We start from the raw sequence: 62,761 nt of genomic DNA on the forward strand, positions 1-62,761 counted from the left end.
TAAATATAATCTGCTATTGAGACACATGTCTTATGGAATCATAGTATATCAGAAAAATGAATTTCTATGATGATATATCAGTCTGAAACACTATATTTACAGGAACAACAGTAAAAATGTTGACAAAAATGTTTATCACGCTATTACAGTACCCAATTCGATAGCGACAAGTTGCATTACTGTATCTTTGCAGCAAGTGAATGTTATATTGATCAAAAGAATAGAGAAACCAATATGCGAAAAATTCATATTGAATAAATTGAACTGAAAAATTCTTTGAGATACTTGTTTTCGCCTCCTTTAACCTACACTGATCGTTATTATTGATATCAGGTCGAATCCAACTCATGTATTGGAATAGAATGCTAGTTAGTATTAAACTCCTAGTATTGCACTTCTGATGGATACATCATACTGTTCTGTTTTTGCTTGAAATCTGTTTTTCCGGTAATCAGCTATCACCACCATACGAACGACAACTCTCAGAAGTTGAGAAACTTGTACGAGCTAAGGACTAACGAGGTCTTACCTTTGTACTTTATTGGTTTGTTTCATGTTGAATCATTTGAATACATGCAATGAACTTTTCTCATTACTCATCTCTAATTATTTTATAACCTTTAACTTTGCAGTCCGACGCGGGCCTTAATAGTTTAATGAGGTTTCAAAGCGAAAATGTGATGTCAAATTTTGCTATAATGGGGAGAATTTTTGTGAATTGTTATATTTATCCAATTCGCCCTAACCATACCTTGGCACAGCTCAAGTTGATAATTTTCAGATTAATACTTCAAGAGATTCTACAATATTATTTATAAAAATGCACATTATATAACTCTCTTCAGTTCACCCTACTTTGCTACCCACTAGAGATGCCTGACGTCACAGCCAAGCCCACCTCCCAGTTGGATGCGATAACAGATGTCGATACGAACAGGCAGTGGCCATTGCGCAGAGGGCAGACGTTAGGCAGACAGTCCTCGGCTGCCTGCATGTCACCATCGATAGCGAGGCTAGAGCGATGCGTTACGTCGCAGCCTTCATCGCATCGAGAGAGGTGAGGGCACATCGATAAATACGCATTACTCAGCCACACGTCGTGGAGTGAACATCTCGCTCTCTTATCGTTGAACGGTTGCTGCTGCTGTGACGTCACACCACTACTAACTTGGTGGGCTCACACCGATGGAACATTCATTACTAGGAGGATCTTCGAAGTATGCAGACGTATGTTTGTACATAGATAAGCACATGATGAAACTCTGTACCGTGCATTCTCACACACACACACACCAATCAAATGTAATTACGTCACTATGTCACACACACACACACACACACACACAAAATCTCATATGAAAAAAAAATCTGAATGATCCATGCACCAGACCCTTCAAAGTCACATCGCCTTGATGTTACTGAACAACAAAAAAAAATCAATACGTCATAGTGGTGGGGAGTGGCCCAGAACAGGCTGTAATCTGTGATGTACACATACCACCTATGCACCAGACATATTTTCCAAGGTCATATGCACCATACATATGTTTCAATGTCGCATGCACCAGACATATTTTTCAAGGTCACATGAGTCGGTCCAGGTCATCCACCCCACGTGACGTCACAGTGGTGGGGGGAGGCTTAGAACCGGCTCAAATCTCCTACTCTGCTGGAATGGTGGATGATGGTTTGGTGACTGTGGTTTTTCCGGCTCACGCTGTTTCAGCGTGTCATCTTGTTCGGTTGCTGATATAATCATAATTATGCAATTAGAATGTTCTGAAGTTCATGTCGTATTGTACCTATTTCGGTATTTTCGAAAAAAGGGAAATCCTTTTGACATGGTGCTAATGCCATTCCATTGTCTTTCCATCTCCAACTAGGGTTACCTCGTTTCCAACCCGTCGTGTAACTATGTATTCCATAGGGCTTCACCTAGACGGAGGCTCATGTGGAATTACCATATGTGGTGTAATTTTAATGTTACTTTTTTCACTTGCTCCATCACACTATCTTCTTTTCTTTCACCCCATTGTTCATCACCCAAGTCATTATCCCACCAGAGGAATGTTATCTCTTATACTATCGTTAGATATAAATTTTGACGGTGACTTTCCAGTTGTTCCATTATGCATCATAATGAATTTCTTGATTTCACTTTTATAGCCTTGTTTATTGTTATAACTCGTTTGTAGCATCTTGATGAAGGATTTATTAACATTTCACCTCGTTCAAAAGAAGCACTATTTTCAAATACCAGAACTGTAGTTCTAGTGTTCAGGAATAGCCAGAAGTTCTAGTTCTTTCTTTCACTTTATTTCAATTCGTAACTGAAGAATATGTAACTGAATATATCGTATTCCAAAATATTGTATTGTGAAATTTACACTCAACGGTAGTACTGAGCTGAGAAGCTCAGTAAAAATCAATATTCATATTATTCACTTTCCTTTAATTGTTCATACTATTAGAGGAAAAACCTTTTGAAAAAATGTTACGAATGGTTTTTTCGATTATTATTATTTCAGTTTACAGCAGTTCTTGTATCTTTTCATATAAATGTGAGAGGACCAATTCACTTCTCTCATATTTTCAGTGATGACTACGGACGCTAAAGATATTGCAATGAAATATGCACTCCCACGACACTGATTGAAATTGATCTACAACAGGATTATGGTGAACGGTTCACTTCACTTTGGGACTTGTAGATCCAGTAGCAATCAGCAAAACTAGATGTTGGTCCTCATATGCCTTGAATTTATAATGTTCCTATATTGCTTGCATATTCGGAATAAATCCAATTGGTTGGTGGGTGTATCAAACAATTAATATAATCATATTGTGTGAAACACATCTGGACAGGTTATTTTGTAATATGACATTGAGTAAATGACAAATTTGAAAAGAGTGCAATTATTCATCATTTATTCTTTGTTATTACAAATAACGTTTAAATTTAATTTTTCAAAAATGACGGTTTTACTGTCAGGGGGTTCAAGGAGAACATTTTGTACATTTTCTCTAATCATTTTTCATTTGAGTATAAGATAAATAATAACGAAGTTGAAATGCTTGGATTTTATGCCCTTGAAATTACCACTTGTTCATTGCGAAATATGCCAATAATTAATTTCTCTTGTCAATGACCATTTATTTCAAAAATTCTGATACAGCGTGGCGGAGTTACGACATTCCTAGTTCCAAATTCAAACTTTGATAACCCTGCAAATAGTTATCGAAATTCGAATAAGTGAAAGTCATTGTAAAGAGAATTGAACTGTTGAAAAGTACCTACTGAAAATAATCCCTTTCCACAAACAAGAGACGTACGACTCTGATATCTTGCTTCGTTAGGAAGTTGAGAGGTGTAGGTCTACATATTAACGTTCGCACTGTATATATATGGAAGGTAGGTACTAACGGGACTTTCAGTCAAACATGTTCAAAAACAAACTCTATTCCACAAATCGTCAAGCTTTCGTCTCTAAACAGAGACTTCGTCAGGACGCTAAAATGAAATACAATAGAAAAGAACCAAAAAAAAGGACAATACTTACAAGTAATCTGAGTATCGCAATTGAAAATTGAATATGATGAAAATATAAGACAAGAGTGACATTATCATTGGAAATATTTTTATTTCATGAATGCTCATTTAATGAATTTTATACAACGTGTGATTACCATTTCGTTAAAAAGTCTTTTGGACATATTTTTCTGAATATAAAACTTTTGCTTGATCAAATTTAATTTTCAGTCCTGTTTCGATAGAATGTTGAGCAACTGCTCATGAATTTTTGTTTAATCTTATATCACTTTTGTATGAAGTTATTCTGCTCGATAATGTTCTGGAAGTTGTTCCAATATAATTCAAATCACAATTACTACATGATACATTATAAACAACGTTAGATTTTCTCGAATCAGGTGAATAATCTTTCAACTGTGTTTTAATATTTTCAATGTCTGTAATATATTTTTAAGAAATTTTTATATTCTTCCCATTGTGAAAAACTTTAATGATTTTGGAAGATAATTTTCCAATATTAGGAAAAGAAAAATATTTCATTCTGTCTTCTATCTGATTACAAACATTATCATTTGTACTTCCTGTCTTACTGACAGTAGTAGAAATAATTTTGTTCGGTAACTTTTCAAGAAAAGAATTCTCTATTACTTCCTACCTTCCATATACTGATAATAATAATAATAGGGAACGAGAAGTGCCGAATTTATTGGAACTATTCCTTCCCCACCCTCAGGCTCATACAAGCTAATAAGCCTGATGAAGTCCTTCTCGACCACAAGACCAATACGATATTTGTCGTGGAGTTTTCAGCTCCTGGCGAGACGAATATCGTCAGAAAAGAGGAGGGAAAACGGATAAAATATCAAGATTTTCTCTTCGAACTCCGCAGACTCTATCCAGATCACTCTTTCAAGATGGTTGTTCTGATTATTATTGTACTTGGTGGAATGATGTCCTCTCTACTCTCGAATTTTAAAATCATACCGGCTTGCCGCACTAAGGCAGAAATCTTAGCCGCACAGATGCAGAAGGCTGTCATTATTGGCTCACTGCGTTTGCTCAGGGCACATGATTCTCGGACCCAATGATCACTTACCCCACGGTGTGGGCAGTGATCATTGGTTGATTATGCTATGCTATGCTGAATGTATCGGGGCTTCGGGGGATAGGGCCTGACCAGCGCACACCACGGTGAAATAATAATAATAATGATGATAATAATATCGTTCAGGCAGAAATCTAAGCCGCACAGATGCAGAAGGCTGTCATTATTGGTTAACTGCGCTTGCTCAGGGCACATTATTCTCGGACCCCATGATCACTCACCCTACGGTGTGAGGAGTAGTCATTGGTTGATAATGCTAGCTCGCCCTCACGAATGTATCGGGGCTTCGGAAGATAGGGCCTGACCAGCGCACACTACGGTGAAAAAAAATATTTCGTTTATTATGCATAAAAATACATTTATACATAAAAGAAAAAGGGATAGCCAAAGGCTATTTTCCATCCCTCCCAAAAATTATGCAGTGAGTATGAGAAAATAATTATAAACATACTTATTTATCATAACAATAATAGAGAAGAAAAAAAAGATAATATATCAGATAGTTGCTAATTACTCTTAATATTCTTGACATTATTTTGGTCAATTTAACAATTTCATTGCACTACCATACATTGAATTATAAATTTTTTGAATTAGCACTGAGCAGTAAGCATTTGTGATTGCATTTCTTTCGTATATTGATGAATATTATGATTTAAAAGGGGTAAAATGTCATTCAGTTGAGAAGGGGCTATATAAGAAAAACATCCTTGAAATTTGGAAGTACGGTGCCTAGGTATGCTGAATGAGTTAATTCTCAAATTGACCATATGTATGTTAGAATGCCTGCTTAATAAACTATATAAATGACTAGGTGTTTTAGTTTGAAGCAACTCAAACAAAAACATTTTTATCAAATATTGGACTCTGTACCTCACATTCAGCACCTTAATTTTTAACAAAAATGGGGTGACATGTTCACCATATGGTATATAGCATACGAATCGCATGCAAGCATTTTGTATACGTTGTAACTTCTGTTTGTTATATTGCGGCAAAAAATTCTAATACACCGAACAACAATACTTGATATGGGGGTAAATAACAGTTTTAACTAACCTGAGTTTCATTTCTTCTGATAACTGATACTTGAATTTATATAGCGATTTGAGTTTGAAGAATGATACTTTGAAAATTTTTGTCACATGTTCATGGAAAGACAAAAAGCTATCTATGGTTACGCCAAGACTTTTAGCACTGTCTACCCAGTCAATGTCTGCGTTATCGAGAGTGAGCCTAAATCTACACTGAGTTTCTACTATTTGTCTTTGAAACCTTATGCATAAGGCTAAAGTTTTATTTGGATTGATTTTTAGTCCATGATTCTCCGAGTATAGAAATGTTTGTGTAAATCTGTGTTCATATTGGCCACGCAACTTTCTGTATCGGTGTTATGAGAAGACAAATATAACTGTATATCATCTGAATATAGATTTACTTGACAATTTGATGAGGAAGTGGGTTAGTCAAAAATAAACACTGAAAAAATCAAGGGTCCTAAAATACTTCCCTGCGGTACACCTGAGATTGTTTCTTTTAGGGATGACCATGAGTAATCATTCAGTTTGACCCTCTGTGATCGACCTGTGAGATAGCTGGTCATCCATTTGAGAGAAATGTCATCGAATCCTATGAATTTGAGCTTGCTGATGAGTAAATCGAAATTAACTAAATCTAAAGCTTTACTTTGATCAAGCAGTACTAAAATGGTGACTTTTGATTGATCTCTGAATTTCGCAAGATCCTCGATTACTTTCAACAGGGCAGTCTGTGTTCGTGTTTTTTGCGAAACCCAGACTGCCCGTACAGGAGTATTCGATTTTCTTCAAGAAAAGCTTTTATTTGACATGAAACATTTTTCTTGAATATTTTAGAGAATGAGGGCAGAATGCTGATAGGGCGTAGGTCACTGAACGTGGTAGGTGCATTCTTTTCCGGAATTGGTATTATATTAGCAACCTTCCAAACATCTGGAAAAATACTCTGTCTGAAGGACTCGTTGAAAATATGTTCAACTTCATCAATACATACAATACATCAATCATCTTAATATTCATATTGTCAATACCTGAAGCATTAGATTTTATTTCTTTGATAGCAGTCAAAATATCATCATCACATGTATCGGTGAGGGAAAAGTTCATAGGAGCGTTCAATTTATCATCATTCTAGAATTGAAGAGTGTCATCATTCCAGCCACGTTTAAAAAATAGTTATTGATTTCTTCAGGTCTATGTATTTCAATTGGCAGGCTATTGGTTTGCGAGGATGATTTTGTGGTAACACCCCAATCTGCAAGATTTCTCCATGTCATTTTTGAATTGTTTTTATTTTTGTTCAAAACAAATTGTATATATGCTGTTTCTTCACGTTTTACTGCGTCATTGACGTAGTTGCGTAGAGTGACATAGTACTGTCTAGCGGCTGCTGTCTCACCTTTAAGATATTTGGCATGAGTTCTATCACGGGTTTTCATCATCAATTTGATATCATAAGATATATACGGGGATGCTTTATGTTTACTGTTTACAGTGCTAATTGGAGCATGTTTGTCAAAAAGTATAATGATGCATTCGTTGAGAAAATTTACTTTGGAATCAATATCTTGCATAGTCACAATATCACCCCATGGTAAGTTAGCTGCATCCTCAGAAAAAAGTTCAATGTTGAAATTCTTGAAATTTCTATAAAAAATCAAGTTATCATAAGTGTCTTCGCCTTCGAAATCAATATCACAAAATACTATCAGATGATCAGTTATACCATTCATATCAAGTGTATTAGAATTTCTTACCATTACTAATGCAAGTGACATCAATCAGAGATTCAGAAGTTGTTGTTATCCGAATAGAATTTTCTACAATTTGATTCATATCGAAACAAGAAACTAGGGCAGTGAATAGTTGAGTGTCGCGAGAGTCACAGTTTAGCAAATTAATATTAATATCACCAACTAACACCACAGTAGATGTTTCCAAATACACTCGTTCCAGTACATCAGCTAACCCCTGCATACAGTCTTCTACATTTGTTCCTGGTGGGCGACAAAAAACTCCACAGACTACTTTATGTTTGTTTATATTGACTATAATCCATAGCTGCTCTAGACCATTTGCCGAAATTGAAGAGTAATATAATTTGTATTTATACGGCGATTTGATGGAAAAACATACTCCACTACCTCTACCGTCATGGTCCATACATATCAAGTTGAAGTTAGGTATAGTAACAAATTTATCTAGATATTCTGGAGCGAGAATGTTTCCGTGACTCCAATTATTGAAATTTTGTTATTATTGATAGAGTCTTTGAAATCATCAAAACAATTATTTAAAGAACGAATATTCACGTGACTGAATCTTATATTCAGTTTTTTGATTAATTGATAGAAGGAACGCCATTAATATATTTAATGTATTTGTTATCCTCACCGTTTTGTTTTCGTTCATTAAATTGCAAGAGAAACGTTTTCAAATATTCACGTTGGAGGATTGTCTTATCGGTACTAATCTGAACGTTGAAATTGAAATTTTTTATTTTATGTTTATTTTCCAATACCATATAGACGTCTTCTCGTCTATTCAGAATCACTTTCAGTGGTGGTGGTTGAACACCTCTTCTTCCAATCTTCAACGTTTGTATATCTTCAGTATTCACTGACGGGGCAATAGCTCCAATTATATCTGGCATTTTTCATATTGGAGTCTTGGCCATCATCCTTCAGTTTATATATAATTATATTTTTTTCTTTTCGTTGTCTTTCCGAAATTTCAGTAACAATGGTTTCAGCATTATCAGAGTATTTGTTCTCCTTGATTTCCTTGATTTCTTCCTGCAAACCTTCCACTAGTTGGTTGAGTTCCGAGTTGATTCGCGGCAATTGGCACACTCTGTACCCGGTGCGATAACGGGTTCCCCGCCCATGAGTTGTCTGCAGTCCTCGCATTTATGAAATGTCCCTTCCATGGTAGTAAACACAGCACTTTGTTCTTTAGACATTTCAAAGCATTTGTAGTGAAAAAGTTTTGAACAATAACTACACTGTAGGCCTGGCGCTCTATCATTTGTAGTTTTTGTGCATTTGTCACATTTCGCTGACATATTCATTGAATTTCTTATTTTTCACTCAAAATCGAAATACAACAATGAAAATAAGTGGTGTTATGTGTATAGATTGTAGCACTAAACTTTTGGGTAATCGTTGGTATAGTTATTTAGTCTTCTTTCTGTCGTATCTTTCAAATAAGTACAGAACACTTTCTCACACGTCTACACTCACTTTGGTACGCCTCTGGTAGGGTTCCCAGTTGTCTTGCCAGATGTGGTAATTTTTGTTAATTGCAGGCCCTTTTATGGTTCAGACACAGAAAATCGGAACTTTTTAGTCCCAGTATACTTTATCTTCAAAAGTCGTTCAGTCGTTACTAAAAAAAAATCCCTTATTGATTTCAATTTAAGAGCCACCGGTAGAAAGCTGTTTCAGCCTATTGGGCATTGTCAGTACCGGGCAGGCGGTCCTCGATTGAAGACAAAATGGGTGGAAGTCATCTTTAATTTAGACACTTTGGAGCCTGACTCCCTCACCTTTGGACTGATGTTTGCCAGAAGGACAAACGGGTGTAAATGGTATGGCGGCATGAGTGCCTTCAGACATCAGTACCGCCCTTCAAGGTGTACCCCTGCCTGGCTGGGGTGAATTGGATAAAAACGTTGTTCATCTTTCAACGGAAGATATAGGGGCCTCATTCGACAGAGTGTCGAGGCCTTCTATATCGGGAGGGGTCGTCTACAGTATGATCCATTGCTTCCCTGACTAATGGAGACAAAATGGGAAAAACCAAGAAAGTACTTGATAAAAATAGCTGCGTAAACGCAAGCGAAACATAAGTGGAACCACCTATTGGTGTGACATCCAAGTCAACTATCCAAGTATTTATGTCAGTGTTAATGGTTTGACCAATCAACCGACAACCGCAGTCGGTTTATTATCTATTTGATTATCTGCGAGCGCTTTCGACAGCTGGTCGTGCTGTCATCCTCTAGGCCCTACTCTATCTGAACGTGTCATACTGTTGTGTGTCCTTTTATACGGTCCGAACGCCTCAATACAGGTTCTTCAGGTACTTTAGGTAAACATGCCTGTATTTGGATTGTGTTGGATCTTCTCTAGGTTTATTGTTTCTAGGAGTGTGTCTTGATTTGTTTAATATATTAAATGTTAGGTCTTGATGTATTTTGATTTGTGTTTTCCCAAATGTTCATGCGGTTTCCCTTATTGACTTATGTTCTCCGGAGGGGGGAAATTATGTTTGTTTTGTATGACGTGTGTTGCGAGGTTTGATTCATATACTATTGGGTTTATGTACGCCTTTTGTGCTCATCGTACCTTTGGATCAGTTTTTTCTTAGTTTGGCCGATATAGAATTTATTGCAGTCCGAGCATTGTATACTTAATATTCCGTTTTGGATTTTGTCTTCCTCTTTTCCATATCTGTTCATTTTTTGTGTTATTTTCGTATTTGGCTTGTATGTGATGTTGATGTTCAATGGCTTGAATATGTTTGTTAGTGTTTTGGTTTGGTTTCCTATGTACGTAATTGCTGTCCATCGTTGTGTTATTTTATCTGTTGGGGTGGCTTGATCCTTGTTCTGTATTTTTTATTTGATTGTGTTTTCTAATTTATCTATTGTCTTTTGGGTGTATCCGTTTTCGGATACACCCAAAAATCAACAGGTCAAACATTCAATGGAACTCACAGACAGAAACTCAACGACAAACGTCAGCCCAAACACTAAACTATTCTCATTCGTCATAAAAAAACATGTACTCCAACATACCAGTCAACAAAAGTATAAACATCATATTTGATTAACTAAAACACCAAAACATTGACAAAACCTATATTAACCAGATGGAACACAGTCTAACAGAACACAGGAAAAATTAATAAACAAACAGATGGACTAGCGATGGGATCCCCACTATCTAGCATTATATCCGAAATATACCTGCAAACCATAGATGAGAAAATCTTAACAATAATAAAAACACATGATAAAAGAGAAGAATGGTTCAGATACGTTGACGATGGACTGTACATATCACAAAACAATGGAATAAGAATAGATTGAATAACAAAAGAAATCAACGAAATACATCAAAAACTATTGTTCAGCATTGAAATGACACACAACAGGATGACACGTTCAGATTGAGTAGGGCCTAGAGGATGACAGCACGACCAGCTGTCGAAAGCGCTCGCAGATAATTGCAGATAATATGTTACAAAAAGGATTTGAAGTTTTATAACTCCTATTTATTATATGCTAGCGTTGAAGATGATAGCACGACTAGATGTCGAAAGCGCTCGCATATAATAAATAGGAGTTGTGAAACTTCAAATCCTTTTTGTGACATATAATAATATTAAAATACTGAAAATGAATTAAAATTAGTTGCACCATTCAAAATTTCAAATAATGTTTTTCACTTTCCAAGAAATTTTCAGTGATATAATAATTTCTGATTATTAATTACGTTACAGGTAGATATATTGCGGTGAAACGCAAATGGGATCAACTCTTCTCACGACAAGATTCATCGGATGAATGAATGCCTTTCTACGAATATCTGTTATCCCTTTTGAATTTTGCCTATCTATCGTTCACAACAGAGCGGCAGTCTCGATGGCTTTCGTGCACAAAATATATTGCACTTCAGAATTTGTATTCAGACTATATTGCATATTTCACCAAGAATTCCTGCTCTATAAATCATATCCGTGTATGTTTCCAATAAAGACCCATCTCCAATATTCAGGTAGGACTAATGTGGGATGAGTTTGAATGGCTATTATGAATTATAAAAGAGACCAGTGAGAAGTGGTAAGTAGATGAGCAAGGCGTATTCTGTGACACCGGATATTCAACTGATAAAAGCAATGAAGAACGTAGAGCTCTGTGACAGTGTTTGAGAAGAAATATGGGTACTATGGAGGTATAAAGGGTGTGTTTGCAGCGTTGAAGAAAAGTTTTCATCGTGGTATACAAGGTGTGCACCTTCAAAGAAAAAAACATAACTACCCACGTTAGAGAAAAAAATATGGCTGCTATGGAGGTATACAGGGTATAAATTGGTTAAGGCTTTCGCGGCTAATATTTCCAGTGTTACGATCTTCGTTCTGGTTTGAAGGCCGTCGTTGTTTGGAACTATATCCTCTCGTTTCGCCAGCACGAGTGAAGGTCTTCTTCAGGGGTCTTTTTATCCCGATGGTTCACCGATGACCATCATAACGACGACACGGTTTTGATGAAATTCTCTATTAATGCGGTGGTGATAGATATGTGCTGGTTCAATCTCTGCAGAATATTATATCTTCTCTTATGTAGTGATGCTATTGCTTGGTCATACCGTTGAGTATCTTCTTGATCTGAATTTCCGGATATTGAGTTTTTGATGCTGCCAAGTGCGTTAATTAGACCTCTTTTGGTTCTGTTGGATGGATTGATTCGGTAAAATTTTTGATATACAATTTTCTGTTGATATTTCAGTGCTTGATTGAACTCGGGCCGTTTGTGAGGGCTTCAGTGTTATCATCGAATTAGTTTTGTATTTGATCGATTTCCTCGGCAACTGGCATCAAGTTATAGTAGTGCGAGGAGTCGTGAATGCTAGTCTGGATGGATCCTGGCTTCTCCCAGCTTTAGGGAAAGAGTTCCCGGGTTGTCTTTGGGATCTTGGATTCGTATTTCCAGACCCGATGCGAGATTGCAACTGTAAAACAATTTTCATGTTATGTTTTGTGATGTGTTTTATATTCTTTTTGTGAACAGTGGTATAGGGTGTGGCAACTGTTACTTTTTTTTAGATTGAACTACACGTGTTAAAAATCTAGGTAAAAGCTTATTTCTAAAAACTGGTCTTTTGGTATAAATTTTTGTGCTAAGTGAGTAGGCTACAGGATTGTGTCTGCCCCCATTTCATTGATTTATAGTCTTTTTTTCAGTTTGACAGCTTTTTCGTTGATTAGTCTCTAGACAGCTTTTGTTTTGTCTCGATTTTGTTGCATGTAGTTGTTCAGTAGAATCCTGTCGATGTCGATATCGAATAGGTCCTGACTGTCAAAGTATCTATCGAGAACATTGATGGGTTTTTGTCCCGTTACTGAATGGATTGTGTTGTTATAGCCTAATAGCGTACTAAGCATTTGTACCTTGATGTTCAACTGTTTCTTATTTTGCAATAATAATCGAAGATGTTCCATAATGGTCTATAATATATATATATATATATATATATATATATATATATATATATATATATATATATATATATATATATATATATATATATTCATAGATATACGATAGTAGTATAATTTTTCATATCCTTACAGCATTTTTACAACACTTATGCCAAGAAGATATCATTTATGTAAATAATTTTTCATGACGTGAAATTTACGTCAAGGGCCCGCTCAAAGGAAGGTCATTTATAACTTCATCAGCTGTATCTGTTGACTACGTTCTTTTTTGTTTAGGCTTGTTAGGACTTTTGTCAGCTGTGTCACTTGATGGTGTCTTTTTGGTTTTTTGAGGTCGGGATTTTCGTCAGCTGTATCGGTTGATGATGTTCTTTTCTGTTGAAGATGGTCGGGATTTTCGTCTGCAGTGTCAGTAGCGGAGGAGTCTTCGATGATTCTTCTTTGAGATCGGTCGGTAACGGTATTTTCAGATGATGCATTGTTGTATGACGAAGCATTTTCTTCGAATTCTTTGTTTGTTGAAATTTTCTATGTATTTCTTCAAACTGGAGGCTTCTTTGGTGTGTACTTCTATTCTTGAAAGGGCACCAGCATTCGTATTACTTTTTCCTTTCTTGTAAACGACTCCATAGTCGAATTCTTCTACTTATATATCATCTAATGATTTTAGAGTTTGGATCTTTCAGAGAGGAAAGTCGTTCTACCTGGAATATTACGAAAGATATGGCGGTGTTTCCATGAGAAGTGAGACACATACAGTGTGTCTCACTGAAATTGTTTGAGAGAAACTCGACTTTTGTTTTAACATAAATAATTTATTTTTCATTTTGTTGCCAAGAAAGTTATTCCTTCTCAATAAGAGAGAAAATTGCAGTTTTGTAAGAGGAACGGAAACATGTAATTAGTGAGGTTTTATGATGGTTAATGACAGTTCATATTCTCATTTTCCCATTATTTAAAATGAAAACAAGGATATTTTGTGGCGAAAAATGTTATATAGTTGAAAATTCTTTCGAAGTACTACTTTCAAAATCACATTTTCAATTAAAAAACAAAACAACCAATTTCAAATGATTTAGCTGTTGACAATTTTCTATTTTCGTACATTCTATGAAATTTCCCTCTAATCGAACACATTTTTCTATGCGCCTCCTATTATTTCCTTCAACTCTTCTCAGTTCTCTAGGTGTGATTTCTCTACACGCTTGTATAATTCTTTCACGGAGATCTTTCTTATTCGTTGGCCTATCCCTATAAACTTCATTTCTCAAGTTTCCCCATGAATAAAAATCCAGTCAGTGGAGTTGAATGTGGGGATCGTGGTGGCCATACTACGAGAGGGCTATTGGGTCCTATCCATTTCATAGGTAAATTTCTAGTACCAAACCCTTGTTATGCCACTATTGTGAACTGGTGAACCATCTAACTGAAAAATCATGCTGTGTCTCACATCCAAAGATAGTTCTTCCAAAACATCGGAAAATGCATTTTCGAGAAAATCAAAGAATAGTTGTCCGTTTAAATTTTGATCGAAAAAAAATGGCTCGATAATATTTTCGTTCAGGAAACCACACCACACATTAACTTTCTGAGATATTTGGTCTCTACAATTCACCACCCAGTTTGGGTTTTGTTCAGCCCAAAACCTCATGTTCTGGGAAGATACAACACCATTCGTGGTAAAGGTAGGCGCATCACTGTATAATATATACTTTTAAAAAATTCCTGTCATTGAGATAATGTCCCTGCATCCATAAACAATACTCCATACGGCGGATTTCATCTCCTTCGTGCAAAGTATGTGAAAATTTGAGCTTGAACGCATGCATTTTATGCCTCTTTAAACACCTCCATATTTTACTGCGGCTCATATTGAGTTGAAGCGATAAGTTTCTCAAATTAAATCTAGGATCAGCTTGATGAGCCGCCAAAATCGTATCATCATCAATATGATGTTTTACAATATTTCTGTCCTTTGTTACTTGACCGGTGCTCACGAAAAAATTATATATTTTATGTACAGTTCCAGGGTGTACAGCTACCACTAGCGGGTGTATTCTATTAAATTTAGCGGCCGCTTCACGATAAGAGCTCACCCCTTCACAAACAATTGAACAATTTCAATTTTTGCATGAAGTGACAGACGTGCCATGTTGAATTTTATTAATCAAAATGAGCTGATATCAGTTAAATTGGGAACTTCAGAAATATTAAAATATGAACAGGAACTCACGAACAGAAAACAACTGGAACACAGGAACACTATCCAATACAAATACAGGAACAATAAACTTAATGGAAATAAAAACACGTCAGAAACAACAGGAACAACGGTGATTCAAAGAACAACAATACTAGAAACAACAAATGCAATGAAAACTGGTCTGGGGGTTAATACAACAAGATATTTCAACAATATTGTCAGGTTGACAGTAAATATCAATGAGCATCTGTTTTCCATGGTGATTTCAGGGCACCGCATGATTCAATGAAACTGATGTAATTCAATCCCTTCAAATGATTTCAGACAACAATTCAGCGAGTAGATAAAATAATCTAAATTCTACCTGTTCACCGAGTGCGATTTTTTCTTTAAAAATTAACAGTTGTTTCTGTGTTGCAATGAGAATGAAGATTAATTTTGTTTCGGATGGTAAAATGTTTCCTCAATATTTTGATAAAGGACTCCGCACATTTCTTATGAGAAATGGTTTGCCTTGAATTTTGCCGAAATTGTGATATGTTGTAATTCTTGATGTGCTGATTGAAAGTGTCCACAGCCAAAGCTCAGAATTGTACAGTTTTCGAGATGTGAACCTTTGAATTTTTTGCAGTTTTTGCTCATCAATCGAGAGCTCTCACTTCTGTTTGGGATAGAATTTGGATTTTCAGCAACCAGAATCAATTTTACGAATAATTTTCTTCAGCTATAATAGATGTCGCCATCGATAATTTTTCATACACTGCTTCACACTATCTCGATAATCTGAGAATGTGGTGCTGTGACATTTTCCTCGGATAGGCTCAAAATGAATGATAGCATCTCACAGCTTCTGTATCTTCCATACCTAAGAGTACTCTCCAGTTAAAATGAAGGGGTTCAGGTATTGGAAGCGAACTATTTTGCGCCGTAAAATGTTTTACCTAAAAATGGGCTGTTCCATCGCGAGTGGCGGACAGTGTATATCACTTTGGCCAACCCCATTCAGGTGGTAGGTACATTTTGAGCATTTCCATCAGTCCTGAGAGTTTCATCGTTCCACCTCGAATATTACGGAAGATACGGGGGTGTTTCCATAAAAAGTGAGACAAATTCGGATTTTTCAGGACTGAAATTTTCTCAGAAAAAAGTGTATTCGTAGTGAGTTGGTAGTCTTGATCACGAATCTGAAGGAATTTTGAGCCTATTTTGCCCCCTAATATGTTTTACCGTAAAAATGGGGTGTTCCATCGCGCGTGGCGGACAGTGGCCAACCCCATTCAGGTGGTAGATGCATTTTGAGCATTTCCATCAGTCCTGAGAGTTTCATCGTTCTACCTCGAATATTACGGAAGATACGGGGGTGTTTCCATAAGAAGTGAGACACACTGTATATAGACGCGGAAGTAGAGTGTCACCTCTAGTAATTTATTCGACCTCTCATCGCTGTGACCAATCTGTTTCCTTCTGAAATGACATGTCAATTATCTTCTAGATTATGGAGTTTGATGAACAAGGTGGTAAGTGATGTGAATTATTTTCCAGCAATGTATTCATCCATTTCACCGTGTTAGGAATCACACGTTAATAGGTAAGACCTCGTTAATCCTTAGCTTGCACAAGTTTCGATTTCTGAGGGTTGTCGTTCGTAGGTGTGCGACAGCAGGTTAACGAAAAAACAGATTTTAAATAGATTCTAGGAACGCAGAAATCCTTTCGGCCATTCGCCGTATTCATGAAGAGTTTATGTTCAATCAGATTTGAATTGCTGGATATTAAATCCATTTGGAAGAGGTTCTCAGGAAATTTATTTCACTCAAACGCAGTTCTTCAGATAAAAGAGTTTTTGAACAAAGTTCGAAGTCTATTGAGTTGAACCTCGGAAACGATAGGGGAAAGTGGTTACCCTTCGTACACTTTTCAGATTTAATTTTTTTCTTCATTACAAATTGTTGAATTTATCATCTTTATATACCAGAGTGTAACAAATATATTTCAGTTTATTACAAAAAAGTTCGAATCTATTATGTAAAAAGGTTAAAGCGTTATAGCGATTTTTCTACGAAAGTAACCCACCAATAGGTGGAGTACTTTCATACGCCATGGGGTAGATTCATACAGGGTAATTAAGAAGCCAACTGAAGTCGTTGAAGGGTAATTCATACAGGGTAATTAAGAAGCCAACTGAAGTCGTTGAATTTTTATTAATCATTATAATAATATTTACTCATCAATGAACTAACTTAAAAATATGTGACTTGACTAATAGTCGATGAAACTTTCTAAAAAAAAAATAAAATTATTCATCCTTAGTTTACTTTACTAAGCTTCAAAATCAGTCTGAATGGGATGTTTACAATCATTTTGTATGACATCGTTACAGTCTTTGACCATTGAAACTTAAAGTAGGTAATCATACATTTGGTTATTTCTTTGGAACTTATTGCACACTATAATTATGTAAATCAACTGCAAATGTATAAAGTCTAGCTATTCTAGCTGCACAGCCCGTTCGTGGTTGAGGATCAGGGAAGATCATGGCAATATCTCTGATACACAGATAAGATATATTAATCTCTATACCAGAATAATAACTGAGAACTTTCTATGGTATCGTAATTAAATTATTATTGATACTATGATCATCAGACTCTTCGTCCATTTTTGAATCAACTGGAGATGTTGAACTCTCCCGCAAGCTAAATTGCGATCCTTCAGAATCCGCTGAATCTTCGACGCTTTCTATTTTCTTAGCCTTTTTTTTTTTTTTTTCATTGAACTGAGTTCTTTCAAACAACGTTTCACTGCTTTGGCTCTGGCTTCCCTTATCTTTTTTTCCAATCATTCATGTCTATGTCTCCTGTTCCAGTTCAGTTTTTTCAGGTGTATCTATGTATATATAAACATTTATCTAGAAAGGTTAATGCAGTCAAGCTGCTGGAAAATAATTCCATGAAAATCAAAAAATAAATAGATAAGTACTCCTTGATCATTTCCATATTGATTTCAATTTAAGAGCCACCGGTATACAGTTGTTTCAGCCTATTGGGCATCGTCAGTACCGGGCAGGCGGTCCTCGATTGAAGACAAAATGAGAAAAAACCAAGAAAGTACTTGATGAAAATAGCTGCGTAAACGCTTATGTTTCGCTTGCGAAACATAAGCGTTTACGCTTATATATATATATATATATATATATATATATATATATATATATATATATATATATATATATATATATATATATATACGCACTGTATATATATATATATATATATATATATATATATATATATATATATATATACGCACTGTATATATATATATATATATATATATATATATATATATATATATATATATATATATATATATATATATATATATATATATACAGTGTCACACAAAAGTCCGCATCAAATGGGATTTTATTTTTTTTTTGGTCATCTCTTCAAGCAACTTTTGATATCTCTATTAGGTTGTGCTTTAAAAATGATGCCAAATGACATGCTTATGACCGATCAAGTGATTTTTCTTCCCTGTCAAATTTGACAATTTTTCCAAAAAGAGAAAAGATGATTGTTTTTTCATTTTTTACCCATATACCAATTTTGAGCTCTCTAGTACAAATTTAGTTTTTTTACAGTTTTTCGAAAATTTTACATTTGCCGATTTCTCAAATTTAGCCAAACCTCAACAAAGTTAGTGCTTCGAGATATAAACCATTAAGAGGCAGTTATTCAAGAATGTGTTATAAGCACGAAACCCCGTAGTAGAAAGAATGCAGTTGAAGATGTTTTAAAAAGGACAATTGATTGCATTGAACGTGGTGGAAGGCACACCGATATGTGACTTTTTATTTTGTATTTCTATTGGTATTTACATGGTTTAGGCATATGTTTCGATTTGATTTAGTGTTCCTAATTTAAATTATAACTTTATTTTAACAGATGTTTGTTAGAATTTTTTACGGTTTAGTTATCTAGGCAACAAAATCTAAATTGATTTCTGAAGTAATTTTGTTCATTCATACCTCATAAAAGATATTTAGTAAATGTGAAATTACTTTCGTATAATTCCTTCCCTTAGTTTAATTGCGTTGTAATTTTTCGTAATTAGTAAATCAAAGTTTAACTGTTTGAAAAGTGCAGTAAAGAATACATTATTGACTTTTCATTGATATTGTTTTTTAATTATGTTTATGTATCAAGCTATTTGGCAAAAAGTAGAAATAAAGTGAAATATTTATCTGTTTTTAAAAACTGTATCAACTTTTTATCATTTTTGGCATAATTTTTTTGATGTTTTAAATTTTTACGGAATAAGTTGTATTTAGAATTGCAATTGGTAATAAAAATGCGTTGGAAAGGTAAGTTAGGCATAAAGCACAAACTTTGTTGAGGTTTGGCTAAATTTGAGCAATCGGCCAATGTCAAATTTTCGAAAAACTGTAAAGAAACTGAATTCGTACCAGAGAGCTGAATATTTGTTATATGGGTGGAAAATGGAAAAACAATCATTTTTTCTCTTTACCGATTTTCGAAATTTCGAACAATAACTGCTTTTCTGAACATTTATTGGAAAAAATGTCAAATTTGACAAGGAAGAAAAATCACTTGATCGGTCATATGCATGTCTGTCACCAAGTTTGAAATTTATAGGCCAATTATTTATACCTTTCATACCATTATTTATGTTGCGGAACGGCTAACATACTCATTTTTATTTTCTTAATTTTGCCTCAACCCTGTACCCTCAAAACCACTTCAATATGATTGTGCTCTCTGTGGTGTGTTGGAGCGATGAAAAGGGACGAACATTGTTTTTGTTGCATTGTTTTTCTATGTGGTTGATTGTCCGCCATTCTCGACTGCCCAGTTCAACTGTGAATATTCGTTTTTTGCTGATAATATTTATGTTTATCACACCGCATAATATCGTGCTTCTTGATACACGGAAGTAGGAGATTTGAGCCGGTTCTAAGCCTCCCCCCACCACTATGACGTATTAATTGCTTTTTTTATTGGTTGTTGTTTGGTGAAGTCAAGGTGATGTGACCTTGAAGGGTGTGGTGTATGGATCGTTCAGAAATTTTTTCCCGGTTCTAATCCTCCCCCCACCAATATGACGTGTTATTTGCTTTTTTTTTGTTGTGCAGTGAAGTTAAGGCGTTGTGACCTTGAAGTGTCTGGTGCATGGATCGTTCAGATTTTTTTTTTCATATGAGATTTTGTGTGTGTATGTGTGTGTGTGTGTGTGTAAGAGAATGTACGGTACAGGGTTTCATCATGTGCTTGTTTGTCTATGTACAAACATACGTCTGCATACTTCGAAGATCCTCCAAGTAATGAATGCTCCATCGGTGTGAGGGCACCAAGTTAGTAGTGGAGTGACCTCACAGCAATAACCGTTCAACGGCTAGAGAGCGACATGTTCACTCCACGACGTGTGGCAGAGTAATGCGTATTCATCGGTCTGCTCTCACCTCCCTCGATGTAGTGAAGGATGTGACGTAACGCCCCAGACTCGCCATCAATGGTGACACGCAGGCGGGCGAGGACTGTGCTAACGTCTGTCCTCTCCGAGAGCGCAACGACAATTGCTTGTTCGTATCGCTCTCGAAGCAGTGAATGATGTGACGTAACGCATCACCCTACCCTCGCTATTGATGGTGACACGCAGGCGGGCGAGGACTGTGCAAACGTCTGCCCTCTCTGAGAGCGCAACGACCACTGCTTGCTCGTGCCGGCAACTGTTATCGCATCAAATTGGGAGATGGGCTTGGCTGTGACGTCAGGCATCTCTAGTGGATAGCAACTAGCAATGTGAACCTTTCACAGTTTTATGGTGGGGGTGACTCGCACTGTTTAATATAAAAGAAATGCCTGGCACACTATGAAATCAGTAGACGAATATATCTGCAGCAGTTAGCAATTGGTAGAGTGTTATTCAGTTCGTAATAGAAGGAAGACGGTGAGTGTATTTATCTGTTGGAAATTGTTTATATTTTCATATATATTATCATCATGTCCGTTTCAAAAGTAGACTTGAATAAAATTAATAATTTGATTGTACAGGAGGTTGAAATACTAGAGCAAAAGGCCTTATCATCATTGCCAATTGATGAAGTGTACATAATTGAAAATATGTCAACTTATTCTACACGATTTGGTAAATCAATTTTATTAACTTTGCAAGATGTGAGCAATGATAAATTATTTAAAACATGGCTACCAAAACGTATTTCGTTGCAATTCAGTGATGACGATATATCTTGTATCAACTCATCAGGTGGTAAATATACGATGGTGTATTTAGGACAGAGCCAACAAAGTTTTGCTGGCATGAAAACGCGATCTCTAGTTAAATTCAATATGATTGAATAATAATTGTAATAATTTATAGCGAATTTCTTTAGGTCATAGCTTACAAAGTTTTTTGGTGTGAAAACGCTAACTCTAGTCAAATTCAATATGATTGAATAATAATAGTAATTATAATGAATTTCTTATTGTTTTATTAATATTCATATATTAGATGATAATTATATGGAAATATAAACATTACTAACTTAGTTGAATACACCCACTTTGTAACTACAAGTAAAATGGGAATGTGAGTATTATATCACTGAAAAATTGGAGGTTGCTTATTGTTTTTTTTATTCGATTTCAGTTTCACCATTTAAAGATGTGGATGCAGTACGCAAGTCAAGATTGGGTCGATGTTGTAGATCTCAAATCATCGGTTCAACATTTGTCGTCTAAATTGAAGGTGTTGGGTGATGGAGCCGAACATGCAAGCAATTATGATATGAGTGTATGCTATGATGAAAAACAAATCGAATTATGCCTTCGTGATGCTGAGAAGTATTGGAGTGGTGCAGAAGTTTGTAACAAATTTTTGGATAATGAATTGGAATTGTGGCAACTTTGTGAGGTTATGATTGAACTGAACCTAAGAAGATTCCTGTATAGCCTCCAACCATACTTGCCAGAATGGATTATTCATCACTTTGAATTGAATGATGAAAATCGAGAGGAAATTGAAGATGGTCGCGAAAATGATGATTATGAGGAAGAAGTTATTTTAGATAGTCTGTATGTTCCTGTAAATCATAAATAATGTCAAATAAAAAACTTTGTATTATTTTCATGTTTTATTTATTTAAATCTCATGAAATACAATAGAAAATGATTACGAAACAATAAATATGATATAAAATACAATACATGATATAAGTCAGTTACAAATAAAAAAAAGATCATGAAAACAGTATATGATAGAGTGAAAAAAAGTGTCAATATCTGCTATGAACTGAACCATCCAATGCATTGTATGTTAAAACTGTATCATGCAAAATTAATGCATATACTTTAGTGTTGTCTGGACACTTGGTCTTCCTCGTCTCAAACTCAATCTTTATATCAATAGTTGATGATTTTGTTGCATTCGGTTGATGGGAACGATCGATGACGAATAGTGGATTCTCTCTAAATTGCCCAATGTCCATCAGAGGTTCACTCATATCTTTATCATAATAACTTCGCTGGAAACTCTCAAAAGCATAATGAGCAGGAACATCAAGTTTTTTATCGAAATTCAAATTCCAACGCTCATATGGATAAACTTCAGAATTCAAGTATACTCGAATACTATTGATATCAGCAGTTGTAAATTTTGTAATATCCTGTGTTCTATCTTCAGATGTGGTAGTACTTTGGAATGCGATGATGACAAAACGAGGAGTTTCCAATGCATTAGTTGTTTTGATGGCCCATATGTCTGAAGAAGTCCCACGTAATGATGGTAGTTCATAGAGGTCCCACATACGATACGCCAACTTGATTTTGGCATTCAGACCGCTTTTGTTTATTCTACTCAAAAGTTTGAGCTTGTGTTTATCATCTGGTACAATATGTCTTATTTTCCATTCGATTTTATTTATTTCCAAATCAGCATCAACCTCACCTATATACAAGTTTTTGAATGATCGAGCGATAATCAAAATCAATTCCTGTTTGGCATTCAAGATACTTTTGTTGTAATCTTCAGCAAAACCCATCAAATATTTCAGTGGTAGTTTTCCACTAAAAACATGACTGTTTGTATCCAAGATATCTTGCTTCAATTGTGAAAGTCCCCAACCAGATGTCAATAATGTGTTAGCATGAGATTGTCCAAATGATATCATGGTTTTCATTGTAGATGTTATCCCAGGTTTTCTAACAACAGCCACTTGTTCACCACCCATTTCATAACGAATTTCGTCAAAGAGAAATGCAATTGCATTATTCGAGAGATAGCATGTTTTCGCTACATCTTTGGGGGTGAATTTACCTTCTATGTAAATGAAGCTGTCGGCAATATCTAGTATAACATCTTGATTATTGATTGCAATTCTGATTTCATCCGAATTCCTGAATAGCGGTGATCCATAGGGCTTATATGTGTGCTCATGTAAACTTATGAGAGAATGATCGAGCACTGGTTCATTGAATATATTCAACTTTTCACTGTTTGTTTCGAGCACCATTGTTATTTTCTCACTTTCAATCCAATTGATTTCAAAAATTTAAGATCACTCACAGACAGAGCGTTATGTGCTAACTGTTTAGCATACACTTGTGGAATGAGCTTCTTTTTATGCACACTTTTCTTTTTATGCACACCTTTCTTTTTGATAGTGCAACTCGTTTGGGATTGTTCAATGCGATTTTGTCTATTGTAAATGAAACCCATAACAACAGTTATTCGATTTTCTTCAATTCCAAAATAATGAAAATCTCTTCTTCACTTCCAAAATCGATAAGGTTATTTTTTTCATCCAAAATACGCACTGTAATGTTGTGAATCAATTGACGACCTTCTGGACTGACAGGCATATATATAATACTGTGTGGTTCTTTAGTAAGATTGTAGCCAGGTTCAACATCAATATCGAATGAGAAAAGAATGTGAGATTCTTCACCATTTATATATGAACCAGATATTATATTGCAATCTAAGCGGATAAGTCTCACAGTTGTAATGTTTATTGGTAATGATAATTCATGTATCTGATTTGGTGGAAATATTCCATGAGCGAACCCCATCATTTCTGCTATAGAATTTGGATGTGTTAGATCAATTTCATATTTGGATCGCATTTCACATTTGAATGTATTATTATTGGCGTGTAGATAGAAAATATCATCTGCAACGACATCATTTGGTTTTTTATCATGAAACAATCTGAACATGATATGTTTCTGTATGACGGCATTGATCTCTTCTATTTCGTAAGCACCACATGGAATTTCAATTGTCAACTTTTGGGGTATCGATGAGTTGTCATTACTGATTCTAAAACTAACTAAGTTATTAGCTTCAGTTATATTATTGATTGTATTGCATCCATAGAATCCCAAAAGTCCTAATCCATAACGACTGTTCCTATCCAATTCAATTGGTGGGAAAAAATCCGCACTCAAGACACTTGTCCCGACAGCTTGTAGCTCGAACTTTCGTGACATGACTGATGAATATTTTGAAACACATTTCAATTTATTATTGTACACAGCAACAGCACATTTGAGACAATTTACACTTTTTGGAAGGTGTTGTATTGTAATAAGTATCATTTTTATTGATACCAATATTCACATCCTCTATATTACAAATACAACACATAGATTTTCGAGGTATAGGACCATCATTAACATCCGAATCTGAATTTTGATCGTGGTGGTGCTCATAACAATATCTATGTTTCATTATATCGATGTCATCTTGCAGATGCTTAGGCAACTTTTCCCAAACATATGCAATCTCATGTGCAACACATGCAAGTATCACTTCCTTAGGCATATTTGCAAGCATCACTTTATAAATTTTTTTCAAGGTACCATATTTTGAAAACATTCCAAGTGAAAACCCCATTCCCTTGATAGCCTCCCGATCCAGTTTTGGTGTTGAATCCATTTTTATTTGGAAAATTATTTAGAGAGAAACTGCAAGCACAAGTGACCACAGAGAACTGTATTAAATTTCTGTTGTCGATCATAGTTATATTTGATTTTTACATTCGAACATTTTCGAAAGAATCGAGTCAATTCCAATGGTGGGGGTAGATCTCCAAAACTATCGAAATATGTGACTTCTTTCCCACATTTTTTATATGCCACCCAATGTGTTCCTGGTCCGCTTATTCCATCTAAATTAACAATAGCTGTCTCGTTTTGTTTTGGACCTGAAGATGGTAATCTATTACGCATAAAAACACCACTAAAATGTGGAATTTTCATTTTTTGTGCATAATAACTGAGATCGAGATCAGTAAGAGGCCTATGAGGTAGGGGTTCAATCAGTTTTTTGTTTTGTTTGTGGCTTTGTATGGTTTTAACTGAACCTTTAGGGTATGGTTTGAGATATATTCCTCTTCCGCGTTTGCCTAATGCTACAGCCTCCATGGTTTTATTGTGACGATTGGCTTCCATTAAAGCCGCTCTGCTGGCTTTTCCCGAATTCACGGCCTTGGCAATACCAGCAGCGGCTCCCGCCAAACTTCCTAGTGCGGATAGTCCAGCAAAAATTGGTATCAATGGTAAAAGTCCACCGATCTTGGGAACAGGAATTATGCGTGGTGTGCGGATTTCCTTCTTTCCACCGGCAGCTTTAAGGTATTTACGTGCCGCCTGCAATGCCACAGTGATAGCTTTTTTGCTATTATTCGTCACAAATTGATTCCCACCAGCTTTCTTCAATACATTTCGCACTTTATGGACTATCCCAGCACCAAATGCAACTTTTTTAATATTATTTTTCTTCGATTGTTTCCTCTTACATTTTTTCTTATTGGTACTACAACCCATGCCCATATGTCTTTTCGCTTTCATAATGTTGGTGACAAGTAATGCAGCTGCTCTTTCCCCAATACTCGCGTCCTTTGATTTAACCCTATCCCAAGCGCTGTATTCAAGTTCTTTGTCGGCTAAATGTCTTGCTGCAAGATTAGATGGATGCTTAGAATATTGAATATCGTGTTTTTTGCATTCAATATATAATTTATTGATTCCAGGATCGTTACGAGCTAAACGTTGTTTCAATTTTGTACCCGGTCCACAGTATTGATATCCTCCGGGTAGATGTAATTCGAAAGGAAGTTTGTTTTTTTAAATCATTAACAAAACCACAACCTCTTTTAATTTTACGATCACTTTTAATACGTCCGTATCGTTTGATGGTACACATTGAAATGAATAAGCTAATAACATTTATATAGTCTCCAACCACGGCACGATGCGCATTGTAAAACAGAAAGAAAAGTTTGCTGTAGATAATCTAGATGAGAAATTTGGGTGTGGATTGAATGGACAAAGAGTATTCAGACATGGTCCACTACTTCCATCATCAGTTCGAGGACTCATTATAGGACCTTCAAATTGTGGAAAGACGAATGCAATGATATCACTATTAACACATCCACAAGGATTGAGATTTAGAAATGTGTATCTCTATTCGAAATCACTCAATCAACCTAAATATCAGTACTTGCGAAGTGTTTTGGAACCTATACAAGGATTAGGTTTTTATACATTCAGCAATAATGCAGAAATAGTGGAACCCTCCGACGCTAAGCCTAATTCTGTTTTCATTTTCGATGATGTGATATGTGAAAAGCAAGATATTATTAGATCATATTTCTGTATGGGACGTCATAAGGATGTTGATTGTTTTTATCTAGCACAGACATATTCACGGGTACCCAAACAGTTAGTGCGTGACAATACCAATTTCATTATAATGTTCAAACAAGATGAGACGAATTTACATCACATTTATTCAGATCATGTTTCACCTGATGTAACATTCAAACAATTCCAATTGATGTGTGTTAAATGCTGGGAGGATCAATATGGATTTCTAGTAATTGATAAGGATAGAAAAATAGATGAAGGTAGATATCGCAAAGGATTCGATAGTTTTATATACCCATGATCTTGTTTTTGAAACTTATTCGATCACTGAATATTGTAGAGGTCACTTCATCAACGAATTGAGCTATAATTTAAAAAGGGCATTATGAATACAAAAAACGATTCTGAACATAAAAACAATTAAATGAATTTGAAACGTCAACTAGTAGAGACAACAGAAGCTGTCAGACAGAAATTCAACTCTATCAAAAATGATAATATTGAAAATCGTTCGACACTTGAAAGATTGTATGAGCCCATAATGAAACCATTGAATGTTTTATCATCAAACGCTACTTCTAAATCAGCAGTGTTATCACCAAATCGTGGATCTGTTCAATCTACTTCAAATTATCCCATGAGTACTCCAATAGGAAGAAAACAATCTTTTGATGGTGTATCATCTGCGAATAGTGACACGAGCACACTTCAAGACGATATGAGAACAACTCTATTCGAAACACCATCATCGTCCCACATCGATTCCTCGGATCCTGACATCTCACCTGTTATGAATGAAAGTGGTGAAGATGTTTTGATGAAACATTTGAATAATGTAAAATCTAGAAATCCAGCATATGATGGAACATTTGGCGTACGTATGGATCCGATTACACAAAAGCTGAAAATGGGAAGTCTAGTGGTACATTTCAATGATGGAAACATTTCATTTTGGGATGCTAATAAAGTGAAAAAATATGAATGCGCAGGTAGTCCAGAATTATATGATATGATTTTTTTGAAGAATCCACAAGATGTTGATAATGAAGAAACTCGTCAAGTATATTCCAAAATATTGAAAATAACGAATGCTCCATATAAACAATATCATCTGAAGAATGGTTTTAAAAATAAAAATTCTAAAAAATTTCGTGAAGTTATCAAACCACTATTAGACTCACGACAATATCCAATAAGGAGTAGAAGTAAAATTGGTGGAGCACTCAAACGAGTGAAAATGGAGAAAACATATAATTCTAAACCTGCGAATTATGTGTACTGGAATTCACCGAAAGAGTTAGTTGCTCGCCTACGACTATTGGTAGCTTCAAAGTCAGCTGGACATACCGGACATGATAATGAAATAATTTCAATAATTGAAGAATTACGTGAAGAAGGTATAATATATTAATATATATCCACAAGTAATGATCACTGTCACATCATCATTCAATGCAGTAACATTATCACTTTTTTTTTTCTTTAATCATATTGAAATAGAATGACTAATGAAGTAAGTGATATCAAACGACAAGTTGTTAATGAATTACATAGACCTGCAAGACGTAATTTTCGTAGAAGAATAACTACCATCAAAGGTTTTGCAGATCTATGGCAAATAGATCTAGCTGAACTACAACCTTATGCAAAAAGTAATGAAGGATACAGATATATACTTGTAGTAATTGATTGTTACTCAAAATATCTATGGACTGTGCCAGTTAAAGATAAAACAGGTAGTACAATAACTAATGCAATGAAATATGTACTGAAGAAAGCCAAATTTTCCCCTAAACATATACAAAGTGATCAAGGGAAAAAATTTTTTAATAGAAGGTTCTCATCTCTCATGCGAGAATATAATATCAATCATTATTCAACATTCAGCACAAAGAAGGCAGCTATAGCAGAAAGAGTGATTCGTACAATAAAGGCATGGCTCTAAAAGGAATTTTCGATGAGAGGTCACCACAAATGGCTTGATATTCTTCCAATTATAACTAGTAGATATAATAATAAAGTTCATCGTACAATAGATATGGCACCCATCAATGTTGATTCAACAACAAAATTGAAATTCAAGGGTATCAATGGAATTGGAGGAAGACAAAGTAAACCCAAATTCCAATTGAATGATATTGTACGTATAAGTAAATATAAAAATATTTTTGAAAAGTCTTACACTGCAAATTTTACCACGGAGCTATTCAAGATTGTTAAAATTGATAAAACCATCCCAACGACTTATAATCTTGAAGATATGAATGAACAGCCGATTAGAGGATGTTTTTACGAAGAAGAGTTATTACGAACCGAGAATCCTGACGTATATCTGATTGAGAAGGTGTTGAAGAGAAGAAAAAATAAAGTATATGTAAAGTGGTTAGGTCTTCCTAGCGAACAAAATTCTTGGATTGATGAATCAAATATGGTTTAAATGTATCTAATAGTGACTTTTATGAATGAAGTAATATTAAAGTTCATTATTGTTCTCATTTCAATTATAAGTATGTGAATTGAAAAATATTGCAGCGGTAAACATTGCCCCAGCCATTCGCAATGTTCTGTGTATACCAAACCAAATTAATTGTATACTCCATTCCCGCTTATATTTTTCAACTCACGATATTGAAAACACATTATCATTCCCAAAACTAATCGCCGTCACTTTGAAATGCAGTATCCAACTCTTTTTGCCAATTATCTCTCACTGATAATGCCGTCTCATAAAGCTTAGTCGACTCCTCAAGCTCAGCCTGAGCTTGCATTCTCGAACGTTGATGGAATTGCTTATCTTTACCAATTTTTGAACGGAGTTCATCAGCATCTTTAGACATTCTAGCCAATTCAACCTTCGCTAATGCAATCTTGGCATCTAATGCTTCAAGAGTTTTATTATCAGCATTAATAGCTCGCTCACTCTTTTCAAGTTCAGCAATAGTCATCTGTGCCTTTACAAGACGGCATTTTGCTTTCCTTTTCATTTCCCCAAACCGATGGAGGGGACTGAAAGAAGATAGCGGTTCAGCTTTCAAATCACTCTTCATTTCTTTAGGAGTACCTTTTGGCTTCCTCTTCGATCTGTCACTTTTCGTTGCGGGTTTTTTCTGTCGCACAACACTTTTGGATTCTTTCTTTTCTTTAAAGTCAGTGACAATCGATGAAGATGCCTTAGTAACCTTCCTCTTGATTGTTCTAGATTTCTTATCAACACCAAGAGGAAGGGTAGATGAAGAGTGTTTGAGTGATGATAATTGCGAAACGATCGGATTTTCAAAAATAATTTGCTCATTTGGTTCTGGCACATCTGCAAAGTTAACGAAGTCGTTAATATCAAAATCATTTATCGAATCTTGACTCGATAAATGTAATACTGGAATATTTTCAAAATCAGTCTGATCGATATCAACAAGTGGTGAACCATCTTCAGCAATCAATAGCGGCATAGAGCTCATGATTATTAAGGTCTGGGGAATGATATGTGATAGCAATAGAATGTGGATAGGAAAGGTGATGATGTTACTGAGACCTCACCATTTATAGAAGAAAATAAACTAGCGCATGCGCTCTTTCATCAACTGGCACATGCGCTCTCTCACTAAACTATTCACGCATGTAACAATCTTTGTCATTTAAGAGGAAGGGCATTCAATTCTCTTGCCAATGATACCTTTTTCATTAGTTTTTGATGAGCAGTTTTTGAACAATAACGTTCCAAACGAACGGTGATTAGAAGTGAATAAGAATAAATGATTAAAACTCGCCCGCACTAGATGTTTGGTATTCAGGTTGGTATTCAAAACAAATGATTGTAATGGACTATTGGAAAAGGTGAGCATCGTACTAGGTAGCATCGTTCCAACCCTTGAGTAATATTCGAATTCGTGGATGTGAGAAGAATGTAGAACTACTTAGTTAACGAAATACGCATCGAGTGCAAACAAAAAATACTAAATTGCAAAAAACAAATTTCAACCATCTTGTTACGCTTTATCTGATAATATAATCAAAATGTTGTCCATTCTGCTCTAAACAGTAATACAGTCTGTTTTCGAACTCCTCTCGAACATTTTGGAAAACTTCACCACTAATTGACCGGCATGCTGCTGTAATTCGTCCTTTGAGGTCATCCATATCAGTGGGCTGTGTTTTATAAACGACAGATTTGAGATATCCCCAAAGAAAAAAATCTAATGGAGTCAAATCCGGTGATCTCGGTGGCCACTCAATTGATCCCCTTCTGCCAATCCATCTCTCCCGGAATCGCTCCTTCAACCATTGTCGGACGGGGCGAAAATAATGAGGTGGCGCACCGTCCTGTTGGAAATGTAACAAATCTTCCTGCAACAGTAAATTACCGTGTACATCAATTTGAGTTTCGAGCTCGTGAGTTATAAGTGGATCGATAGGTGCTTGAAGCATATCTAGGTACAGATCACCATTCAAGTTTTCTTCAAGAAATAAAGGTCCGATAATGGCATTTCCAAGAATACCAGCCCAAACATTAACTTTTTGTGGGTGTTGTGTATGTCCTTCTCGAAAATTGTGAGGGTTTTCGTCACTCCAATAGCGACAATTTTGCCTATTAACATTGCCATTCAGGAAAAATGAACATTCATCACTGAAACAGATATTGAACAGAAGATTAGGTAAAGCATTGATTCGAAGAGTCATGATTTCACAGAATTCTATTCTTCTGTCATAATCATCCTCATGGAGCTCGTGGAGAATCTGCATTTTATATGGATGAAATTTGTGCATTTTCAGTGCTTTCCTTACAGTCTCGTGTGACATTCCCGTCTGTTCTGCTACTGATCGTAAGGAGCTAGTCGGCTCTGCAGCAAATGTTCCCAACACCTCAATTTGAGCATCCTCATTCAGTACTCTGGGGTTATTCCTTTTTTTATTCTTCACCGAACCAGTTTCGGAAAACTTTGTCACCAAATCAAGCACATACCGGTGACTTATATTAAGATTTGGATTTCTTTCATTAAAAAGAGATGCCGCCCTTCGTGCGCACTTGCCCACCTCTCCATAAATAAAAATTATTTCAATTCGGTCTTGGATAGTGTAAACCATTCTTACAATTTATACACTTTCTAAGGTATCGCTGATCAGCTCAACAAATGAAACTGAAATGATAGTACTACCAAATGGCTTGAATGCGATGAACACCTTTTTTGCTCAAAAAACGATACTTTTTATAGCAGAAGTAACAAAAAAGGGATAAGAGTTTTAAATCCGATAATAAACCCAAATGAAAGTCACCGGAATCAGATAACTAATTAATGTAAATTTTTTGAGGCTTGTCTAATTTTACCCCTGATGGAAAGTTGAAAAGCTGACCCGTCATCACAAGTTTTACTTATAAGAGAGTCAATAAATTGTATTTCTTTGCATACTAACTTGATAACCAGGCATTTTAGTATAGGCCAATTCTAATTACTTCTATTAGTTTAGAACTACATTTTCGGATACTGCTGATCGCAAAATAATAAATGAGGGCACCGTCGGCAAGCGAATTGAATGCCCTTCAAAATGATGTGCCACTTGACCCCCCTTTCCATTTGAAATTCTGAGGGTAACATCCACCCCTCCTAGGGGTTGAACCTCGAGGGTTGAAAATATTCATTCAGAGTGTCCCCCTTGCAAATAAAGTTGACCTGTCTGTCCATTTTTTCATATTATGTACTGGAAGGGAGATATTGAGGGTGGGAAGTTTTCAAATTGACACACTGTATATATATTTATTAATAATAGAGGACAATAACGATAATGAAAAATATAAAATGAAAAATGTTAATATGTCTCTGTGGATGTGGAACGTTCTTTGACTCTATTCCTCAATAGTTGTTGCTCGTGCGTCAAACACCAACATTGAAAAAAATGGATTCTCCTATTGGGGTAGAGTTGACCAATCTTCTCACACAGATCCCAAGTACTTCTACATGCATTGCATACATGATTCCAACAATTCATGGAATAAGTATCACAACGCAAACAACGTTGCAGTGGAGCTGGAACGGCAGCACAGGTACCACAAATATTTCTACAGATACCTATATTGTTAAATATTATAGGTTCGGAACACTTCAGACACTTTAACTGTTGTTGACGATAATCCGATTTTGTTCGCTTCGGTGGATGAGAAGAAGGCGATAGTTGAATCCGCAACACGCAATCACTACACATACCAGTACATGGATTGATTGAATCCTTAGGTCTACTTATTTGACAAAAGTAGCACACAATAGCCCCTGCAATCATCATTGGGTAGACACACACTTTTGGTTTTTCATTCCACCCTTTTGGAAACGGCATTTTACTAATTCGATTAGGAATATTAAGAGATGACTTACAGAAACTCTGAATGCTCTCTCCTATACCTACGATCTCTATTTATACAAATCAACATCATGTGAAAGTATAGTCAAGTCAAGTGGGAGTCGCATCACTACCTATATAAGTCGACTTGCAAACCTAGAGTTCATTCATTCACTCTGCAACTGTGAGAAAACGTGAAGATGAATACTCAAAAAATAGTTGCTGCATTAAACAGAATATCTGCTATTGATACAAATAATTGGATAGAAGAGACAGATGATGAGGATGTCAACATTCCGCTAGAGGAAGTGATACTTGAAGAAGGTGTTGGAGTTGAAGAAGGTGTTGGAGTCGATGAAGTGGAGATTGACCTTGAAGTCAACGAAGTTGAAATTGAGGCTGAGAGCGATGAAGATGAAGACATGGTCGTTGAGCTAGTCGTAGATGGTGAAGGTGAAGATGAAGGGGTTGTAGCAGACTCATCTGAAGGTGATAGCGCTTTGAGAATCGGTCACCGAATGCTCAACATCACCGATACCTTAGAAGATCCTGCCGATTTATATTGCGTGATGAATGCGCATGTGTAGATCGAAACGATTGATGGCAGCATAAAAAAGTTATGTTGGTGCTGTTTCCGATTTTATTCAATAAGGAACAATAACGGTGGCTGGTATCAACACGTTAATATCCACGATACGGTCTCTATGATGGAGATGGGTCAATATAGGTGTGAGGCATGTGAAAGACCGCTTACGAATTTCACGAGAGTATCAGCTTGCGTAATATGAAATAATGTGAAACCTGTGGCAGAATAACCCTGGACCTATTGGTCAAAAAAAAACAACAGCCCTTTTCAGGGCTACATTATTCACACAAACAGTAGTTAGTTGTATTAGTATTCATAGATTATATGACAAATGAATACTTTGACTAATAAAAAGTCTAAGTTGGAAATTTGTTAGTCTTTGAATATCTATACATTATATGACAAATAAATTACTACTTTGACTGAAAAGTCGATATTTGGAATTTGATAGTCATTGAATATCTATGCATATGATGAGTACTACTTTAAATGAAAGTTGAAGTTGGCATTTTGTCAATCATTGTATGCATATAATGATGAATACTTTTACATACATACATTTTGTTTGAGACTATAATGTTAACAATGATATGAACCTGTTTCTGTTTGAAAGTATAATGATAGCTTTGAAAAGAGCTATTTTTTTTTATTGTTTCAGTCTTCAATTGTAGCCCTGAAAAGGGCTGTTTTTTTTTATTAATCCATGCAATGGTATGGACTAACGCTCCTCATCATCATCAGAAACAATGATGATTGTATCATCATCTGTATCTGATGATATACTGATGATGTCATCCTCATAATCATCTGAATCAGACGATATACTAATGGCATCATCATTAGCATAATTATCTAGCTCGTTATCCTCTAGATCGTCTAACTCATTGACATCCATCTCTAACTCTGCCTCTACTTCCTCTTGCATACCCTCTTCCATACGTGCCGGGAAATCATCAGGTAGATCATAGATACGTTGCAGCATTTGTGCAAAATTTGTACTGAAATGATCGAACGTTGAATCAATTCCATGTACCTGGATGGGGCCTGTACTCGTCATAGAATACTCTGGTACACTCATCGGTTCGGTGGTGGAATCAGCACTCGACATTGTGGAAGAATGATATAGAACTGGGATTGATGCTTTATTTATATTGGAAAAAAAGGAGGGGTGAAGTGTAAATGTAGAACAATTCAGTGTTTGAAATTCGAAAGCAATAAGAATGACAATTTTCTTGAAATTCTAAGTGATTATTATTATGAGAAACTCTGAGTGATTATTATAAAAAAAAACTAATGAGGGAGAGGGAAAAAGACACTGCTCCAACCTCGCAGTGCCTCGTGTACACCAACCAAAAAGCGTGTACTCCGTGGAAGGAAAGGAAAGGAATAGAAAGGATGGGAGAAACGAGGAAACGATTACATATCATCGTCTGAATTCAGGACTTCATCAATCAGGATAGGAGATGATGGAGGACTATCATCGGACTCATTGTCAGCGTCACCGTCATCATCGTCATCGCTGTCGTCGTCGTCTGTGTTTCCGGACTGTGTATCCCATTCGTAATCATTCCGCCAATCATAGGGATCTGGATAATCCCCATCAGACAGGTCCGCTTGATCGGTTCCAGTAACGTGAAGCACTTGTATCCGATCATCATAAATTATGTTATCATAATTCATCGAGTGAGGTGCCGTCGTGGAGGTAACGAAACCTTCATGGATAGAAGCCCAGTAAGGGTGTTGATGCGCTGGGTCACTGTACGGCTCAGTAGTTGAATCAGGTTCCATGTTGAAGGTGGCTGATCAACTGAATATTCCAACAGATAATTCCTACTTTTATACTTTTGAAAGGGAGTGGGGGAGGAGTGGGGAGGAGAGGGGATTAAGTGGGAATGAATTTCAAAAATGACATGAGCTATATTCCATGGAAGAGAAAATTGAAAATACTATATGAATTATATGAAATATACTTATTGATTTCATTATGAAACATATTTTCTTCCCAAGAGATTATTTACAATAGATTAGAGAACACAAAAATTGATGTGAGGTATTTGCATAGAAGAACTTGTAATTGAAATAAAAAAAAGGAAATAATAAGACGAAGTGAAGAAAAATGCTCCAACCATCGCATTGTTCAATGTGTACCAAACCAAAACAATGTACACCCTTAATTTCACTTCTTTTTTTTTTATTTTATTTTTATTTCCTAAAATTACAAACATAAACTTAAAACTATCTTAATTAAATATTCCTAACTAACCTAAAACTAATCTTACTACACTTACACTTAATCTATGGGAAAGTTTTTATAAAAGTCACTAACTTTTTATAAGTCTCTATCGAAGAGGTATCTGCTTCACACTTTTTCTCCAGAGATGCATACTTCCGATCTAGTTCGGCCAGTTCTTTTTCTACTTCCCTCCGTCGGTTAACAATTTCAGCCATTTCGCGCTTCCTTTTAACCAACGCGGCCTCACTAGATCGAGAAGCATGTTCTGCTTCCTTACATCTCTGTAGAAAACTGTACAACATTTCACTAACCTCTCCGATAGGCTGTCGCACTTGTGGCACTAACACTTCAGGATTCATCACCGGTGTTGCCAGCATCGGCGAAAGCGGCACCACCGACGGAGTGAATACGATGGGAGCCTCCTCCGATGGGGACAATACAACTGGTGGCTCCTCCGGAGAAGGCGCCCTAGGTTGTTCCACTACTGCTGCGGGTGGTGTGGAGGGCCTTAAGCTGTTTGGAGTGGTCGACCAACTACCTGCATAAGGATTAGTCCTATTGCAAGTAGCTCGGTACTTAGAAATAGGACCAACCTTCGCTGCAGGTCGTTGGCAAACCTTTTTCACAGGCCTGACTTCCTCCTCCTCCTCGAATAAGTAAGGGCTAGCCGATCTGCACCTAACTCGCGAACGCGAAGTGGTTGCCTGGTCACCCGGCACCGCTCCCGAAGATGCTGCCTCCTCCTGGTCAGCGGACACCGGCAGAATAGACGCCACAGCATTATTCACCTCCTGTGTATTGGTTGCCATTCTGAAAAAGAAGAAATAATACAAAGTTAGTTGATATAAAAAATAACATTCTTAATTTACTTACTCAAATATCAAGTTGGTCGTTGGAAGGTACTGCCTTGTTGTGGAGTGGACTACTCTCGATGAGATGACTTCTTGAACTGAATGTTGTGGAGTGCTCTCCGGAGGGTATCGACTTGCATGTCATAATGACCATCTTTTGTTAATTTAAAACCAATCCCGGAGGACCTCGAATGACATTACCACCCAATTTTCTTTTTCTACCAAACTTATCGATTGTTTTAGACATTGTGCACTCTACGATGATTCTTTTCAAACTGATATTTCTTTCATTTACATTATGCTATATACTTTACAGTAATTGGTTAGGAAAATAGAAATGAAACAAATAATATTTTTATCTGAGGGTAACATCCACCCCTCCTAGGGGGTTGAACCCCGAGGGTTGAAAATATTCATTCAGAGTGTCCCCCTTGCAAATAAAGTTGACCTGTCTGACCATTTTTTCATATTATGTACTGGAAGGGAGATATTGAGGGTGGGAAGTTTTCAAATTGACACACTGTATATATATTTATTAATAATAGAGGACAATAACGATAATGAAAAATATAAAATGAAAAATGTTAATATGTCTCTGTGGATGTGGAACGTTCTTTGACTCTATTCCTCAATAGTTGTTGCTCGTGCGTCAAACACCAACATTGAAAAAAATGGATTCTCCTATTGGGGTAGAGTTGACCAATCTTCTCACACAGATCCCAAGTACTTCTACATGCATTGCATACATGATTCCAACAATTCATGGAATAAGTATCACAACGCAAACAACGTTGCAGTGGAGCTGGAACGGCAGCACAGGTACCACAAATATTTCTACAGATACCTATATTGTTAAATATTATAGGTTCGGAACACTTCAGACACTTTAACTGTTGTTGACGATAATCCGATTTTGTTCGCTTCGGTGGATGAGAAGAAGGCGATAGTTGAATCCGCAACACGCAATCACTACACATACCAGTACATGGATTGATTGAATCCTTAGGTCTACTTATTTGACAAAAGTAGCACACAATAGCCCCTGCAATCATCATTGGGTAGACACACACTTTTGGTTTTTCATTCCACTCTTTTGGAAACGGCATTTTACTAATTCGATTAGGAATATTAAGAGATGACTTACAGAAACTCTGAATGCTCTCTCCTATACCTACGATCTCTATTTATACAAATCAACATCATGTGAAAGTATAGTCAAGTCAAGTGGGAGTCGCATCACTACCTATATAAGTCGACTTGCAAACCTAGAGTTCATTCATTCACTCTGCAACTGTGAGAAAACGTGAAGATGGATACTCAAAAAATAGTTGCTGCATTAAACAGAATATCTGCTATTGATACAAATAATTGGATAGAAGAGACAGATGATGAGGATGTCAACATTCCGCTAGAGGAAGTGATACTTGAAGAAGGTGTTGGAGTTGAAGAAGGTGTTGGAGTCGATGAAGTGGGGATTGACCTTGAAGTCAACGAAGTTGAAATTGAGGCTGAGAGCGATGAAGATGAAGACATGGTCGTTGAGCTAGTCGTAGATGGTGAAGGTGAAGATGAAGGGGTTGTAGCAGACTCATCTGAAGGTGATAGCGCTTTGAGAATCGGTCACCGAATGCTCAACATCACCGATACCTTAGAAGATCCTGCCGATTTATATTGCGTGATGAATGCGCATGTGTAGATCGAAACGATTGATGGCAGCATAAAAAAGTTATGTTGGTGCTGTTTCCGATTTTATTCAATAAGGAACAATAACGGTGGCTGGTATCAACACGTTAATATCCACGATACGGTCTCTATGATGGAGATGGGTCAATATAGGTGTGAGGCATGTGAAAGACCGCTTACGAATTTCACGAGAGTATCAGCTTGCGTAATATGAAATAATGTGAAACCTGTGGCAGAATAACCCTGGACCTATTGGTCAAAAAAAAACAACAGCCCTTTTCAGGGCTACATTATTCACACAAACAGTAGTTAGTTGTATTAGTATTCATAGATTATATGACAAATGAATACTTTGACTAATAAAAAGTCTAAGTTGGAAATTTGTTAGTCTTTGAATATCTATACATTATATGACAAATAAATTACTACTTTGACTGAAAAGTCGATATTTGGAATTTGATAGTCATTGAATATCTATGCATATGATGAGTACTACTTTAAATGAAAGTTGAAGTTGGCATTTTGTCAATCATTGTATGCATATAATGATGAATACTTTTACATACATACATTTTGTTTGAGACTATAATGTTAACAATGATATGAACCTGTTTCTGTTTGAAAGTATAATGATAGCTTTGAAAAGAGCTATTTTTTTTTATTGTTTCAGTCTTCAATTGTAGCCCTGAAAAGGGCTGTTTTTTTTTATTAATCCATGCAATGGTATGGACTAACGCTCCTCATCATCATCAGAAACAATGATGATTGTATCATCATCTGTATCTGATGATATACTGATGATGTCATCCTCATAATCATCTGAATCAGACGATATACTAATGGCATCATCATTAGCATAATTATCTAGCTCGTTATCCTCTAGATCGTCTAACTCATTGACATCCATCTCTAACTCTGCCTCTACTTCCTCTTGCATACCCTCTTCCATACGTGCCGGGAAATCATCAGGTAGATCATAGATACGTTGCAGCATTTGTGCAAAATTTGTACTGAAATGATCGAACGTTGAATCAATTCCATGTACCTGGATGGGGCCTGTACTCGTCATAGAATACTCTGGTACACTCATCGGTTCGGTGGTGGAATCAGCACTCGACATTGTGGAAGAATGATATAGAACTGGGATTGATGCTTTATTTATATTGGAAAAAAAGGAGGGGGTGAAGTGTAAATGTAGAACAATTCAGTGTTTGAAATTCGAAAGCAATAAGAATGACAATTTTCTTGAAATTCTAAGTGATTATTATTATGAGAAACTCTGAGTGATTATTATAAAAAAAAACTAATAAGGGAGAGGGAAAAAGACACTGCTCCAACCTCGCAGTGCCTCGTGTACACCAACCAAAAAGCGTGTACTCCGTGGAAGGAAAGGAAAGGAATAGAAAGGATGGGAGAAACGAGGAAACGATTACATATCATCGTCTGAATTCAGGACTTCATCAATCAGGATAGGAGATGATGGAGGACTATCATCGGACTCATTGTCAGCGTCACCGTCATCATCGTCATCGCTGTCGTCGTCGTCTGTGTTTCCGGACTGTGTATCCCATTCGTAATCATTCCGCCAATCATAGGGATCTGGATAATCCCCATCAGACAGGTCCGCTTGATCGGTTCCAGTAACGTGAAGCACTTGTATCCGATCATCATAAATTATGTTATCATAATTCATCGAGTGAGGTGCCGTCGTGGAGGTAACGAAACCTTCATGGATAGAAGCCCAGTAAGGGTGTTGATGCGCTGGGTCACTGTACGGCTCAGTAGTTGAATCAGGTTCCATGTTGAAGGTGGCTGATCAACTGAATATTCCAACAGATAATTCCTACTTTTATACTTTTGAAAGGGAGTGGGGGAGGAGTGGGGAGGAGAGGGGATTAAGTGGGAATGAATTTCAAAAATGACATGAGCTATATTCCATGGAAGAGAAAATTGAAAATACTATATGAATTATATGAAATATACTTATTGATTTCATTATGAAACATATTTTCTTCCCAAGAGATTATTTACAATAGATTAGAGAACACAAAAATTGATGTGAGGTATTTGCATAGAAGAACTTGTAATTGAAATAAAAAAAAGGAAATAATAAGACGAAGTGAAGAAAAATGCTCCAACCATCGCATTGTTCAATGTGTACCAAACCAAAACAATGTACACCCTTAATTTCACTTCTTTTTTTTTTATTTTATTTTTATTTCCTAAAATTACAAACATAAACTTAAAACTATCTTAATTAAATATTCCTAACTAACCTAAAACTAATCTTACTACACTTACACTTAATCTATGGGAAAGTTTTTATAAAAGTCACTAACTTTTTATAAGTCTCTATCGAAGAGGTATCTGCTTCACACTTTTTCTCCAGAGATGCATACTTCCGATCTAGTTCGGCCAGTTCTTTTTCTACTTCCCTCCGTCGGTTAACAATTTCAGCCATTTCGCGCTTCCTTTTAACCAACGCGGCCTCACTAGATCGAGAAGCATGTTCTGCTTCCTTACATCTCTGTAGAAAACTGTACAACATTTCACTAACCTCTCCGATAGGCTGTCGCACTTGTGGCACTAACACTTCAGGATTCATCACCGGTGTTGCCAGCATCGGCGAAAGCGGCACCACCGACGGAGTGAATACGATGGGAGCCTCCTCCGATGGGGACAATACAACTGGTGGCTCCTCCGGAGAAGGCGCCCTAGGTTGTTCCACTACTGCTGCGGGTGGTGTGGAGGGCCTTAAGCTGTTTGGAGTGGTCGACCAACTACCTGCATAAGGATTAGTCCTATTGCAAGTAGCTCGGTACTTAGAAATAGGACCAACCTTCGCTGCAGGTCGTTGGCAAACCTTTTTCACAGGCCTGACTTCCTCCTCCTCCTCGAATAAGTAAGGGCTAGCCGATCTGCACCTAACTCGCGAACGCGAAGTGGTTGCCTGGTCACCCGGCACCGCTCCCGAAGATGCTGCCTCCTCCTGGTCAGCGGACACCGGCAGAATAGACGCCACAGCATTATTCACCTCCTGTGTATTGGTTGCCATTCTGAAAAAGAAGAAATAATACAAAGTTAGTTGATATAAAAAATAACATTCTTAATTTACTTACTCAAATATCAAGTTGGTCGTTGGAAGGTACTGCCTTGTTGTGGAGTGGACTACTCTCGATGAGATGACTTCTTGAACTGAATGTTGTGGAGTGGTCTCCGGAGGGTATCGACTTCGATGCGTGAGTGGTGGGAAAATGGTGGGAGCGCACATGCGCGTTGAGGGTAGGGGTGTACATGCGCAAATGTTGGGAGTCGGGGGGGGCGGGGCTTCGGGGAGGGGCGGGGCTTCGGAAAGGGGGCGGGGCTTCGAGAAGGGGCAAAAAACGCGCCCCGGATGCAAGTGGTGGATGTTGAGCGCCCCAGGCCGCGAAGCGGCCTGCTGAGCGATCGCTTCACGATCGTGAAGCGATCGCGAAGCGATCGCTTCGCGATCGCCTATTAACCTAACGTAAGTATGCAGCTAATCTAACGTAACTGTTAACCTAACCTAACGAGGGAATACTAACCTAACACATAACCTAACGTAACTATGCAGCTAACCTAACGTAACTATTAACCTAACCTAACGAGGGAATACATTCACCATGTTGGTTCCATTAATACATCATCAGTTGGTTTTGGTTTTGGTTGTATTATTCTATGATTTGGATTAATGTTCAGTCCTGGATATCCCAGTCCACCTGATGATGATGGCCTGACTTTATAGTTTCTCTCGAAAACTTCTTTATGGTTTTTCTCCAATACTTCAACTCTCTGTTCCAGTACATCATACTTTTTCATTGTAGTCCCTGTTATGTTTGACATAGCATCAAATTTTTTATTTGTAGACGCTGTTATGTCAGACATTTTTATGTCTACATCACTTGTAAGTTTGTCAAATTTACGAGTGAAAGTTATCCGAGCCTCTGCAATTTTATCGTCAAATGCTTGCCGGGCGTCCCGAGCAATATTGCCTATTGTGGATTGTATTGCAGCTTGTAGGGCTAGAAGTATAACCTCCTTTGTTCCGTTAATTTCCCCCTCAAGATATGATACAGTTACACAATCACTCTTGTCAATTGGTTCGCTTATATTTTTCAATATTTTTCTTTGCATGTCATAATGACCATCTTTTGTTAATTTAAAACCAATCCCGGGAGGACCTCGAATGACATTACCACCCAATTTTCTTTTTCTACCAAACTTATCGATTGTTTTAGACATTGTGCACTCTACGATGATTCTTTTCAAACTGATATTTCTTTCATTTACATTATGCTATATACTTTACAGTAATTGGTTAGGAAAATAGAAATGAAACAAATAATATTTTTATCTGAGGGTAACATCCACCCCTCCTAGGGGGTTGAACCCCGAGGGTTGAAAATATTCATTCAGAGTGTCCCCCTTGCAAATAAAGTTGACCTGTCTGACCATTTTTTCATATTATGTACTGGAAGGGAGATATTGAGGGTGGGAAGTTTTCAAATTGACACACTGTATATATATTTATTAATAATAGAGGACAATAACGATAATGAAAAATATAAAATGAAAAATGTTAATATGTCTCTGTGGATGTGGAACGTTCTTTGACTCTATTCCTCAATAGTTGTTGCTCGTGCGTCAAACACCAACATTGAAAAAAATGGATTCTCCTATTGGGGTAGAGTTGACCAATCTTCTCACACAGATCCCAAGTACTTCTACATGCATTGCATACATGATTCCAACAATTCATGGAATAAGTATCACAACGCAAACAACGTTGCAGTGGAGCTGGAACGGCAGCACAGGTACCACAAATATTTCTACAGATACCTATATTGTTAAATATTATAGGTTCGGAACACTTCAGACACTTTAACTGTTGTTGACGATAATCCGATTTTGTTCGCTTCGGTGGATGAGAAGAAGGCGATAGTTGAATCCGCAACACGCAATCACTACACATACCAGTACATGGATTGATTGAATCCTTAGGTCTACTTATTTGACAAAAGTAGCACACAATAGCCCCTGCAATCATCATTGGGTAGACACACACTTTTGGTTTTTCATTCCACTCTTTTGGAAACGGCATTTTACTAATTCGATTAGGAATATTAAGAGATGACTTACAGAAACTCTGAATGCTCTCTCCTATACCTACGATCTCTATTTATACAAATCAACATCATGTGAAAGTATAGTCAAGTCAAGTGGGAGTCGCATCACTACCTATATAAGTCGACTTGCAAACCTAGAGTTCATTCATTCACTCTGCAACTGTGAGAAAACGTGAAGATGGATACTCAAAAAATAGTTGCTGCATTAAACAGAATATCTGCTATTGATACAAATAATTGGATAGAAGAGACAGATGATGAGGATGTCAACATTCCGCTAGAGGAAGTGATACTTGAAGAAGGTGTTGGAGTTGAAGAAGGTGTTGGAGTCGATGAAGTGGGGATTGACCTTGAAGTCAACGAAGTTGAAATTGAGGCTGAGAGCGATGAAGATGAAGACATGGTCGTTGAGCTAGTCGTAGATGGTGAAGGTGAAGATGAAGGGGTTGTAGCAGACTCATCTGAAGGTGATAGCGCTTTGAGAATCGGTCACCGAATGCTCAACATCACCGATACCTTAGAAGATCCTGCCGATTTATATTGCGTGATGAATGCGCATGTGTAGATCGAAACGATTGATGGCAGCATAAAAAAGTTATGTTGGTGCTGTTTCCGATTTTATTCAATAAGGAACAATAACGGTGGCTGGTATCAACACGTTAATATTCCACGATACGGTCTCTATGATGGAGATGGGTCAATATAGGTGTGAGGCATGTGAAAGACCGCTTACGAATTTCACGAGTGTATCAGCTTGCGTAATATGAAATAATGTGAAACCTGTGGCAGAATAACCCTGGACCTATTGGTCAAAAAAAAACAACAGCCCTTTTCAGGGCTACATTATTCACACAAACAGTAGTTAGTTGTATTAGTATTCATAGATTATATGACAAATGAATACTTTGACTAATAAAAAGTCTAAGTTGGAAATTTGTTAGTCTTTGAATATCTATACATTATATGACAAATAAATTACTACTTTGACTGAAAAGTCGATATTTGGAATTTGATAGTCATTGAATATCTATGCATATGATGAGTACTACTTTAAATGAAAGTTGAAGTTGGCATTTTGTCAATCATTGTATGCATATAATGATGAATACTTTTACATACATACATTTTGTTTGAGACTATAATGTTAACAATGGTATGAACCTGTTTCTGTTTGAAAGTATAATGATAGCTTTGAAAAGAGCTATTTTTTTTTATTGTTTCAGTCTTCAATTGTAGCCCTGAAAAAGGCTGTTTTTTTTTTATTAATCCATGCAATGGTATGGACTAACGCTCCTCATCATCATCAGAAACAATGATGATTGTATCATCATCTGTATCTGATGATATACTGATGATGTCATCCTCATAATCATCTGAATCAGACGATATACTAATGGCATCATCATTAGCATAATTATCTAGCTCGTTATCCTCTAGATCGTCTAACTCATTGACATCCATCTCTAACTCTGCCTCTACTTCCTCTTGCATACCTTCTTCCATACGTGCCGGGAAATCATCAGGTAGATCATAGATACGTTGCAGCATTTGTGCAAAATTTGTACTGAAATGATCGAACGTTGAATCAATTCCATGTACCTGGATGGGGCCTGTACTCGTCATAGAATACTCTGGTACACTCATCGGTTCGGTGGTGGAATCAGCACTCGACATTGTGGAAGAATGATATAGAACTGGGATTGATGCTTTATTTATATTGGAAAAAAAGGAGGGGGTGAAGTGTAAATGTAGAACAATTCAGTGTTTGAAATTCGAAAGCAATAAGAATGACAATTTTCTTGAAATTCTAAGTGATTATTATTATGAGAAACTCTGAGTGATTATTATAAAAAAAAAACTAATAAGGGAGAGGGAAAAAGACACTGCCCCAACCTCGCAGTGCCTCGTGTACACCAACCAAAAAGCGTGTACTCCGTGGAAGGAAAGGAAAGGAATAGAAAGGATGGGAGAAACGAGGAAACGATTACATATCATCGTCTGAATTCAGGACTTCATCAATCAGGATAGGAGATGGTGGAGGACTATCATCGGACTCATTGTCAGCGTCACCGTCATCATCGTCATCGCTGTCGTCGTCGTCTGTGTTTCCGGACTGTGTATCCCATTCGTAATCATTCCGCCAATCATAGGGATCTGGATAATCCCCATCAGACAGGTCCGCTTGATCGGTTCCAGTAACGTGAAGCACTTGTATCCGATCATCATAAATTATGTTATCATAATTCATCGAGTGAGGTGCCGTCGTGGAGGTAACGAAACCTTTATGGATAGAAGCCCAGTAAGGGTGTTGATGCGCTGGGTCACTGTACGGCTCAGTAGTTGAATCAGGTTCCATGTTGAAGGTGGCTGATCAACTGAATATTCCAACAGATAATTCCTACTTTTATACTTTTGAAAGGGAGTGGGGGAGGAGTGGGGAGGAGAGGGGATTAAGTGGGAATGAATTTCAAAAATGACATGAGCTATATTCCATGAAAGAGAAAATTGAAAATACTATATGAATTATATGAAATATACTTATTGATTTCATTATGAAACATATTTTCTTCCCAAGAGATTATTTACAATAGATTAGAGAACACAAAAATTGATGTGAGGTATTTGCATAGAAGAACTTGTAATTGAAATAAAAAAAAGGAAATAATAAGACGAAGTGAAGAAAAATGCTCCAACCATCGCATTGTTCAATGTGTACCAAACCAAAACAATGTACACCCTTAATTTCACTTCTTTTTTTTTTTTATTTTATTTTTATTTCCTAAAATTACAAACATAAACTTAAAACTATCTTAATTAAATATTCCTAACTAACCTAAAACTAATCTTACTACACTTACACTTAATCTATGGGAAAGTTTTTATAAAAGTCACTAACTTTTTATAAGTCTCTATCGAAGAGGTATCTGCTTCACACTTTTTCTCCAGAGATGCATACTTCCGATCTAGTTCGGCCAGTTCTTTTTCTACTTCCCTCCGTCGGTTAACAATTTCAGCCATTTCGCGCTTCCTTTTAACCAACGCGGCCTCACTAGATCGAGAAGCATGTTCTGCTTCCTTACATCTCTGTAGAAAACTGTACAACATTTCACTAACCTCTCCGATAGGCTGTCGCACTTGTGGCACTAACACTTCAGGATTCGTCACCGGTGTTGCCAGCATCGGCGAAAGCGGCACCACCGACGGAGTGAATACGATGGGAGCCTCCTCCGATGGGGACAATACAACTGGTGGCTCCTCCGGAGAAGGCGCCCTAGGTTGTTCCACTACTGCTGCGGGTGGTGTGGAGGGCCTTAAGCTGTTTGGAGTGGTCGACCAACTACCTGCATAAGGATTAGTCCTATTGCAAGTAGCTCGGTACTTAGAAATAGGACCAACCTTCGCTGCAGGTAGTTGGCAAACCTTTTTCACAGGCCTGACTTCCTCCTCCTCCTCGAATAAGTCAGGGCTAGCCGATCTGCACCTAACTCGCGAACGCGAAGTGGTTGCCTGGTCACCCGGCACCGCTCCCGAAGATGCTGCCTCCTCCTGGTCAGCGGACAACGGCAGAATAGACGCCACAGCATTATTCACCTCCTGTGTATTGGTTGCCATTCTGAAAAAGAAGAAATAATACAAAGTTAGTTGATATAAAAAATAACATTCTTAATTTACTTACTCAAATATCAAGTTGGTCGTACTACCTTGTTGTGGAGTGGACTACTCTCGATGAGATGACTTCTTGAACTGAATGTTGTGGAGTGCTCTCCGGAGGGTATCGACTTCGATGCGTGAGTGGTGGGAAAATGGTGGGAGCGCACATGCGCGTTGAGGGTAGGGGTGTACATGCGCAAATGTTGGGAGTCGGGGGGGGGCGGGGCTTCGGGGAGGGGCGGGGCTTCGGAAAGGGGGCGGGGCTTCGAGAAGGGGCAAAAAACGCGCCCCGGATGCAAGTGGTGGATGTTGAGCGCCCCAGGCCGCGAAGCGGCCTGCTGAGCGATCGCTTCACGATCGTGAAGCGATCGCGAAGCGATCGCTTCGCGATCGCCTATTAACCTAACGTAAGTATGCAGCTAACCTAACGTAACTGTTAACCTAACCTAACGAGGGAATACTAACCTAACACCTAACCTAACGTAACTATGCAGCTAACCTAACGTAACTATTAACCTAACCTAACGAGGGAATACATTCACCATGTTGGTTCCATTAATACATCATCAGTTGGTTTTGGTTTTGGTTGTATTATTCTATGATTTGGATTAATGTTCAGTCCTGGATATCCCAGTCCACCTGATGATGATGGCCTGACTTTATAGTTTCTCTCCAAAACTTCTTTATGGTTTTTCTCCAATACTTCAACTCTCTGTTCCAGTACATCATACTTTTTCATTGTAGTCCCTGTTATGTTTGACATAGCATCAAATTTTTTATTTGTAGACGCTGTTATGTCAGACATTTTTATGTCTACATCATTTGTAAGTTTGTCAAATTTACGAGTGAAAGTTATCCGAGCCTCTGCAATTTTATCGTCAAATGCTTGCCGGGCGTCCCGAGCAATATTGCCTATTGTGGATTGTATTGCAGCTTGTAGGGCTAGAAGTATAACCTCCTTTGTTCCGTTAATTTCCCCCTCAAGATATGATACAGTTACACAATCACTCTTGTCAATTGGTTCGCTTATATTTTTCAATATTTTTCTTTGCATGTCATAATGACCATCTTTTGTTAATTTAAAACCAATCCCGGGAGGACCTCGAATGACATTACCACCCAATTTTCTTTTTCTACCAAACTTATCGATTGTTTTAGACATTGTGCACTCTACGATGATTCTTTTCAAACTGATATTTCTTTCATTTACATTATGCTATATACTTTACAGTAATTGGTTAGGAAAATAGAAATGAAACAAATAATATTTTTATCTGAGGGTAACATCCACCCCTCCTAGGGGGTTGAACCCCGAGGGTTGAAAATATTCATTCAGAGTGCCCCCCTTGCAAATAAAGTTGACCTGTCTGACCATTTTTTCATATTATGTACTGGAAGGGAGATATTGAGGGTGGGAAGTTTTCAAATTGACACACTCTATATATATTTATTAATAATAGAGGACAATAACGATAATAAAAAATATAAAATGAAAAATGTTAATATGTCTCTGTGGATGTGGAACGTTCTTTGACTCTATTCCTCAATAGTTGTTGCTCGTGCGTCAAACACCAACATTGAAAAAAATGGATTCTCCTATTGGGGTAGAGTTGACCAATCTTCTCACACAGATCCCAAGTACTTCTACATGCATTGCATTCATAATTCCAACAATTCATGGAATAAGTATCACAACGCAAACAACGTTGCAGTGGAGCTGGAACGGCAGCACAGGTACCACAAATATTTCTACAGATACCTATATTGTTAAATATTATAGGTTCGGAACACTTCAGACACTTTAACTGTTGTTGACGATAATCCGATTTTGTTCGCTTCGGTGGATGAGAAGAAGGCGATAGTTGAATCCGCAACACGCAATCACTACACATACCAGTACATGGATTGATTGAATCCTTAGGTCTACTTATTTGACAAAAGTAGCACACAATAGCCCCTGCAATCATCATTGGGTAGACACACACTTTTGGTTTTTCATTCCACTCTTTTGGAAACGGCATTTTACTAATTCGATTAGAAATATTAAGAGATGACTTACAGAAACTCTGAATGCTCTCTCCTATACCTACGATCTCTATTTATACAAATCAACATCATGTGAAAGTATAGTCAAGTCAAATGGGAGTCGCATCACTACCTATATAAGTCGACTTGCAAACCTAGAGTTCATTCATTCACTCTGCAACTGTGAGAAAACGTGAAGATGGATACTCAAAAAATAGTTGCTGCATTAAACAGAATATCTGCTATTGATACAAATAATTGGATAGAAGAGACAGATGATGAGGATGTCAACATTCCGCTAGAGGAAGTGATACTTGAAGAAGGTGTTGGAGTTGAAGAAGGTGTTGGAGTCGATGAAGTGGAGATTGACTTTGAAGTCAACGAAGTTGAAATTGAGGCTGAGAGCGATGAAGATGAAGACATGGTCGTTGAGCTAGTCGTAGATGGTGAAGGTGAAGGTGAAGGGGTTGTAGCAGACTCATCTGAAGGTGATAGCGCTTTGAGAATCGGTCACCGAATGCTCAACATCACCGATACCTTAGAAGATCCTGCCGATTTATATTGCGTGATGAATGCGCATGTGTAGATCGAAACGATTGATGGCAGCATAAAAAAGTTATGTTGGTGCTGTTTCCGATTTTATTCAATAAGGAACAATAACGGTGGCTGGTATCAACACGTTAATATCCACGATACGGTCTCTATGATGGAGATGGGTCAATATAGGTGTGAGGCATGTGAAAGACCGCTTACGAATTTCACGAGTGTATCAGCTTGCGTAATATGAAATAATGTGAAACCTGTGGCAGAATAACCCTGGACCTATTGGTCAAAAAAAAACAACAGCCCTTTTCAGGGCTACATTATTCACACAAACAGTAGTTAGTTGTATTAGTATTCATAGATTATATGACAAATGAATACTTTGACTAATAAAAAGTCTAAGTTGGAAATTTGTTAGTCTTTGAATATCTATACATTATATGACAAATAAATTACTACTTTGACTGAAAAGTCGATATTTGGAATTTGATAGTCATTGAATATCTATGCATATGATGAGTACTATTTTAAATGAAAGTTGAAGTTGGCATTTTGTCAATCATTGTATGCATATAATGATGAATACTTTTACATACATACATTTTGTTTGAGACTATAATGTTAACAATGGTATGAACCTGTTTCTGTTTGAAAGTATAATGATAGCTTTGAAAAGAGCTATTTTTTTTTATTGTTTCAGTCTTCAATTGTAGCCCTGAAAAGGGCTGTTTTTTTATTAATCCATGCAATGGTATGGACTAACGCTCCTCATCATCATCAGAAACAATGATGATTGTATCATCATCTGTATCTGATGATATACTGATGATGTCATCCTCATAATCATCTGAATCAGACGATATACTAATGGCATCATCATTAGCATAATTATCTAGCTCGTTATCCTCTAGATCGTCTAACTCATTGACATCCATCTCTAACTCTGCCTCTACTTCCTCTTGCATACCTTCTTCCATACGTGCCGGGAAATCATCAGGTAGATCATAGATACGTTGCAGCATTTGTGCAAAATTTGTACTGAAATGATCGAACGTTGAATCAATTCCATGTACCTGGATGGGGCCTGTACTCGTCATAGAATACTCTGGTACACTCATCGGTTCGGTGGTGGAATCAGCACTCGACATTGTGGAAGAATGATATAGAACTGGGATTGATGCTTTATTTATATTGGAAAAAAAGGAGGGGGTGAAGTGTAAATGTAGAACAATTCAGTGTTTGAAATTCGAAAGCAATAAGAATGACAATTTTCTTGAAATTCTAAGTGATTATTATTATGAGAAACTCTGAGTGATTATTATAAAAAAAAACTAATAAGGGAGAGGGAAAAAGACACTGCCCCGACCTCGCAGTGCCTCGTGTACACCAACCAGAAAGCGTGTACTCCGTGGAAGGAAAGGAAAGGAATAGAAAGGATGGGAGAAACGAGGAAACGATTACATATCATCGTCTGAATTCAGGACTTCATCAATCAGGATAGGAGATGGTGGAGGACTATCATCGGACTCATTGTCAGCGTCACCGTCATCATCGTCATCGCTGTCGTCGTCGTCTGTGTTTCCGGACTGTGTATCCCATTCGTAATCATTCCGCCAATCATAGGGATCTGGATAATCCCCATCAGACAGGTCCGCTTGATCGGTTCCAGTAACGTGAAGCACTTGTATCCGATCATCATAAATTATGTTATCATAATTCATCGAGTGAGGTGCCGTCGTGGAGGTAACGAAACCTTCATGGATAGAAGCCCAGTAAGGGTGTTGATGCGCTGGGTCACTGTACGGCTCAGTAGTTGAATCAGGTTCCATGTTGAAGGTGGCTGATCAACTGAATATTCCAACAGATAATTCCTACTTTTATACTTTTGAAAGGGAGTGGGGGAGGAGTGGGGAGGAGAGGAGATTAAGTGGGAATGAATTTCAAAAATGACATGAGCTATATTCCATGAAAGAGAAAATTGAAAATACTATATGAATTATATGAAATATACTTATTGATTTCATTATGAAACATATTTTCTTCCCAAGAGATTATTTACAATAGATTAGAGAACACAAAAATTGATGTGAGGTATTTGCATAGAAGAACTTGTAATTGAAATAAAAAAAAGGAAATAATAAGACGAAGTGAAGAAAAATGCTCCAACCATCGCATTGTTCAATGTGTACCAAACCAAAACAATGTACACCCTTAATTTCACTTCTTTTTTTTTTTTTTAATTTTATTTTTATTTCCTAAAATTACAAACATAAACTTAAAACTATCTTAATTAAATATTCCTAACTAACCTAAAACTAATCTTACTACTAACTAATCTATGGGAAAGTTTTTAAAAAAGTCACTAACTTTTTATAAGTCTCTATCGAAGAGGTATCTGCTTCACAATTTTTCTCCAGAGATGCATACTTCCGATCTAGTTCGGCCAGTTCTTTTTCTACTTCCCTCCGTCGGTTAACAATTTCAGCCATTTCGCGCTTCCTTTTAACCAACGCGGCCTCACTAGATCGAGAAGCATGTTCTGCTTCCTTACATCTCTGTAGAAAACTGTACAACATTTCACTAACCTCTCCGATAGGCTGTCGCACTTGTGGCACTAACACTTCAGGATTCGTCACCGGTGTTGCCAGCATCGGCGAAAGCGGCACCACCGACGGAGTGAATACGATGGGAGCCTCCTCCGATGGGGACAATACAACTGGTGGCTCCTCCGGAGAAGGCGCCCTAGGTTGTTCCACTACTGCTGCGGGTGGTGTGGAGGGCCTTAAGCTGTTTGGAGTGGTCGACCAACTACCTGCATAAGGATTAGTCCTATTGCAAGTAGCTCGGTACTTAGAAATAGGACCAACCTTCGCTGCAGGTCGTTGGCAAACCTTTTTCACAGGCCTGACTTCCTCCTTCTCCTCGAATAAGTCAGGGCTAGCCGATCTGCACCTAACTTGCGAACGCGAAGTGGTTGCCTGGTCACCCGGCACCGCTCCCGAAGATGCTGCCTCCTCCTGGTCAGCGGACACCGGCAGAATAGACGCCACAGCATTATTCACCTCCTGTGTATTGGTTGCCATTCTGAAAAAGAAGAAATAATACAAAGTTAGTTGATATAAAAAATAACATTCTTAATTTACTTACTCAAATATCAAGTTGGTCGTTGGAAGGTACTGCCTTGTTGTGGAGTGGACTACTCTCGATGAGATGACTTCTTGAACTGAATGTTGTGGAGTGGTCTCCGGAGGGTATCGACTTCGATGCGTGAGTGGTGGGAAAATGGTGGGAGCGCACATGCGCGTTGAGGGTAGGGGTGTACATGCGCAAATGTTGGGAGTCGGGGGGGGCGGGGCTTCGGGGAGGGGCGGGGCTTCGGAAAGGGGGCGGGGCTTCGAGAAGGGGCAAAAAACGCGCCCCGGATGCAAGTGGTGGATGTTGAGCGCCCCAGGCCGCGAAGCGGCCTGCTGAGCGATCGCTTCACGATCGTGAAGCGATCGCGAAGCGATCGCTTCGCGATCGCCTATTAACCTAACGTGAGTATGCAGCTAACCTAACGTAACTGTTAACCTAACCTAACGAGGGAATACTAACCTAACACCTAACCTAACGTAACTATGCAGCTAACCTAACGTAACTATTAACCTAACCTAACGAGGGAATATATTCACCATGTTGGTTCCATTAATACATCATCAGTTGGTTTTGGTTTTGGTTGTATTATTCTATGATTTGGATTAATGTTCAGTCCTGGATATCCCAGTCCACCTGATGATGATGGCCTGACTTTATAGTTTCTCTCCAAAACTTCTTTATGGTTTTTCTCCAATACTTCAACTCTCTGTTCCAGTACATCATACTTTTTCATTGAAGTCCCTGTTATGTTTGACATAGCATCAAATTTTTTATTTGTAGACGCTGTTATGTCAGACATTTTTATGTCTACATCACTTGTAAGTTTGTCAAATTTACGAGTGAAAGTTATCCGAGCCTCTGCAATTTTATCGTCAAATGCTTGCCGGGCGTCCCGAGCAATATTGCCTATTGTGGATTGTATTGCAGCTTGTAGGGCTAGAAGTATAACCTCCTTTGTTCCGTTAATTTCCCCCTCAAGATATGATACAGTTACACAATCACTCTTGTCAATTGGTTCGCTTATATTTTTCAATATTTTTCTTTGCATGTCATAATGACCATCTTTTGTTAATTTAAAACCAATCCCGGGAGGACCTCGAATGACATTACCACCCAATTTTCTTTTTCTACCAAACTTATCGATTGTTTTAGACATTGTGCACTCTACGATGATTCTTTTCAAACTGATATTTCTTTCATTTACATTATGCTATATACTTTACAGTAATTGGTTAGGAAAATAGAAATGAAACAAATAATATTTTTATCATTTTTTATTCATCTAAGTTACTTGGTAAAAGTGATACATATACAATACATAATACAATAATCACAAATAATCACAAATAAGAATGTTCCGGTTTGAAGGAATAAGCAATAATACTTCGAATTATAATTCAATTATTCATCTCTACAGTCAACAAATTGATTAGTTGGTCTAAGGTGCTCTCTTGAGAAAAAGAATGAACGATTTCAGAAACCCAACGAATGTTATCATTAGGATCATTTCGATAAAATTCTATATCGCTATGACCCCATGGAAGAGTTCGAGTGGTATTCGGAATGATGAATCTCTTGTCGTCATGATACGATGAAGCGACTTTATTTTTCAATTCAGTGTAAATATCATGCAATACGCTTCTGAACGAGTTCATCTTCCTGAATATCATACCTCCCTCTTCAATGATTTTTTCATAGTCTTCACATGTCAATTCATTCTTTATAACAGATCGTTTCACACCTTTGGCCTTCTTCAGTTCACCATCAACAGATTTCACGTAATACGCTTTAGCACCTGTACCGTAAAAGCTGATTATTGGATCATTTGGGAATTCATCTTTGAAATTACCCAGAACTGACTTTGTCACTGGAATATTGAATTGGTTTCCTATTTTATAATTAGATGTATCGAACTTATTTATATTATTTTTGATAAATTCATAGAAATTGTCTGTATTTACTTTGAGAATAAGGGAGTCGGTATCAGTGTAGAGTAAGGACGCATCTTCTCCAAACTGTTGTTTGATACATCCATAGAAAAAATCATACATAACTGTTTTAGATAATTCTAGAATGGAAAATCCTAAATATAGTGGTTTATCATAATGAACTTTTACTCTAGCCAATTGAATGGCAACAAAATTTTCTGTAAAAATAGAGCATTTTTTAAAATTTGGTCGCGATATGAGTCAACTAGCACCTATAGTTCTTTTTATATTTTCCCAATGTGTAATGAGTCTAACATCAATTCTATTGTCTACGTTTTCCATTGTTTTTCCATAGACTGCATTATTCATTAATTTGTAGAAATCTTTTTCAGATTTGTTATTAGACCTATTACGCATTTCAGTATTCAAATCTATATAAGGCTTCATCCAACATGATTGCTTAAACCTCAATACTCTATGTGTGTTCATCACTATCAAACCATGATTGACAGCTTGCTGTAAGTTTCTATAGTGAACAATATATTTTCTTTTGTCGTTTAAATTTGGAATTAATTTGGGAACTTTCGATTTTGCATATGGAGGTATCAAACGTTCAACTAAGAATGGTAAATCGGAATGTTTATCATAAAGTTCTTGGGGATAATGTATATCCACTTCCAATACATATCCATAAGGACTATCAATATCCACATTCATTATATCAAGATTGAGAATTTCATGAGGTGCTAACCATGAAAATTCACCTGTTGGTAATGGTTGCGACATGCTGTGACCATATAGATTTGTTGCATCCAAATATGAAATGAATGAAGACGGTTCATTTGGATTATAATCCGGTAAAAATGTATTGTTTGCTTTATGTTTCCTTTCACTACATTGACTTATTCCACCACGAATACCTTTTTGAAAGAAGAGAACCATATCAATATCAGTTAGTAATTCCAATTCAATATTAGTATATTTCAACATGGCATCCCACGATAATCCGGGTGCAGTGAAGTATTGTGCCGGATCCAATTTATATTTATCAACAGATATATTTCTAAAGTTTTCAAAAATGTCACATAATAGTAACACATCTGACTTTAAATATAAATCAGAGTATTCACCCAAATCCTGACATTCGAATAAATTCCAAACAAGTTGAGCTCTCCCATAATCATTATCTGATATATGTTCACAATTGAGTTTATCATAAAATTGATTTTTGGTTGGAAGTCTTGGATGATTCAGTTTTTCGATATCATCAACAAAACTATAGAAAAATACACCTTTCTTTCTCATCAAATTGAAATTTTCAATTTGTGGGAAATGTTTGCGCATCTCGATACACTGATCAGATGTTAAATTTGCACCTGAATTCTCCAAAGAACTAGGCATGAATCTGAAACTATCAATGAATCTCATTTTCAAATAACTCTTCTTCACCCTACCATCTTTATCCGTATAGGAGTGTGTAAAGAGATGTTTTGTGAAAGATATATATTTTTCATTAGTTTGTGGGATGACATCCACTTCATCTTTGTTTTTATACAATTCCTTTATGAATAAATGACAATCATATCCACTGAGATTGTGAAAAATTATAGGAATGAAATTTGGCAATTTAAAATTCAAATTACAAGATGAATGAGCAGCAGGGGACCTTTTTTTTCCTGTGAGGTGACAATGATCCCTCACTTTGACTTCGCCATCATTAAATTGTTTGGAACAAATGCCACAATTTGTGGCAGAAGCAAACTGTTCCTCTTCCTCAGGAGTTTGTACATCCATAGGAATAGGAAACCTGAGATGATTTTCATAAATATTTTTCAAATCATCTTCGATTTTGCTAACGAATTTTTGGGCTGCATCCGAACCCCTATACGAAACAAATTTTGATAAATCATCATTGTATGAACATTTAATCAAATAAGCAAATGAATAAGGCTCATGTTTGAATGTCTTGATCGAATACGAGTATTCAGGATTTGGTTTAGTGGTTTGAATCGGCTTCAGTACTGATTCAAAATCGGCATACACTACAAATGGTACCTTCATTTGTTTCTCAAAGTTTTCAAAAGTTAGTATATTTTCAGGTACCGTTTTCCCATATTTATTGACTTTGAAATTGGTTGATGGTGTTGTAGTACTCAAGTGATTACAATCATTTATCTTATGACGTAATAGTAATTGTTCATTAGAAAAATATAATAAACAGTCATCACAAAAATATTTCTTATGTTCATGAGCCGATAATTGGCTTGAAACTAATCTTGAAAGATCTTTGATCCAACAATAATGATTATTACCGAAATCATCTGTGATAAGTAACAAATTGACATGTCTTCTAAGTCTTCTCTGAGAGTAACGTAATGGTCCAATTATTTCATACATTATTTTACCCTTCTCGAATTTACTTTCTAAACCGTACACATTAACTGAAATATCATTCTTGTCTTCAAATTTCACAATATCTTTCAACTTTACCGGAAAATTCATACCTGTTACATCTAAGACTGTACTGAAATGTGGATACGATGAAACTTCTGATGTTCTATCGATTGCAGGATGTAGTGCTGAAGTGATAGCCCATGCAAAACAATGCTGATCTTCATTACGGACATTAACCACGGCCTTCCTACGCTCAATACATTCAGGCAGCTTCACATATGAACATCCACTGAGCGGGCTGTATTTATTAATGTTCAACTCCAGAAACATGATTTTTTCACAAGTCCAACCTTAAATACAGAACAATATTACTAATCCATCCAATTAAAACTTGGTAGAAATGTTTACCTGAATCACGTTCCTGGAATTCTGTAGTTTGAGCGATAATCCCATTTCGAAATCCATCAAATAAGGAATTCAAATCAGTAGATTGATCAACTGTTCTATTCTGTGAATTAAATGATTTGGTTTCCTTCAGGTCTTGTGTTTGTAGAATATAACTCCCAAATACTTCCATATTCACTTTGATGATTTTGTGAACCCTGATGGCCGATTCCAATAATTCTATAACTTTCTGCCTGATTTCATTAAAGAATAACATGTAATCGGTGGAAACAATGGAACTCTGCACCCTGTATGTCGCAATCCGACGTTTGAAGGCGCTCTTTATAATTTGAACACCATCACTGAATTGAACACATGTATTATTCTTATGTTGTAGAGTTCTATTGTGAGAATTCACTTGAGTCAATGGAATCATCACATTACAACAATTACATGTGTACATAGGTGCTGCAGCGTCATCTAATCTCACTCGTTTCACTGATGGCCCTCCTTGGCAACTCTGGAGCTGATGACGACGAAGGTTGTCACTACGGGTAAAAGATTTACCACATTCACAAGAATACATTTTCTATGATATGTTCTCACTAACTCACTCGATGGAAACTGACATAACCAACACTCGCCCGCTTCTTAAATACCATAATCCACGTCGCCTGCGCATCACCGTAGAGAGTGAGGGTAGGTAAGGACACATCGATGCATCCGCTAGAGATGCCTGACGTCACAGCCAAGCCCATCTCCCAATTTGATGCGATAACAGTTGCCGGCACGAGCAAGCAGTGGTCGTTGCGCTCTCAGAGAGGGCAGACGTTTGCACAGTCCTCGCCCGCCTGCGTGTCACCATCAATAGCGAGGGTAGGGTGATGCGTTACGTCACATCATTCACTGCTTCGAGAGCGATACGAACAAGCAATTGTCGTTGCGCTCTCGGAGAGGACAGACGTTAGCACAGTCCTCGCCCGCCTGCGTGTCACCATTGATGGCGAGTCTGGGGCGTTACGTCACATCCTTCACTACATCGAGGGAGGTGAGAGCAGACCGATGAATACGCATTACTCTGCCACACGTCGTGGAGTGAACATGTCGCTCTCTAGCCGTTGAACGGTTATTGCTGTGAGGTCACTCCACTGCTAACTTGGTGCCCTCACACCGATGGAGCATTCATTACTTGGAGGATCTTCGAAGTATGCAGACGTATGTTTGTACATAGACAAACAAGCACATGATGAAACCCTGTACCGTGCATTCTCTTACACACACACACACACACACATACACACACAAAATCTCATATGAAAAAAAAAAATCTGAACGATCCATGCACCAGACACTTCAAGGTCACAACGCCTTGACTTCACTGCACAACAAAAAAAAAAGCAAATAACACGTCATATTGATGGGGGGAGGATTAGAACCGGGAAAAAATTTCTGAACGATCCATACACCACACCCTTCAAGGTCACATCACATTGACTTCACCAAACAACAACCAATAAAAAAGCAATTAATACGTCATAGTGGTGGGGGGAGGCTGAGAACCGGCTCAAATCTCCTACTCACGGATTAGCTTCGATTCCAAGAACTGGTACCAATCTCAGTACTCTGATGAGACAGCCGCAATCCACTCAAGGTGAGTCGTCTTTGAGGGATTTACTTAACATTTTGTTAAATATCATAACGGTATACAGTCCCTACTGTTCCTATTACCGTTCCGTTACATGGTCCTTCGAGCCGCGATTAGAATCATTCCTGTTAAGTCAGAGTTTTCTATAAGAATTTTTTTTATCATTCAAAAGAAAAAAAAAATTTTGAACCGCTCATTTTTGAATTTCATTCTGAAAATTGCTAATTTCAAAGTGACTCTCTCAAATCTGCATAATTTTGTGAATTCCGTAGGGAAATTATAATTTTTAATAAACATAAAATTAAATTTTTGTCTCTATTTTCATATTCTTGCCAAACAGTACTTTCGTTGAAAAGTGGAAGTGTATCTACAGCGCATGACCAACTTATTATCTTGCGCTCAACATACCATTGCTCCGTGGATCGCTGAACTGCTTTTATATTTTTTGGAATTCCTCAATTCCCGCTGTCGTTTTTTGCTCGCGTTTTTTATCACCTGTTACTTTCTGGGTATTCCTTTCGAATTCACTTCGTTTAGTTGCTCCCATATCAAAATGGATATGGGTTAAAAAATACAAAATTTATCGTAATTCTGCTATAAATGAAATTACAGTATTGAGAGCCCTTGCAGATAGGGTTAAAACTGATAAGTCTATCCGAACTTTATTTAAAGTTAGATGCGAAGAGTTGGACTCGATAAAAGACGAGTTCACAAAACAGCATAATTGTATTATCAGTACATTGCTTACACTTCCAGATGAAGATGCCGCTCCAGAGAACGCGGTAAAAAAAGCGTTTCTTGCAGAGTTTTACGCTATAAAGGCTGTTTATATGGAATTCATTGATGACGTGGTTAATAGCACACAGGCACCTGTTTCATTTCCTCAAACGAGTACGAATTATTCTTAAGTTAAGCTTCCAAAAATAGAACTTAAAAAATTTTTCGAAGAATATAAGAATTTTCCATCCTTTATCGATCATTTCAACTCAGTTATTCACAATAATGATACCTTATTGAATGTGGACAAATTCGATTATTTGATTTCTGCTTTGCAGAATTGCAAGCCTCAGGAATTGTAAGGACATTGAAAGTGACAGATGAAAATTATAAAATTGCATACAATGCATTGACTAAACGTTATTCGAATCGGAGATTGTGCGCCCAAGATCTTTGGTATGAGATTGATGGAACTTCAAGAGTGAATGGTGATTGTTCTTCTTCAATCCGAAAATTATTAGATATATTCGAAGAAAATATAGCTTCTCTCAAATCTATGAATTTTCCCACAGATGAATGGGATTTTATGTTGGTTATGATGCTTTTGAAACGTTTAGACGATAATACAGTCACCATGTTTAAAATGAAACATTGTTCATCCGAAGTTCCAACATTTTCAGTTTTAGTTGAATTTTTGAATGACCGCTGTGTTACTCTTGATACTTTGAAAATTTCCCGTACTCAATCGAAAAAAGCTATTGGCATATCCAATACTAGAACATACAATTCTCCTGCTCGAATAACGTCTTTATTTGCGAATAAATCTCCTGCATCAAATTGTTCATTCTGTTAGGAGAGTCATTCACTTTATACATGTCCGACTTTCGCGAATAAACTACCTTCTGAGCGTTACAACTTTTGTAAAAACAAACATCTATGCTTCAATTGTTTGAGTAGATCACATGATTTGAATAAATGCCGATCGACTGCTCGTTGTAAAAAATGTTCTTCGCGTAGTCATCATACTCTACATTTCGATAAAAATCCTGCTGTGGGGGGAAGTGGTGCTACTTCATCCACAACTACTTCTGTGGAGATTATTAATGCCAATCAAGATAATTCTCCTCATCTTACCGCTACTAGTATTCTCGCTGCTTCGAATGTTACTGCCAAATCTCATAATGTTTCATTGGCAACCGCTCTTATTGATATTTCCGACAATTCAGGAAATTATAAAACCTTTCGCTGTTTAATTGATAGTGGAAGTATGAGTTCGTCTATCACGAAACGAGTTGTAATACAATTGGGATTGCCAAAGCCTTTTCTATTGAAGTCGAAGCGTTGGGTTCGATGAAATCCTCGACTTCTGAAGGAAAAGTTTCTCTTTCGTTCAAGCCCTCATTTAAAAATTAACCGATATTCCACACTGATGTTATTATTCTTGATAAAACATGTGACTATCTTCCCAATTTCCGCATTGAATACAAATCATGGAATCATATTTTGAATTTGCAACTTGCTGATCCTAAATTTTATTGTCCAGGGAATATTGATATTCTTCTCGGGGCAGACGTCTTCTCTCAGATCATATTAAATGGAAAAATATCTGGGAAGTGTGATGAACCATATGCTCTGAATACAGTTTTAGGTTATATTTTAATAGGAAAGACCAATAGCCACCCGCCTGCCATAACTTCTTCTTTTTTTGTGAGGCTTATGAGCCTAACAATGTAGAAAAAATTCTCAAATCTTTTTGGGAAGTAGAGTCTGTTCTTGATACTCCGCACAATACCTCTGATGATATTGCTTGCGATAAAAGTTTTGTCGACAACGTCACTCGAGATGAAACCGGTCGATATATAGTTGCATTGCCCTTGAAGAATGAAACTGTCCAATACCAAGGTATTCGTGACCTTGCCGTCACTCGGATTTTATCATTAGAACGCCGCTTAATCAAAAACTCGGAGTTATACCAGCAATATTCTACGTTTATGAAAGAATATTTAGATTTTAATCACATGGAGTTGATCTCTAGTATGGACATTCCATCCACATGTTATTACATTCCACACCATTGTGTTTTGAAACCCGATAGCACGACTACAAAATTGCGAGTGGTATTCAATGCCTCAGTAAAGTCTTCGAATCAAATATCGCTCAGTGATAATTTATACACTGGTCGAAAGTTGCAACAAAATCTTTTCAATATTATTGTCAATTTACGCATTCATCCTTACGTATTGTGTATGGATGTGACAAAAATGTATAGAATGATTCTTGTTAATCCTTCTCATCGAGATTTTCAAAGAATCATTTGGAGATTTGATCCCAAATTATCCCTACAAGATTAACGTCTTCGTACTGTAACTTACGGTATGAACTGCTCGCCCTTTCTTGCGCTCAGAACACTTGAACAATTAGTTAAAGATGAAGGTGGTACTTTTCCGCTCCCTTCACTCGCACTCAGTTCCACCTGCTATATTGACGACTTCGTGATGTCTATTCCTACCTTTGAAAAGGCTCACAAGCTCAAAACTGAAATTATTACCTTATTACGAAGAGGGGGCTTCGAACTTCGAAAGTGGTCTAGCAATGACCTTTCTTTGCTCTCTGATTTGCCTCCCTCTTATTTGTCCAACGAACCGCACACGTTTTCTGAAGATATCGATTCTTGTCTGAAAATTTTGGGATTGCGTTGGAATCCTTCTGTTGATTGTTTTTCTTTCATTGTCTCTG

At 37.0% G+C, this 62,761-nt stretch overlaps 2 protein-coding genes across 2 annotated transcripts; both read right to left on the reverse strand.

Moving 5' to 3' along the window:
* Positions 1 to 35,781: 35,781 nt before the first annotated feature.
* Positions 35,782 to 36,903, reverse strand: LOC141483951 (uncharacterized). Its single transcript, XM_074179092.1, has 2 exons — positions 36,796 to 36,903; positions 35,782 to 36,732 (listed from the first exon to the last, which is right to left on the reverse strand). Exon 2 carries the CDS (start codon positions 36,729 to 36,731, stop codon positions 35,985 to 35,987), a length of 747 nt encoding a protein of 248 aa, XP_074035193.1. The 5' UTR covers position 36,732; positions 36,796 to 36,903; the 3' UTR covers positions 35,782 to 35,984.
* Positions 36,904 to 40,555: 3,652 nt separating this feature from the next.
* Positions 40,556 to 59,234, reverse strand: LOC141484004 (uncharacterized). Its single transcript, XM_074179144.1, has 6 exons — positions 57,688 to 59,234; positions 56,693 to 57,629; positions 52,970 to 53,353; positions 52,727 to 52,906; positions 41,576 to 41,959; positions 40,556 to 41,512 (listed from the first exon to the last, which is right to left on the reverse strand). The coding sequence occupies exons 1-6, from the start codon at positions 58,247 to 58,249 to the stop codon at positions 40,765 to 40,767; spliced, it is 3,195 nt and encodes a 1,064-aa protein (XP_074035245.1). The 5' UTR covers positions 58,250 to 59,234; the 3' UTR covers positions 40,556 to 40,764.
* Between the last annotated feature and the right edge of the window lie 3,527 nt (positions 59,235 to 62,761).

Source organism: Leptinotarsa decemlineata, unplaced genomic scaffold, assembly GCF_025532065.1.
Source record: "Leptinotarsa decemlineata unplaced genomic scaffold, Ldec_3_MD MMD2_tig00004307_RagTag_RagTag, whole genome shotgun sequence".
NCBI lineage: Eukaryota > Metazoa > Arthropoda > Insecta > Coleoptera > Chrysomelidae > Leptinotarsa > Leptinotarsa decemlineata.

Bases quoted from the DNA above. Each gene is read 5' to 3' on its own strand.
- LOC141483951 (XM_074179092.1), bottom strand. From the start codon at position 36,731: ATGGCAACCAATACACAGGAGGTGAATAATGCTGTGGCGTCTATTCTG.
- LOC141484004 (XM_074179144.1), bottom strand. From the start codon at position 58,249: ATGTATTCTTGTGAATGTGGTAAATCTTTTACCCGTAGTGACAACCTT. The intron at 57,630-57,687 runs GTAAACATTTCT...TCTGTATTTAAG, and splicing joins ATTCCAGGAACGTGATTCAG to GTTGGACTTGTGAAAAAATC. The intron at 53,354-56,692 runs GTTTCCTATTCC...TACTCACGTTAG, and splicing joins ATTTATGAAAATCATCTCAG to GTTAATAGGCGATCGCGAAG.